Here is a 71648-nt window from a genome sequence, read left to right on the forward strand (position 1 = left end):
ATACGTGTCTGAAGACATGGTGTGAAGCACAGTATGTGTGCTATCCTTTTAGAGCTGAAAGCCCTATAATGTTTGGGTCCAGACTATTTGTATGACCTTATCTCTTTCTATAAGCCAGTGTGTGCTTTAAGATCTGCAGGGGAGGCTCTTCTTGCAGTCCCACCACCTTCACAGCCATGTTTGGTGAGGACTCAGAAGACAGGGCCTTCTCTGTGGTTGCCCCCAGGCTCTGCAACTCCCTTCCATGGGAGGTCTGGTCTTTCTGCTGGAAGCTGAAGACATTTTTATTTAGGCAGACTTTCTGAATTTAGTGTGTGTGATGTGGTGTGTTCTATTTTTACATTTTAAAAATATTTTAGTGAAACTATGCTTTAAATATATTTAAATATTTTAACTGTTTTAATCATGTTTTAATAGTATTGATATTTTATTCTTTATTAAACTTTTGTAATCAATGTTTTAGCTTGTTGCATTTTAAATATATATATATATATATATATATATATATATATATATAAAAATAATATAGTAAGGTGCCTTGAATCTCAATTCTGCGGAAAAGCAGCATGATAGATAGATAGATAGATAGATAGATAGATAGATAGATAGATAGGCAGAATGCTATTAAAAAAATACCTTCCCCAATATTTCTTTCCAGAGTGAAAGAGATCCTTTCTGAGGACTCAGAAGCAGCAGAAAACTCTGGGCAGCAGAGAGCACAGGATGGCAAAAGGCACTCTTGGAAAAGTGGGGATCATGAGGGCTTGGATATGGTGCTTCCATGGCACAAAGGCAGGGCTCAGGAGGGGATTAATGAGCATCAGCTTGGAGGAGCGCAGGTGACCATGAAGTGCCCTAGATCCTTGTGCTTACCGTTTAACCTTTAGAAGCCAGGGCATCTAATTGGTCACAAGAGCATTTCTTTTGTGTTCAAATATTACAGGGGTTAGCAGTGTGTTTAGGACATTTAGAAGGACATTTTGATGCCTCTTGGCTTGGCTTCATTTTGTCTGCTCCTTGTGTTCCTATAAAAAGCTGAGTGCTGTTTTCTTTAATTAGTCTTAGTTCAGAAGCACCAATTTTGCAAAACAAATCATCACCTGGCAAGTATTTTGCACTCCAAACCAAGATACTTGCATCCCATGGTTGGTTCCATGCCATTACAACCGAAACTCCAATGCCAAGAGGAGTGGAGGAGAGATTACTCCAGCAATACTGTCTGTTTTTGTCTTCCACTTCTCTGGTGTTATGCTGCAAGATGGCTGACTGAAGCCTGGCTGTTTTTCATGCTCTTCAAAGAGGGCTTGGAGTAATTTTCTTAATGCTTTCCAAATTAAGAGCAGGGTTCCCCTTTCTGTGTCAGGTCTGTTTGTCTCTTGGCTGTCTTTCATCTTGTCCATTTCCTCATTCCTGATAGGAACCTGTGGGGATGTTTTTTGTAGTGACACCTGCTTCTGAAACACTGTGTTGAGGAATACACCATCATCTTAGGGGGATTTTGCACCATGAATCCAGAGACATTTCCCACACAGCAACCTCCTCTGCCCCCATGAACAGGCCATATGCTCAATGACAAGAGACCCACATGGGCAAGCCATGCAAGCGGAGGAGATGCCATTCATGTCCCAAGGAAGAAGCCCTGCTGAGGGCTTCCGTCTCCCCTCATAAGGTAGCCAGCTCTGCCATGCAAGAACTCAAAGTATCCCCGACAGATGGCCATTCAGCCTCTGCTTAAAGACCTCCAAAGAACTCTAATACAAAGGACACCTGATCTGGGACTCACAGGTGCCCCCATCCAGTTTGGACCTTCTAGAGACTTCGTGTTGCCCCCCCCCCCCAGGCCTGCCCATCATGGCTGGCCGTCCAGGGGGGTGATGTCTTGATGGTATTTCTTAGAGATGTCATCAATGCATCCCTTAGGGAAGGTTGTGTTCCAAATTGCTTAAAGGAGGTGGTTCTTAGACCGCTCCTGAAAAAACCTTCCCATGGGCTGGATGAGGAAAAACAAACTCAAGCTGAATCAGACAAAACAGAGGTACTTACAGTAGGGGCCCCCAAACCAGGTATTGGGTTGCAACCTCCAGTTCTGGATGGGGTCACGGTCTCCACAAAGAACTGTGTTCGCAGTTTGGGGGTGCTCCTAGATCTGTTGCTTCACATGATGAACCATGAATGTGACGATCAGGAGCATCTGTTATCAGCTCCGGTTGATACACCAGCTGCACCCTTTCCTGGAAGTAAAGGACCTGGAAACTGTAGAACATGCACTGGTAACTTCATGACTCGATTTCTGTAATGTGCTCTATGTGGGGCTACCCTTGTGCCTAGTCTGGAAACTTCAGTGAGTGCAAAATATGACGGCCAGGCTGGTCGCTAGAAAAACTAGGAGTGACCGAATAACACCTGTCCTAAAATCTCTTCACTGGCTGCCTATTAGTTTCCGGGCACAGTACAAGGTGTTGGTTATAACCATTAAAGCCCTACGTGGCTTGGGTCCAACCTATTTGACGGATCGCCTGCTCTCATATAAACCGCCCCGCACCCTCAGGTCCTCTGGGAGGAATCTATTACAGCCTTTTAAAACCAGACTAACTGCTACCTCCCAGAGGGCCTTCTCTGCAATTGCTCCCAGGCTATGGAACGGCCTTCCGGACGAGATCCGTCAAATTACCAGGTTAGACAGCTTTAAAAAAGCTGTCAAGATGGATCTCTTCCGGCAGGCCTTTCCTGAATAAAAGTGTCCGGCCACAGAATGATCACCCCTCACATCATGTATTAGCCCACCACTCTGTCCTTGTTATATTTTTATTGTGTTGTTAACAGATATTGTAATCTCCAATTTTAATTGTATCATATTTAATCCTTTTTTTTGGGAGGAGGAATTTGAGACATAATATTGAATGTAGATATTTTAATGTGTTGTGAGCCGCTTTGATTGTCTCAACGCAGAAAAGCAGGATAAAAATAAAAGTTTTATTTATTATTAAGATTTATGAATGGTTTGGAATGAGATGGAATTCATCTCACAAGCAGAAAGATGGCATTAAAAACCAGTTCTTCCTGGGACAATTTCTCCTCCCTGCATCTAGCCACTTGGCTTTGCTTTGTGGGTTGTGTCATTCTTACCTCTGCGTCACAGGGATGCCATGGAGTCTCCCATAAGATGGACACATCTTTGTGTGGGGATAACACAAATTCCACAAATTGATGGATTATGTTGCAGAGTTGGCAGTTCAGAAACAGGGTTAATGAACAAAAACACCATAGGGCCTATTAGAGGAACAGCCAAGATGCATCAAGTACCCAAACATGGGTCAAACCCTTATATTATTGGAACATGAAAGGAATTATTTTGGACCAAGTTATGCTGATGTCAGGTGGCTTCATAGTTACACAGAAGACAGCAGAAGTCTTTAACAATTTGTGATGACCTGTATCTCACTAAATTAGTGCCAACACCCACCTGAGTCCTGTCTTCAAGCCTGAAAAGGAATTGTATAAAAGCTCCAGCAAATCTGACTTTTCCCACAGCACCTTCAGCCTTCCTTTTCCTTGCACTGCTCAGGGTCTTCAGCTGGGGGTAAGTCATTCTGAATTCCTTGAAATTTCTATTTATTACCTTTATTAGAATAGTGTTGTGTTACTAAAATGTTGGGAGGACACCCACCACCAATATATTTAAGGGGGATTTGGTACTTAGGTCAAATGGGATCTGTAACATGGCCAGGGTAACAGCAGCCTGAGGGTCTGCCCAATTATATATCATGTCCAAGATCACATAGAACTACAGAGGCAGGGTTCAAATAAGAATTATAGTTTATTAAGGGAAATAAAGCAACACATATACAACACAAGAGCTAACAGAATCAAATATGGGAGGGTGAATAGATGTGAGTCTTTGCTAAGGATAATACTTGCCTGATGTAGATCTTGAGTCCAATGCACCCGGGGGGGGGGGGGGGGGACCAGAACAGAGAAGGCTCCGTAGTCAGATGGAATGGGAGTTAGCCCGCATATTGAAGGGCTTAGTTTAGTAAACCGACAAACGCCTTCCTACTACTAGACTGAGACCGGTGAATGGCTGGTCTGCTACCTGTATATATACCCTAAAAATAGCTTGTGGGCAGAAACCAGAAATAGATTGGATGAAATCGCTTTTAGGTGGTTTCCCAGGACAGGAAAGAAAGGTTTGAAACTGGATTGAATCCAATGGGTAATTGGTGCAAATAACCTCATACAAAAGGGATTAATCCTCTGGCTCTCCATCCCTTTGTCTGTTACCCATGCTGCCTCATATAAATTTTGGTATAAATGATAACCCTTAATGACCCCTAGATGAACTCTAATAGCCTGTCCACCATTGCCAGCAAGGCACACCCCTGAGGGGCACCCACATTATCATATCTAGAGAGTCGCATAAGAGGATTATCATAGGACCAGGAAGAGCAAATGTTTGCCTTGCCTGAGGCTCTTGCCCCCTCCCAGAGCCTGTTGTCCGAGCAGCTTGAGACCACTAAGACAATCAGACAGGGACATCCAGGTGAAAAGAAAGTAATTAAACACCTTTGTTCTCACCATCAAGCACCTTTGTCAGAAGCAAGATTTTGCCTATAAATACTCCCAGATTTGCTTGTTCACTGGGCCAGTCTGGATTTCAGGGGGAAGCTATGTCCCTTTGAATCCTGACTCCTGGCCAGTCATTCCATGGCTGAGCCTCATGCCATCCTCATCATATTCCATTTGGATTCCTGGAGGGAGTCTACATTCTGGTATGTATCACCCCATTGATGCCTAAAATCCTATTCCATGCTAACTCCTGCTTTTCCTGAGCCTTGAGTGCATGTGTGTGTGTATGTGCAGCAAATGTGTTTCCCCTATTTCAATAAATTAGACATCTAGTTATTAAAGTCTGTCTCAGATCTATTTATTGGAATCCCCTGGTCTACTCCGTATACATATCGGGAGATGATTCTGCAAGGGCTGTCGTAGTAGGCCCTCCTCTTGCAATATTTGAGCTAATAACAATAATAATAAAATTCCCCTAAACAGACCCTTGGCTACATGTCAGGCTATGTGCTTCTAGTCCTATACTTTAGCCATAATCCCTTCACCCTCTCCAGACCAAATAGGATATGCTGGAAACTTCCAATGATTTCATCAAGGTGGGTGCCTTCCTCTCCCTGCTAGCTCCGTACGGGGCTTGACAGATGGCCCCTAACCACACCAACTTTATTAATTTGATATCAAATAAGGAGGGGTGAACAGGGCTTACAGTTGTCCCACCCCACGTCACACAATCTCAGGGCAGTGAATAAAATCAATGCCATTTGTTTTAAACAATACAAAACAGTAATAATATAAGCAAGAGCCAGCATGGTGCAGTACTTTGAGCATTGGACTATGACTCAGGGTTCGAATCCTGGATCGGTTATGTATTCTCACTGGGTGACCTTGAGCAAGTCACACTCTCTCATCCTCCGAGGGTGCCAATGGCAGACCTAATCGGAAGAAACATGCCAACAAAACCCCATGATAGGTTCCTTGGGCTCATCATAAGTTGTTAACAACTTGAGAGTACATGGCAGCAAACAGCAATAATGTAAACAGACTAAAACCAGGTGAAAACAAGGCAATTATAAGCAGTTAAAACAGTTGAGTACCGTTTAAAAGCAGAAAGCATATGAAGGGTTTATGTGCATGGCAGAATGGGGTTGGACTGGATGGCCCTTGTAGTAGCTTCCAACTCTATTATTCTGTCATTCTAGAAAATTAAGGAGGCCCCACAGGATAAGTAAGCATGGGAAGTGTGAAGGCATGCCTGGAGTTCAGTAAAATAAGTAATTTCTGTACCCTTCACTTGCCGACTACCAATGTTAAACTGTCAGACTGATCACAGGAACAACCGTGTCCATGTAACACCAATACTAAAATAACTCCACTGGCTGCCAATTAGTTCCCGGGCACATTAAAAAGGTATTGATTGTCACCTTTATAGCCCTACATGGCTTGGGCCCAACTTAGTTAAGGGACTGCCTGCTTCCATATAATCCATCCCGTACACTCAGGTCCTCTGGGATAAATTTATTACAGCCCTTGAAAACCAGACTTACGGCGACCTTCCAGAGGACATTTTCTGCAACTGCTCCTAAGTTATGGAATGGCCTGCCAGATGAGATCCGTCAAATCACTAATTTAGTGATTAAGAAAGCTGTTAAGACGGATCTCCAAAAGAAGCTGCAGAAAGCTGGCAAACAGCCCCCCTTGCCACCATGGCAGCACTTTTTGGCACTCCTTTTAGTTTGCGGCATCTAAACACTGCACCAAAGGAGTGCCGTAACACTGCCTGCTGTGCGATCAGGTGGGCGGCGTGGCACTGACATCGCAGTGGCATGTGGCATGCGCTCCTCACACCCGCACTTCAGCCTGAAGCTGGCATTTCTAGCCGGTCTAGTGTTGACCAGGGCTCACAAGAAAGGCCATGTGCCTTAGTAACCTGGTAGAATTGTGGACACCTAAGAAGAACTCTTGCACTGAGGCTCAATCCAGGCAAGACAGTGGTGCTGTGGATCAGAGGGAGATTGTGAAAAGAGATAGAATCATAGAACCCTAGAGTTGGAAGAGATCCCAAGGGCCATCCAGTCCAACCCCTGCCATGCAGGAACTCTCAATCAAAGCATTCCCGACAGATGTCCATCCATCCAGTCTCTGTTTAAAGACCTCCAAAGAAGGAGACTCCACCGCACTCTGAGGGAACGTTTGAACAGCTCTTAATGTCAGGAGGTTCTTCCTAATGTTGAGCAATTTCTTTTCCCGTAGTTTGCATCCATTCAAAACCTAAGGGTTTTATCTGCTTTACTTTACTTTACCTGCCCCTGAATGACAGCCAAGGAGAGGGATTTTTTTACTTAGCCAGTGTTGACCTAGGAAGGGAAGGATGGGATGGGTATGTGGTCTTCATACCCTTCCACTAGGGAGACCAGTTGACTCCATTGGGGAGGCCAGAAAAAACTTTTGGGGTGGAGGGAAGGGGGATAGGAATTATCATAAGCATCAGAAGTGCTGCTTTTAAGCACTGAGGCATCCACCTTCCCTTCTTCCCTCCCAAGACCCCCCCCCCCCCCCCCCGCTTAAAGGTATGATGTTTCACAGCTTTTCTGGCCCTGCTACAATCCAACAACCTGGCTGGGGCTAGGGATGTGACAATGGCTGTTATCACACAACGGAAATTGGAAGTATAATCCAGTGTCATCCCAAACACAATCATGCGTATTCACATTATTGCACGAAAGGTTATGAGACGCATTTACTGGCATTCTGAACGCACTCTGAAGGCAATTCACACGGTGAACTAGGGCATTCACAAATCCTATTCCCAGGTTACTTTGCATTCAATGCAATGTCGTTTGGTGTGATATGCACGTCTGCTGTGGCCCTGGTATTCCCCCAACATCAATTCCCAGGATCCTCCATTTTGTTTTGGCTTCTGGGGCTCCTAGGACTTCCCCGGCAGCCAGGAGGAAAAGCAACTGTTTTTGCCAGGAAAGAGTGGTTCTCCATGAGGTGCCCTGCAACAAGCTCTCTCTTGGCCCAAAATGGTGGGCTTGGGGCTTGCCCTGCTCCTGGTCCCTTGTGCCCCTCAGGGACCTTTTTGCCTCCCTCCCTGCCTTCCTCCAGGGCCAGGGGGCTTCAAAAATAGAGGAAAATTCCCCCCCCCCTTTTTTTTTATTAGCCCGAAAGAGTTCTTCTTCCCTCATTCCTCCTCCCTTGGGGGAGGATGGAATGGGGCAGCCTAGGGAATGGGGGTTTGTTTTCCTCCCCTCAGGGGCATCACTCTGGGCTCACAACAAACTCCAACTCCCAGAATTCCATAGCCTTGAGCCACAAAGAGTTAAAGCAGTGCCACATTGGGTTATTTCTCCAGTGTGGATGTAGCCTTAGTCGCCAGCTCTGGTTCCTGCACAGCTTCCCTTCCCCTTTCCCCCTCCTCCTCCCACTTATGGTGGGAAAGCCATTGCCTTCAATGGGACTCCCAATGGGCCAGGTTAGAACCAGAGAGGACCCAGGCCCTCCACAACCTCACTGCAGCAAAGCTCTCCCAAATGGGAGGGACTGTCTCCTCCCATTCCCCCCATAGCTGGAGACTTAAAGGCACAGACACAGTCTCACACAAACACACACACAACCATCTGGAGACCTGCACCCCGCTTTTTGGATTTTCTTGGCAGGTTTATTCAGATGGTGTTTGCTATTGCCATTTTCTGAGGAGGATGAGAGAGTGTGACTTGCACCAGGTCACCCAGTGGGATTCCATCCCTGCCTTCTAGAGTCATAGTCCAATGTTCAAACCAAGCATAAGGTTGCTTTGGACTGATTTTGAATTGGTGAATTGCCTAAATAACATGAAATGAGGGGTAATGAATGCACAAATAAAGTGCATTGCCTAAATAACATGAAATAAAGGGTAATAAATGACTAAATAACATGAATTGCCTAAATAACGTGAAATAAGGGGTAATGAATAAACAAATAATGTGAATTGCATAATAATGTGAAATAAAGGGTAATGAATGAACAAATAATGTGAAACAAGGCAAAACCATGGGAAGCGGAGGCAAGCACCGCTGGAAGTGTAAAAAGGTCACGATCTGATTCTGCCCTCACTGCACTTGCATAGGGGTGCTAATTCGAATTCTAGACTAGGAAGGGTACGTACTCATATGATAACTTCTTTTGCATTTGCATTACTTTGGCTTTGGGATGGGCGCTATGTTCTTCTGTGTGTTTGACAACCATTTGTGTAATAGCATCCATTTTCAAATTGGCTCTACTTTCTTTCTTTCTTTCTTTCTTTCTTTCTTTTTTTGAAATGGGGAAACATTCCTCCCATGTGATAACTTCCAGTCTCTTCAGTGTTCATTCAATATATGGGATTTTGGTTTGTTGATGCTTGAATAAAGGCTTTTATGAGCTGTGAAACCTGGCGCCTTCTTGATCAAGGTGTGAGAATGTTAATTTTACATCTTTTGCAGATGAAGTGATGGGCCAGGAACTTTAAAGGAAAATTCATCATGCTGGGTTACAGACTTTACATAAACAACCATTCAGACAAGGTCTTAAAACCAGCGCTAGAGCCTTGCAATTTGTTTGAGCATTCAGGATACAGAATTATTATAAGCCTGATCTATCCTACTTACATAAACTGGATGATTCTTTGGCGACAGGATAATTGTTTTGCAGCTACTCCAACTTTTCTTGACCACTGAGGAAGAATTTTGTCGAATCACGTTTGGATGTTTTGATACTTTTTACTTTTGATGCATTTTGGAAGTTTGGATACCTCTTATCTTTAATGCATTTTTGTACAGTGTATGGCACGGTTTGTACACTGCTTATTTTGATTTAAGGGATTCTTTGTCATTGCATCATCAGAATATTTTAGACATTAAAAGTTTACCTTCTTTTATACTGTATCCCTTTTTATCAGTGCTGGATGTGAATCCTTTAACTCCAAATCTGTACAAAATGTTTGACAAAGGTTTCTGTACAGTGGCGGGGAAGTGGTTTTTCTCCCCGGCTGGATGCAAGAGGATACTGAAAGTCCACTTTAAAATTCCTTCAGCCACAGGACTCATCTTTGGTCCTTAATGACGCCTTTAATTGTCTCACATCGAGATGAATATTTTTCTTCCAAACTGAGGACAGGAGAAAATTAAATGGAAGAAAATAGAGATGAAAGACTAGGGTTGGTGCCACCCAGTGCTGTCATTCATGGTGTCACCCCACCCCCCCCACCCCCGCTACCATTGAGCTCTTCTCATTTCACATGCTACAGAATCCTTAGTAATGTTTTGGGGTTTTTTGCACTAATATTATTCCTAAATTGCAATCCCCCTATATAATTGAATGTATTGGTAATAGTTGTGACATAATCAACTAGCAAAGTTAAAATTATACCTTCAAATTACAGTATCATACACACAACCTCAATGTATTTGCAGATACATAGTGAAGATTTGGCAAAATGTGATGTTTTTAAATAAAAAATTAAAAGAATTAAAAAAATAAAAAATATTATTTTATTTTTTAAAATAATTTTTAAATATTAACATTTAGAAATTAGAAATTTTAATTTTAAAAAATGCTGGGGCCTCTCCTTTGTCCTCCCACTGATCTTAGTCCCATGCCCACCATCTCTTAAAGCATTTTGAAAGGAAGCAGGCAAATGCCACAGGCCATTTCTACCAAAACACAGATGTCTGAGGAGCAGTAGTGTCACCTTCCCTTAAGGTGCCACTTGGTGTGGTCCACACCCCCCCCCCCCCCCGCATCCCACTAGATCTGATCAAAGACATCCTGAGGACCAAAAGGCCTCCAGAGACACTCCCTATTTCTTTCTCTCTGGTCTTCTAGCCTTCCAGTCCAGTTTTCTAAACTTATTCCTGCTACAATTTTGTCTAATCATAGAAACAGAGTTGGCAGGGACCTCTTGGGCCATTTTGTCCAACCCCCTACTCCAGGGGTTGGCAACCTCTGGCCTGCAGGCCGGATCCGGCCTGCGGGAGCCTTTCCGCCGGCCCCCGGTCCCTCCTGCCGCCAAAATCGCCGCCGATTTCAGCCGCTTCCGCCACCATTTTGTCCTTCAAAATGGCGGCGCCCATTAAGAGGCCCGCTGCGGCCTCCGGAGCCCTGGAATGGGGCTCCAGGGGCCGCACCAGGCCTCTGGGACGCCCGCTGCGGCCTCCGGGGCCCTGGAACAGGGCTCTAGGGGCCGCACCGGGCCTCTGGGATGCCCGCTGCGGCCTCCAGAGCCCTGGAATGGGGCTCCAGGGGCCGCACCGGGCCTCTGGGAGGCCCGTTGCCATCGCTGGGGCCCTCCAGGAGGGCTCCGACGGCAGCAGCGGGCCCCTGGGAGGCCAGTTGCCGTCGCTGGGATCCTCCAGGAGGGCTCCGGCAGCGGCAGCGGGCCCCTGGGAGGCCAGTTGCCGTCGCTGGGATCCTCCAGGAGGGCTCCGACGGTGGCAGCGGGCCCCTGGGAGGCCAGTTGCCGTCGCTGGGGCCCTCCAGGAGGGCTCCGACGGTGGCAGCGGGCCCCTGGGAGGCCAGTTGCTGTCGCTGGGGTCCTCCAGGAGGGCTCCGGCGGCGGCGGGAGCGGGCCCCTGGGAGGCCCGTTGCCTTCGCTGGGGTCCTCCAGGAGGGCTCCGGCGGCGGCAGCGGGCCCCTGGGAGGCCCGTTGCCTTCGCTGGGGTCCTCCAGGAGGGCTCCGGCGGCGGCAGCGGGCCCCTGGGAGGCCCGTTGCCTTCGCTGGGGTCCTCCAGGAGGGCTCCGGCAGCGGCAGCGGGCCCCTGGGAGGCCAGTTGCCTTCGCTGGGGTCCTCCAGGAGGGCTCCGGCGGTGGCAGCGGGCCCCTGGGAGGCCCGTTGCCTTCGCTGGGGTCCTTCAGGAGGGCTCCGGCGGTGGCAGTGGGCCCCTGGGAGGCCCGTTGCCTTCGCTGGGGTCCTCCAGGAGGGTTCTGATGGCGGCAGTGGGCCCCTGGGAGGCCAGTTGCTGTCCCTTGGGCCCTCCAGGAGGGCTCCTGTGACGGCAGCGGGCCTCCCAGAGGCCCGTTGCCTTCACTGGGGTCCTCCAGGAGGGTTCCGGCGGCAGCAGTGGGCCTCTGGGAGGCCCATTGCCTTCACTGGGGCCCTCCAGGAGGGCTCTGGCAGCGGCAGCGGGCCCCTGGGAGGCCAGTTGCCGTCGCAGGAGCCCTCCAGGAGGGCTCTGACAGTGGCAGCGGGCCCCTGGTGTCAGGAGCCAGCAAAGACGGGGAGACCTCCAGCGCTGGCGGTCCCCGCCGGCTCTTTCCTGGCCTCTGACAGGGCCTGGGGCCCCGTCAGGGGCCGGCAAAGAGGAGGTGGCCTGGCCCCTGGGGGTGGAAGCCCTGCCCTCTGGGGGTGGAAGCTCCGCTCCCTGGGGGTGGAGGCTCCACCCCCGGCATGCGGCCCCGCCCCCGGGGGTGGAAGCTCCACTCCCCGGCTTCGGCCCCCCAGTTGTCTGAGGGACAGCAACCCGGCCCCCGGCTCAAAAAGGTTGCCTACCCCTGCCCTACTCAGTGCAGGATCTCCAGTTAAAGCATCCGCAGCAGGTAGTTGTCCATCCTCCACATTTGGAGTCTACTTCAGGCATGCGGGATCATGGGCTGCTCACACTCTGACCCAGATCCCTTGGGACCTTCTCCTAACTGACCCCTCCCTTTAGGGACTCTCCAGTCTACTTGATTCTTAACCTACACTCTTTTGGTTTAGCAGTTCCCCTGAGGATTATGGGATGAAGTTGGGGCCAGTGATAAGATGGTATTTAGGATGGTAAATTCTTTCTGGGGTGAGAGAAAGCCATCATTTTAACAGGAAAGTTGTAAAATGACTAATCTCTGTGCAAATCTCATTTCAGATTCCGCGTCCTGTTTTTGAAATGTCTGGCAGAGAAGGTGTAATTGTTTCAGTTTCTGGTAACCGAGTCAAAATTACTATCTGTACCATACCTTTTCTTTTGAGCTATGAGAGGATCCAGGAGAGCCTTTTGCAGCCTGGCCAGTCACTAGGAATGGAAGCACCACTGATGCTGATGATGCCAAGCAAGATGTCCATAGACAACAACTTAGTTACTTTCTGATGTGAGAGTGAAGCATAACTGAAGCCAGAAAGGGATAACCATGGGAATGGAAGAAGAAAATGTGCCTGAAGAGAAGTCCATGGTCCAGAGGAACAGCTGTGGTTCTCCTGGGCTGGGACAGTCCTTGGTTACCCCCCTCTGTCCTTCATGCTTAACACTCCCCACTCCATCCTCTTCCTATGAGTTATTCTACCACTTTTCTTTACTGTAATCCTTCTTCCATCACTTCTGCTCAAGACCTCAAAAGAAACTGTGATGTCCATTCGCCTTCCCATGATGGACTTAGAAGGTTCCAAAAGACATGGAGGCCTTCCATTTTGAAAGACTTCACCTGGAGAACCTCTGCCTGTCTTCTCCTCTCACAATTTCCCTTAGGCCTTTTCCTTCACCTTTGTTTCCAGGTGAAAAACCTTTCTTTTCTCTGTATACAATGGAAACTGTTTCGTGAGCTCTTCTTTCCTATTAAACTTTCTCTGTCAGCATCACTAGAAGTGTTTTCCTGTTTGTGGGATTGTATTTCCTGATGTGTGGTAATTGGGAGACATGTGGAGAGAAATATATTTGTTGAGGCTCAGGGGCTGTGCAGACTGCCTCTGAAGGAGCAGCCTGCAGTCGCCTCTGTCTTCATCAGATCAGGGCCGCAGTCTGGCCTTTCTGCCGCTCTTTTTTGCACCCTGGAAAGGGTGCAGTAATTGCTAGCACCACAGTTTTATGCCACTCTTTTGGCACTGTGTCATCTAGAGGATCACTATGATGGCACATGCCATGTGGTGTGGCACTGGCATCATGCCAGTCTGGGGGCAGAGCCAGGGCATGCATCATATCGACACCATGCCTCAACTCCAGGCTGGCCTTTCCCACTGGTCTGCACAGCCCCTAAGTTTTCATTTAGATTTATCCTATGCACAGTTTCAAAATCAGAATTTTTCATTGATGGTGTTGCTGTCACTCTGGCGATGGTCACATCCAAAGCAATGGTACTGTAGCCAAGGGTCCGTTTAGGGGAATTTTATTATTATTGTTATTAGTCCAAATATTGCAAGAGGGGGCTGGCTACGAGAGCCCACCGAAATCGCCCTCCCGATATGTATATGGAGTAGACCAGGGGATCCCAATAAATAAAGCTGAGACGGATATTAATAACTAGATGTCTAATTTATTAAAATAGGGGAAAAACACATGCGTCGCGCATACACTCACACACACACTCAGGACTCAGGAAAATTAGGGTTGGAAAATGGGAACAGATTTCAGGCGTTACTAATGGAGATGCTTACCAGAATGTAGATTCCCTCCGGGGAGCGAATGGGGTGCTGGACAGTGAGACAAGTCTGCTCCGCAACCTGGGAGTGAGCAGAAATGCCGGCTACCAGAACAGAGGTCTGACTGACGTGGAGCAAGTAGACCTTGAAAATGGGGCGCTGAGCAGCCAAAGTGGGGACTTTTTATAGGCCAAATCTGGCCTGAGGCAAAGAGGCTGGCTTGGCCGAAACAAAGGTGTTCTAAAGATTTTCTTTTCACCTGGATGTCTGCTTTAGATAGTATAAAGGGCTTATGCCTCTCGGACAATAGGTTCGAGGAGGAGGTTGATAGCTTCAGGGAAGGCAATCCTTTCACTCTTCCCAGCCTTGAGATAATCCCTTCATGCGACTTCCCTGGACCCTCTGAGATGTTAATATGGGAACTCCCTTAGGGGAGGTGTACATGTCCTCTCACTTTGCCAGTAATGGCGGACAGGCTTGGAGTCTGGCCAGGGGTCATCCAAGGGTTATCATTGATTCCAAAATTTATATTGCAGCATGGGTAACAGTACCTGAGAGTAACTCCAAAGAGTATGAAGGGATTTAAGTGTCAGCTAACACGCATAACATTGTTCAGCAAAAGAGTAACTTTTCCAGGCTCCCAAAGACATAAACACACAACCTTGAGTTCCACAGATATGTTCTCTCTCACACAGAGAGACACAGTCTTTTGGGGTAAATCTTTAGGATTCTCTCTCCCTCCTTCCTTCTTCCCCTTCTTCCCCGTGTTTTGGAATTATTTCTCTGCCAGGTAGACTCAGTCACATTAAATTTCTGGCCACCATTGTGTCTGAACAATGGGCTTTTCGACATGGGGACCTATGTGCTTCCATCCCAAAAATTGTGCCATCCCAGGAAAGCAAGCCCATTTGCGAATGATTATCACACAGAGAACACAACAAGGGGTTAAAGGCACATTACCCAGGGTCAGATTTGAATTTGGGTATCAAAGGAGACAGTGGCGTTTATCACATGGGTTTTTAGCAGCTCAGATCTGGGGTGACTGTGGGTCCAATGATGCAAATTGACATAACATGAGTGTTTTATCACACCCAGTTGCCCTTCTTTTGCCCTTCCGAATCGAGGGGGAATTGAATCCAAGGCAAGTCACGTGATGCAGATTCAGACAAAAAGGAGTGAGTGCAAATTGTATTACCACACCAGTGCATACCATGCAGATTCAATTATTCGAATTGGGACCCTTGCACATACTCAGTGGATGCATCCTGAACCTTTGCACCGGGGTGAAGAAAGGAGCCTGGTTCCACTTTCACGGGAATGCTAGCCTCAAGCAAATGACAGCTGCATCTTTCTTCCTCCCTTCTATTTTCCCATCCCTGGCAGCCAAATTCAAAGGGGTCCTCCGTGTCAGAGCCCCCATCCAGTTCATCCACATCCACATCTATCCTCCTGTCATTCTCCTCATCTATTTCAGCCACATCCACATCTATCCTCCTGTCATTCTCCTCATCTATTTCAGCCACATCCACATCTATCCTCCTATCATTCTCCTCATCTATTTCAGCCACATCCACATCCTTGGGGATGGGTCACCACCGGAAATAGTTTCTGCGGCGCCCCAAAAACCTGGTCCCTGGGAGCGGTCCCAATTAGCCGGCAAATATCCAAAGCTAACTGGTGCTGCTCCACTCCCAAGGATGCAATCCAGGGCTGGGGGAAAACGCCCCCCCGGCGCACCTTTTTAAGTGAAAAACAGAAACGAATCTTAAAAATGCCATTGCAGCGCTCGCAGCTCTGCTAGCTGTTTGCAGAATAAAGGATGGGTCCAGGGCACCTAAGGTTGTGGCAGTCTAGGCTACAGTTGGTGGGTGTGAGGGTGAAATCTTTGCATGTGAAGAGTCTGCTCTTCCACGTCCATGTAGGATGGCAGGGGGAGTCGATGGTTAGAGCCGTGTGGAATGAAGTGGGTGTACTGCTGTACAGCTGGTCAAAACAATGCCTGTTCCAGAAGCCTGCAGTGAGGGGAGGGCTGCCTGCTTCTGCCTCTACCGATACATGTCCATGGGGTCCAAACATGATTACCTTGGAGACAACTGAGTTATGCTGCGTTGTATAAATGTGGGTCTTTAATCTGATGAGGAAACCTTTGTTGAACCAGTCCAGGGTGTCGCCCATGGCTCTTAGCACGTCTAACATTTCGGGGTAAGGGGTGGCCCAGTGGCAATGGGCTTCTACATTAAATTGCCAGCTGGTGGCGAACTGTGCTGTGTATACATCTGTATTGCTCCGACAAGCCATCCATATCACTATCCAAAGGGTCCAAATGCCCTGTGCCATCTCTCGTCCCTGTAGGGAAACAGAGAGGCAAACTCACTGGGGTGGCCTTCAGCCTGGCTCTGGGTAGAGACTCACGAAAGTCTCAGACAGGTTTACAAGGGGCAAGAGCGGGGGCTCTGGCTGAACTGTCTTCACAGGGAGGGGTCCTCCTTTCCATTCCTTAAGCTGGGAGGAGTGAAAATATTTTAACCGGGTGCCCTGGCGGCTTGGGATGCGGACCTGATACACTGCTGGGGAAACTCTCGGTGATCTCTACTGGCCCTAACCATGTTGCAGCCAAATTGTGCTTGTGCCTAAAGAAATTTCTGTACATGACTAGCTATAAATAAATAAATAAATAAATAAATAAATAAATAAATTTATTTCTATCCCGCTTTTTGCCAAGCAATCAAAGCGGCGTACAGCAAGTTAAAATACAACTATATATACAAAGTAACCCCCCCCCCCCTTAAAACAAGATTAAACAGTATAAGATTAAAAACCAACTAATCCAAACAGGACCACGGGTTCCAAATCGGAGGGGAGGGTGGTGTTGAGCCAAAATGCTTCGGGCATGATCATTTTTCATTCAGTCATGACTTGGTGCAGCGTGAAGCCATGGGAAGCTGTAGTTCTTCTAAGGGCCATTAGGATGATGGGGAGTTTCGCATCCCAGTCCTTTCCGGAGGCCTTAACTACTTTTCTCATTGCCTCTTTCAAGGTCTGGTTGGATCTCTCAATGAAGCCTGAACTAGCAGGGTGGAAGGGGACATGGAACTGCTGCCTGATGCCTAGAGCCTTGCAGAGAGTCTGCATGACTTCTCCAGTGAAGTGGCTGCCAGAATCGTTGTCTATGGTGAATGATTTGGGCATGCCCCAACAGTTAAACACATGGTCAAACAACACCTTTGCAGTGGTGGTGACAGTGTTATCATGGGTGGGGAAAGCTTCTATCCACTTGCTGAAGGGGTCGATTATGGTCAGACAATATTTGTTGTGGCATGGGGTGACTGGTAGGGGTCCTATGGAATCTATCTGTAGCTTGGACCATGGCCCGTCTATGCGCTGGTGGTGGATGGGGGCTTTAGGGCCACTGGGGTCTGCGTTGACCATGGCACAGGAGAGACAGTTGTCTACCCATTGGTCTACGTCTTCTTTCATGCAGGGCCACCATCCTGTCTCTTTCACCCTCTCTAAGGTCGCTGACTTGCCTCTGTGTCCTATATTGTGCACGAACTGAATTAGGTCTCCGCAGACCTCTAAAGGAACAATCCAGTGATGGGCTCCTTCTGTGTCTATGACCCACCAGGTTCCTTCTTTCTGCACTACCGTATATGCTTTTATCTCACTGTCTACCTTCAGGAGCAGGGCTAGGTCTAGGGTGTCTGGCAATGTGGGTTCCTTGGGTTTCACATTAAAAATGGGGGCCATGGGGATTTGGGCTGCTTCCTTCGCTAGGGTGTCTGCTCTATTGTTCCATTGGGCTTCCTTCCCGGTGCCTTTCTGATGGCCTTTTACATAGGTCACCCAGGTGGGGGCTGTCCGTTTCTGGATTAGGAGGGCTGCCTCCTGCCATTTGTCTGCATGGATGACTGGTTTGTTATCATTGGTGGTCCAGGCTAAGGGGGAATCTGGGTTTTCAAATTCTAGGACAGTGGGGAGGGTTTCTACCTCAGCTGCCTTACTGGAGTGGGGTCTGATGGGGCCTTGAAGGACATGTGGGTCATTGACGCAGATCACTCCATACCCGGTTAGGCGGGTCCCTTCAGGGCAGGAGGAAGAGCTGTTGCAGAACCAACAGTTGAAGCCTTCTCTCAATGCTTCCTCTAGGGGTCTGCCAGCTTTGACGGGCCAATTGCTTTGGGAGGGCAGAGGAAGAGGGCACTCATGACTGGCACCGGTGACTACCAGTCCGTAGGAGACACTAGGTTCGCTAGCTAGGTGGAGGTACTCGGTACCACGTTTCAACAATTCTATGGTCCATTTGGCTATCCTCGCACTGTGTACCTGTCCGTCCTGAACTTTCCCTGACAGAATGAACTTGAGTGGGGTGTGTGGGGTCTGCACAATGACGCGGGCTCCTACTATGATGAATTCCCATCGGGTCAATGCCCATACTAAGCCCAAACAGTTTTTCTCGCACGGACTGAACTTTACTTCCGTGGGGGAGAGGTTTCGGGATGCATATGCGACTACTCTGTGTACATTGTTCCTTAGCTGTGTGAGGACTGCTCCTACATGACTGTCTGCAATGCCTAGTTGTATGTAAAAGGGTTGAGTTACATCTGGGTGAACTAAGGCTGGGGCTTTGGATAAATCTATCTTCAGAGTGGCAAATGCTTGCTGTTGTTCTGGTCCCCAATTCCAAATTGCTCCTTTCTTGAGCAGGGAGTATAGAGGTTTCGCCTTTACTGCAAAGTCCTCTATAAATTCCCAGGAGAAGTTCAGGGTGCCTAGGAGGGCTCGGAGGGAAGCTACATCGGTGGGAGCGGAGATCTTGCCTATGGTCTCTACTCTCTGTAAGTCTGGGGTAATATCCCAACGGTGCCTCTATCCTTTCTCCTTTACTCCCGAACTCACTCCTCCCTTGCTTTAGCATTGAATGTGTGTGTGCATGTGTGATCCCCTCTGTTGTGTGGCTTTAATAAATGTTTCATACTTTTATTGCAACTCATTGGCATTTTGAGTCTCTTTCTCTCTGGGGGTGGACTAGATGACCTCTGGTATACACATAGGGACACAACCCCGCTGTGTGCTGCTGAAAGGTTTAAATCTACCTTTCTTCCTGTGACCATGCAAGGATGTTATGGTGGGAGTCTACTACAGACCCCCAAGTCAGACAGAGGAATTGGATGATGCCTTTCTAGAACAGATGACCACACACTCAGAAAGGAGAGATGTAGTAGTGATGGGTGACTTCAACTACCCTGATATTTGTTGGAAGTCAAACTCAGCCAGTTCCTCAAGGTCTAGTAAATTCCTCACTTGCCTTGGAGACAATTTCATGGTCCAAAAGGTGGAAGAGGCAACAAGGGGATCAGCTATTTTAGATCTGATCCTAACCAACAAGGATGACTTGGTTAATGGGGTGCAAGTAGTGGGATCCTTAGGTGGAAGTGACCATGTTCTCCTGGAGTTTGTTATACAATGGAAAGGAGAAGCCAGGCATAGTCAGACACGCAGTCTAGACTTTAGGAAAGTGGATTTCAGTAAACTTGGAGAAATACTGGGAGTGATCCCATGTTCAGGAATACTAAAAGAGAAGGGAGTTCAAGATGGATGGGAGTTTCTCAAAAGGGAGATACTGAAGGCACAAACTAAAACAGTTCCAGTGAGAAAGAAAAATGGGAGGTGACACAAGAACCCAGGATGGATGACCAAGGAACTTTCGGTTCAGCTAAATTTTAAAAGGAACATGTATAAGAAATGGAAAAATGGGGCAATCACCAAAGAGGAATTCAAACAAATAGCTAGCATGTGTAGAGATAAGGTCAGAAAAGCTAAAGCACAGAATGAACTCAGGCTTGCTAGAGAGGTTAAGAACAACAAAAAGGGCTTTTATGGATATGTCCGCAGCAAAAGGAAGAAGAAGGAAACGGTAGGGCCACTGCATGGAGAAGATGGCAAAATGCTAACAGAAGACAGAGAAAAGGCAGAATTACTCAACACCTTCTTTGCCTCAGTCTTCTCAGAAAAGGCAAAGGGTGCTCAACCTGAGGATAATGGAGCAGAGGACAGAATAGGGGAATTTCAGCACAAAATAAGTAAAGAGATAGTACAGGAATACCTGTTTAACCTAAATGAATTTAAGTCTCCAGGACCAGATGAGCTACATCCAAGGGTATTAAAAGAACTGGCAAATGTAATATTGGAGCCATTGGCAATAATCTTTGAGAGCTCCTGGAGAACAGGAGAAGTCCCAGCAGACTGGAGGAGAACAAACATTGTCCTCATCTTCAAAAAGGGGAAGAAAGAGGATCCCAACAATTATCGTCCAGTTAGTCTGACATCAGTTCTAGGAAAGATTCTGGAGCAGATAATTAAACAGAGAGTCTGTGAACATCTAGAAGGCAATGCCATAATCACAAAAAATCAACATGGGTTTCAGAGAAACATGTCATGCCAGACAAATCTAATTTCTTTCTTTGATAAAATTACCAGCTTGGTAGATGAAGGGAATGCTGTGGATATAGTATATCTTGATTTCAGTAAGGCCTTTGACAAAGTTCCCCATGACATTCTTGCAAACAAGCTTGTAAAATGTGGGCTAGACAAGGTAACTGTTACATGGATTTGTAACTGGTTGACCGGCCGAACCCAAAGGGTGCTCAACAATGGCACCTTTTCATCCTGGAGAGAAGTGACCAGTGGGGTCCCACAGGGCTCTGTCCTTGGCCCAGTACTGTTCAACATCTTTATCAATGACTTGGAGGAAAAAATTGGGGGAATACTTATCAAATTTGCAGATGACACCAAATTAGGAGGAATAGCTAATAGCTAATACTCCAGAAGACAGGATCAAAATTCAAAATGACCTGAATAGACTAGAAAGCTGGGCCACAGCTAACAAAATGAACTTCAACAGGGAGAAATGTAAGGTACTGCACTTAGGGCGAAAAAATGAAATGCACAGATATAGGATGGGGGACACCTGGCTTAAGGAGACAACATGTGAAAGGGATCTGGGAGCCCAAGTAGACCACAAGTTGAACATGAGTCAACAGTGCGATGCGGCAGCTAACAAGGCCAATGCGATTTTAGGCTGCATCAATAGAAGTATAGTGTCTAGATCAAGGGAAGTAATAGTGCCACTATATTCTGCTCTGGTCAGGCCCCACCTGGAATATTGTGTCCAGTTCTGGGCACAACAGTTCAAAAAGGACTTTGAGAAACTGGAACATGTCTAAAGGAGGGCAACTAAAATGGTAAAGGGTCTGGAAACTAAGCCCTATGAGGAACGCCTTAGGGAGCTGGGTATGTTTAGCCTGGAGAAAAGAAGGTTAAGAGGTGATATGATAGCCCTGTTTAAATATTTGAAGGGATGTCATATTGAGGAGGGAGCAAGCTTGTTTTCTGCTGCTCCAGAGACTAGGACCCGGAGCAATGGATGCAAGCTGCAGGAAAAGAGATTCCACCTCAAGATTAGGAGGAATTTCCTGACAGTAAGGGCTGTTCGACAGTGGAACAAACTCCCTCGGAGTGTAGTGGAGTCTCCCTCCTTGGAGGTCTTCAAACGGAGGCTGGATGGCCATCTGTTGGGGATGCTTTGATCTGGATTTCCTGCATGGCAGGGGGTTGGACTGGATGGCCCTTGCGGTCTCTTCCAACTCTATGATTCTATGATTCTATGATTCATGCCTAGCAAGGCGGCTGGCTACGTGGTCTGCTCGCTTTTGGGATAATGGCAGCTAGCGATGGGGTCAGTCAGGGGTCATGGCTTCAGACCGCATGGCTCCCAAAATTTATATAAAACCATACTTGATAACATTGGGCATTAAAAAACCCACTGGGCTAGTCACACTCTCTTAGCCTCTAGGGAAGGTGAAGGAAAACCCCCTCTGAACAAATCTTCCAAAAAGACCCACTGTGCTAGTCACACACTCTTAGCTTCAAGGGAAGGTAAGGCAAACTCTCTCTGAACAAAACCCTTGAGCAAGTCACACTCTCTCAGCCTCAGAGGAAGGCAAAGGGATTCTATGATTCTATGACCTCTGAACAAACCTTCCAAGAAAAACCTTGGACATGTCACACCCTAGGATGCCCACCACTGAGTCAAAAGTGTGGCAAATGGTGGCGACAGCCCCATCCTCCCCCCTTCCTACCAACCCCCCCAGGCAAAGAGAGGCATAGAAGGCCTAGGCCACCCTCCGCTGCACTGAAACCTCATCCCTCTGTGGGGGTTGGTGGGGGAGGGATAGGGCCGCCACCACCATTCAGCGAAGTTTTGGGGTGACAGCAGCCTCAGTCTTCCACAAACACGGCCCAGGGACGAAAAGACACTGAGCTGAGGCAAGAAATGGGAGTCTGGGACAGCTGTCTAAAATGGGATGGGACATTTCCAAGGCTAAAAAACCAGGAATGGCCATTGCTTCCAAAGGTAAGACAATAACTTTGGCTTCACAACTAATGGGCCGGTGATCAGTTTAACAACCCAGCCATTGATCTGTTTGCCCACCCAATTATGTCCAGACCTAGTCGCATTGTTGCAACTTCTCCTCTCCTCAGCTTCACAATAGCCCAGGTAAACAAGCCTTTGTCTTGCGCTTTATTTTTCATCAGTACAGGCTAGATTCAGCCTATAAAAACCTAGGGTTTAGGACCCTCAGTGTGCTATTACCAGATTACAGAGTGATCCATGCCAGTCTGAACTCTGATCTTAGCTCCCTTGGCCATCTTTCCCCACCTTCTGGTGGCTACGAATCTCCATTCATCCAAACCTGCATCGGACTTCCCGGAGAAGACTTCTATGGTAACGTATCTCCCGTAGTGGTGCCTCTCTCTCAACCTATCTCCTGAATTCACCCCTTTGCTTTCTGCTAGTATTGAATGTCTGTGTGACCCCTTGCTGTATGTGTGTTTCTACTTTAATAAACTTTAGACATTTAATTGGACATAGTTGGTATCTGTGTCATCTCTCGAGGGATTCCCTGGTGACCTTTCGTATACACCGCAGGACACTGTCTTGGTGAAGGGTGTTGTTAGGGTCCCCTCTCAGAAATTTGAGCTAATTAAAATTCCCCTAATTGAGAGTCTTCCTAACACTGGTCCTGCTTCTCTTTAACTATTGTAGCTCTTTTAACCATTTTAGAACCAAGCCAGGAAATCTCTTTCACAGGAGGAAGCTCAAAGTGTCATATTCTCCTCCAGATGGTCTTGTCCCAGGACACACTTACGGGAAGAAGAAAGAAAAATGGCAAACACGTGAAGGAACCACACAGGGATGATCCTCCATTCCTTCTGCATGGACCAGAGAGCTCAGCTGCCCCCTCTGTGCCATCTTCAAAAGCTCTCCAAAGCCCCTATCACTGCGACATCTCAGGTTCACAACTTGGTTGTGCTCCTGGACTTGGATCTGAGCCTGGAGCACCAAGTTTTTGCTGTGGTCAGGAGTGCATTTGCACAGTTACAACTAGTACATCAGCTGTACCCATTCCTTTGAAAGAAAAAGAAAGAGCCCTCCCTCCATGGCAACTGCCACCGTCCAGCCTGGAGGGAGTGAGGGGGCAAGAATGGGCTGATTTTGAATTTTTATTTTATTTTGTATGTATTTTTATTGCTGTAACCCGCCCAGATTCCTTGTAATTGGGCGGGCTATAAATAAATAATTTATTTTTTTTATTATTATTTGAGAAGTCAGATCTGACTCAGGTGACCCATGTCTTGATTATATTCTGTTTGGACTACTGTAATGCACTCTGTGTGGGGCTGCTTTGGTTCAGAAACTTCATCAGATTCTAAATGATGTGGCCAAGCTGTTCACTGGGGCTGGGTACAGGGTTCATGCAGGGATGTAGCCAAGGGGGGGGGGGTTCGGGGGTCTGGACCCCCCCCCTTCAACTCTGGGGACGTTCAAGCTCCTTCCTTCACCCTCTCCTCCCCTCCATCAAAAGCATGGAGGGCTCAGATAGAGAGGGAAAACAAAAGAGGAAAGACAATTTAAGTTGTGGGCTCAGAGAGAGAGAGGGAGGGAGGGAGGGAGGGAGGGGGAGTGGGCCGGGGTCTCTCCCTGTGCTTTCTTTCCCTTTCGTTTCCTTTCCATCCCAGTCCTTCCACTCCTCCTCCTCCTCCCCCCCCTGTGCTTTTGCCAGAATAAAAGTCTCTCTTCCTGGGGAAGAAAGGAAGGAAGAGAGGAAGGAAGGAAAAAAAGGAAGGAAGAGGAAGGGGAGAAAGGAAGAAAGAAAAAGGAAGGAAGGAAGCTTCTTAAAGGAAATATTAAAGAAAGAAAAGGTGACTTCTAACTTTCCTTTCAGCAGTTATATCCGTATACAATATAGTAAAATAATAATAATAATAATAATAATAATAATATCCCTTACCCAAAATGCTGATGACTAGATGTATTTTGGATTTTGGAGTTTTTCAGAGTTTGGTATATTTATATATGTCTAATGGGATATAATGGGAGATGGGATCCATGTATGTTTCATATGCATCTCATAGACATAGACTGAAGGTAATTTAATACACAATATTTTTAAAATAATGTTGTGCTTCTGTACACTGAGCAGTCAGCAAAACCCTGAGACCACTATTCCTTGTATAATTCAATAATTCAGTAATTTCTCTAAACCTTCAGGATGCCCAGGTTTCCTTGAGTTGGGGTCAGACCAGATGCTCTCATGGTCAGTTTTGGGTTTTGGAATAATTCAGGTTTCAGAAGTCCAGAGAAAGGTGACTGGGTCTCTGCTCTGGACATTTCTTCTGATAATGAACTCAGGTTTTCAAAAACAGTCATTTCTGGATTTTTGCAACAACAAAAAAGAGGAGGGTCTGTGATGCAAAAAGCAAGAAGCTTCCTTCCAGCCTTGTTTTTTTTCTCTTTTTTAAAAGACAAAGAGAATAAAATACAGTTAGCTGGCCCCTTTTTAGCATGTCAATGGGGATTCTTTGATGGAGAGTTCCTGCATGGCAGAATGGGGTTGGACTGGATGGCCCTTCTTGGGGTCTCTTCCAACTCTATGATTTTATGATTAATTAATTAATATATGGAATCAATCTAAGATGATGAATCAGGGCTGTTGAGTCCTATGGCCCTGCTCCAGGCAATGCTAGACTGCAGGCCCCATCATCCAGCAGCACAACAGACTGCTGGGAACTGCAGTCTAATAAGGCTGCACACTGCAGAAATAATCCAGTTCAACACCACTTTAATGCTATGGAAAATCCTGGGATTTGTAGTATGTTGTGGCACCAGAGCTCTCTGACAAAGAAGGCTCAATGTCTCACAAAACTACAATACCCAGATATTGTTGTTATTATTATTATTATTATTTTCTTATATCCCGCCTTCCTCCCAATATATGGACTCAAGGTGGTGATTTTCCATAGCATTAATGTATAGTATGTCTTTCTACAATGTAGATGGACACCCCCATTACATAATTTGTTGGGGATGCTTTGACTGGGAGTTCCTGCATGGCAGAATGGGGTTGGACTGAATGGCCATTCTTGGGGTCTCTTCCAACTCTATGATTCCATGATTCTATAGCACTCTGAGCCTACTGTGATTTTAATTGTTTTTAAAATTATACAGTTTTAACGTTATAAAGTCTTATAGTGCAAACCATGCACTGATGGACTATTGCACTATAATTTTTATTGATTGATTTTATATCCTGCCTTTCTCCCAAAATAGGATTCTCTTAAAGGGGTTTGTTTTTTTAAAAAAGAAAGGAAGGTACAATGTCTTGGAATTTAAAATTATGATAGATAGATAGATAGATAGATAGATAGATAGATAGATGAGTCTTGGAATTAAAAATCGTGTGTGTGTGTGTGTGTGTCTTGGAATTAAAAATCCCTCTTGGAAGTGGGAATGAAATGTTGTGTGGATGCAGCCTGGGTTCTTAGCTCAGCTCAGAAGTTGGAAGGCAGTGTCTCAAAGCATGAACAGAGTGTCTCAGAGAATGAACAGAGTGTCTCTGAGCATGAACAGAGTGGCTGCCGCTCATTGCTTGAGAAGCTGCACTTTGCTTTATCCACCTGAATTTATCTGATGTAAACACCTTCAGAGGAAGGACTCAGTTTGCATCTGCATTGAAAAAATAATCCAGTTTGATGGCACTTTAGCTGCCCTTGGCTCCATATTGTGGAATGCTGGGATTTGTAGTTTGTTGTGACACCTGACAGAGATGGCCAAACAGCTCCTCAAAACTACAAATCCCAAGATTCCATAGCAGCATGGAGCCATAACGGAAATTCAAGTGGTGCCATTCTAATGTAAACGCTCGACCCCCTTTTCGTGTCTTGGGGGGGCTCTTAGCCTCTCAAAATGGTGGCACTTAGTCTGGACCCCCCCCTTCCCAAAATCCTGGCTACGTCCCTGGTTCATGCGACCCCCCTCCGCATTTAAACAGCTGCATTGGCTACCAATCTGTTTCTAGGCAGGGTTCAAAGTGCTGGTTTTGAACTTTAAAGTCCCACACAGCTTAGGTCAAGACTATTCAAAAGACTTTATCTCCTTCTATATTTATTTATTTATGGTGGGTAAGCTAATTTACATTCTGGCCTATGTACAATGTTGGTATGAATCAGTCCTAATGGCTCTCAGAGCGGCTTACAATTATTATTTTTAATAAGACAGTTCCCTGCCCTCAGGCTTACAATCTAAAAGACACGACACAAAAGGAGAAGGGAATGGTGGTGGGTAAGGGGATGAATATAATCTAATGTGTTCTTTAAGTTCTGCAGGAGAGGGCTTTTTTGCAGTCCCAGCCAGAAGGACTCAGGAGACAGGGCCTGCTCTGTGGCTGCTCCCAGACAATGGAGCTCCTTTCCACAAGAGATCTGGTGGCCCCTCTCCCTCCTCTCTTTCCGCTGGCAGACAGAGACATTTTAATTTAGGTAAATCTTTGGAATTTTAGTGGGTGTGGAATGTAATGTGCTCTATATTTTAATTTGTAAAATCTTTTCGTGAAATTATTTTTTCAATATTTCTAAGTGTTTTAAACTGTTGTAATCATGTTTCATTGATACTGGTATTTAAGGTTTTTTTAAAAAACTTTGGTAATAAAGGTTCTGGCTCATTTTTGTTTGTTTTTTAAATTATTATAAGATGTCTTAAATTCCATTTTGGGATAAATGCAGAATACCAAATAATTTGCAAACTAACTAAAAACTAAACTAAAATATACAAAATAACTTCTCCCTGTATCTCCTTTGCAGAGTGAAAGCGGTCCTTCCTTCCTTGATCCCATTTGAGATGCACTTCAAGCAGACTCAGCAGAAGGCTCTGAGCAGCAGAAGCCATAGGAAGGCAGAAAGCACTCCTGGAAAAATGGGGATCCTAAGAGATTTGATATGGGTCCTAAGGGCACGAAGGAAGTTCTCAAGTGGGAGTTGATGAGCATTAACTTGGAGCAGTGCAGGTGACCATGAAATGTGCTAGATCCCTGTGCATAACCACATAACCCCCCAAAAGCCAAGGCACCTAATACTCAACAGCATAGCTTTTGTGTTCAAATATTGCAGAGGTAGGGAAGATGTTTAGGATATTTTGATGCCTCTTGGCTTGGCTTGGCTTCATTTTGTCTGCTCTTTGTGTTCCTATGAAATGCTCAGGGCTGTTTTCTTTAATTAGTCTTAGTTCAGAAGCACCAACTTTGCAAAACAAATCATCATCTGGCAAAGATTTTGCTCTCCAAGACAAGATAGTCTCACTCATCTTTCTGTTGTGCTTTTTATCTACACCTTCTAACTTAAGGGTAATTTGTTTCAAAAGGATGGCTTCCAAGTGAAGAGCAAGGCTCCCTGCCTATGTTGGGTCTGTTTCTCAGATGTATTTTATCTTGACTGATTCCCTGCTGCTGCCTTCCGAGTTCTGCGTGGCCATTGCCACATGGGACCCAGAAAGCAGCCATTCATCCCTGCCTTCGTAGTCCCACATGGCCATTGCCATGTGGGACTCAGAAGGTGGCAGCAGCCACACAATCCCTCTGGTAGTACAACCCCACCAGGCAACACCACAACTCCCCTCCTCCAAGTGATGACACTGTAGTAAATACATCCCATTGCACAGATGCTGTATAGCAAGGATTCCCAAACTTTTTGACTTGTGGACTCCTTTGAAGAATCAGTTTATAGGGTGGAGCCCTTAAGAGGCCTACCCTACATCTTACAAGTTTATGGTGTTTAGGAGTAGTGTTACTTTTTTGTTTCTTATTCTTTAATGTCATTCAATTTTTATTTCTTTCATTTTCCTGGAGCGGCCGCAGTCGTGGAGCACCTGGAAAGTGCAGGCAGAGTCCTAAGGGCTCCTCGGAGCACAGGTTGGGAACCACTGCTGTAGAGCCTTCTAGAGGAGGGGTGCATTTTGTTTGGTAGTGCAAAATAAACACAGGGTGATGACTTCTGTAGCTAAGCTGGCTCTTCCAAATGAAAATGCCCAAGGCCTCTGAGTGGAGATGAAGAACAGACATAGTAAAATGCAGTGAAGATGCATCACAATGTTCCACACATCAATAAAACCTGTGGCCAGCCTTAATACAGTCATCTTGGGACCAGTTGCACAGGTTGGTATGTGGCAAACAGGATGCCCGAAACCTAAAACCACATGTTCTGTGTTGTATTGGAGCCCTTCTTCATCTGTCTTTCCACATGGAAGTCCTTTATTTTTTCTGTTCACAGTGGAAACTGTTTCCTGTGTTGCTCTTTCATGTTAAAACTTATTTTTCAGCATCAGTAGAAGTGTTCTCATGTTAATGAGATTAAATTTCTTATCTTTTAAATTGGGGCATTGGGGAAAGATCTGAGTGGTGAATTAACTCAGATTTAGCTCACCACACTTTCCAAACCCAAAATGATTTTATCTCCCACAAGTCAATGGACCTTATCACACATGGGGGGGGGGGGGTTGCAGCTCAGATCCACAGTCACTCCTGTTCTAGCAATGCAAAGGGTGATTTTTCCACACCAGATGCAGAGTCACTCCTCTCTAGCAATGCGGATTGAGGTTAAAACGTGATGTTTTACCACACCTAGTTGCCTTGCTGTTGAACTTCCGAAGTGAGGGGGAAGAGAAGTCAGTTCAATTCCAAGCCAGTCACGTGATGCGGATTCAAGCAAAGGGGAGTGAGTGCACATTGTATTAACACACCAGAACATACTTTGAGGGCTCAACGATTCGAATCAGCATCTTTGCACATGCTCAGTGGGGCTCTGGACGCTGTCCTCCTTCCCTGCCCCCTCCTTAGCTGTCATCCTTCTTCGGGGTCTAGGAGAAGGCAGGGGATGATGGGATAGCTCGCTGGGGGTCCCTGGGGCCAGGATTGGGATGCAGGAGCAGCAGGGATGATGGGTTAGGTGGCAGAGGGGGCGAGATGGGGATGCAGGAGCGGTGAGGGGATGATGTGTTAGGTGGAAAGGGGGTGAGATGGGGATGCAGGAGCAGTCAGAGGATGATGGGTTAGGTGGAGAGGGGGCGAGATGGGGATGCAGGAGCAGTCAGCGGACGATGGGTTAGGTGGAGAGCGGGCGAGATGGGGATGCAGGAGCAGTCAGGGGATGATGGGTTAGGTGGAGAGGGGGCGAGATGGGGATGCAGGAGCAGTCAGGGGATGATGGGTTAGGTGGAGAGGGGGCGAGATGGGGATGTAGGAGCAGTCAGGATGATGGGTTAGGTGGAGAGGGCGAGATGGGGATGCAGGAGCAGTAGGGATGATGGGTTAGGTGGAGAGGGGGCAAGATGGGGATGCAGGAGCAGTCAGAGGATGATGGGTTAGGTGGAGAGGGCAAGATGGGGATGCAGGAGCAGTCAGGGGACGATGGGTTAGGTGGAGAGGGGGCGAGATGGGGATGCGGGAGCAGTCAGGGGACGATGGGTTAGGTGGAAAGGGGGCGAGATGAGGATGCGGGAGCAGTAAGGGGATGATGGGTTAGGTGGAGAGGGGGCGAGATGGGGATGCGGGAGCAGTCAGGGGACGATGGGTTAGGTGGAGAGCGGGCGAGATGGGGATGCGGGAGCAGTCAGGGGACGATGGGTTAGGTGGAAAGGGGGCGAGATGATGCGGGAGCAGTCAGGGGTGATGGGTTAGGTGGAGAGGGGGCGAGATGGGGATGCAGGAGCAGTCAGGGGATGATGGGTTAGGTGGCAGAGGGGGCGAGATAGGGATGCAGGAGCAGTCAGGGGATGATGGGTTAGGTGGCAGAGGAGGCAAAATGAGGATGCAGGAGCAGTCAGGGGATGATGGGTTAGGTGCCAGGGTGAAGGAGTGGAGCAGATCGGGGTCTAGGAGGACGCAGGGGACCCAGGGGATGATGGGATCGGCTGGTTGGCAGAGAGGAGGAGATGGCATGAAGGAGGAGGAGGGGAATGACGGAGCAAGAAGCAGGGGCCAAGAGGGGTGGCATCGGAGTGCTTTTCCACACCAGATCGAATCGCAGTGCAATCAAAGGGAGCCTGGATGCGAATTCTCTGAAGTCACTTTTTTCCCGGTTTTACCAAAATGAGAGGTCAGTTCAGAAACACTGCTGAAGCACTTCACAAGCAGACCCCATAGAAATCAATGGCGTCTGATAACACAGTCCCTTTATGACGTGAAACCGCATCGTTGGAAGTGCACTTACTTCGGAAGTGAGCTGGAACTGAGCCACAAAACCACCAAAAAGCTCCGTGTGATATACTCCTAACTGTGGTTATGATTCTATCTACACTAATGATGTCTGGTGGAGTCTCCTTTGGAGGTCTTTAAGCAGAAGCTGGATAGCCATCTGTTGGGGATGCTTTGATTGAGATTTCCTGCATGGCAGAATGGGGTTGGACTAGATGGCCCTTGTGGACTATTCCAACTCTACGATTCTATGATTGTGAAGTGATTTAAGTGTGATCTAACATGTATGTGGTTGTTCAGGAGACAAAAGGATCTTTTCCAAGCCCTGATCTAAACACAAAGCAAGCAGCTGAGAGTTTGAGAGACAATATGATTGTTAGTGGACCAAAGAGCCTTTTCCAAGCTCTGATGTTCACACCCAGGCAGACACTGAGTCTCCACTGATTTTTCTCTCTTCCTTTTGCCCTTTTGATTCAATGCTCAGGATGCTTCCTCTCGTTCGTCCTGTCACCCCGTGGCTGTGAACCCCCAACCAGCAATGCAAACTGTGCCATTTAAAAAGCAAAACACGTACAACCCAAAATTGGCCTATAAAAGAGAGTATACCTGAGCATGAGCAGTGTTTCCTTACATCTTATCTGCAGACCTTTGACCTAGGAGTGTGAGGGACAGAGAAGTCTCAGGTGGCCTACACACACACACACACACACATATACACACACACACAACACCTCTGGGAGAGGCCATCCAGAGTTTTGGGGTTTGGTGCCATCAATATGCACTTAACTCTACTACAGTGCTCCCTTACCTTACGCTGGGATTCTGTTCTGGATCCCCCAGCGTAAGGCAAAAAGCATGTATGCTCGAGCATCATTCATTATAATGGAGCTCATGCCCATGGCATGGCAGAGCACATGCGCCATGGACACGTGCACCATTTATCCTTTTGTCATGCGGCTCCAGCGTAAGCTGAAACCCACATATAGTGGGCCTGCCTGTGACACGGGCGCACTGTACTCCTTCCCACCTCAATCCAAAGAGGCTGTCCTGGTCCTAAACCAGTGCCTGTCATCTGTAATGGACTGGATGAGGGCAAACAAGTTGAAGGTTAATCCAGACAAGACAGAGATGCTCCTGGTCAGTCAGAAGGCAGATTGGGGAATTGGGATCCAGCCTATGTTAGATGAGGTTTCACTTCCCCTGAAGATGCAGGTGCACAGTTTGGGGGAACCCCTGGACTCATCTCTGTACCTAGAGGCCCAGATCTCTACAGTGACCAGGAGTGCTTTTGCACATTTAAAGCTTGTGTGCCAACTGCGCCCATTCCTTGAGACATCAGATATGTCCACAGTGGTACATGCCTTGGTTACATCTTCTTTGGACTACTGTAATGCGCTCTACTTGGGGCTGCCTTTGAAGAGTGTTTAGAAGCTTCAGCTGACCCAAAGAGCTGCAGCCAGACTGTTAACAGGAGCAGGTTATAGAGATAGAATCATAGAGTTGGAAGAGACCACACAACACCCCTCTTGAAACAGCTCCACTGGCTATTTTAAACACCTTTATCTTTTAAACTATATTTTATTTTTATGCCATCTGTGTTAATATTATAATAATTTAATTCTGTTTTAATGTAAAAAAATTCTTTGTTTTTAATCTTGTAAACCACTCTGAGACCCAGTTTTGGGGGAAAGGCAGGATATAAATGTTTTGGGGAAAGGGCACGATGTAAATAATAATAATAATAATAATAATAATAATAATAATAATAATACACACAAGTTGTGGGGGGGGGGTAAATGTGCATGAAAATTGATTGCTCAGTCAGAGTATAGAATCAACTCTGCTTTTGAGCCACTGGCCCTCCATGGATCTGTGTCTCTCTGAGGTGCTGAACCTCCTGCTCTCTCACCTTCTGGTGAGGAATCTAGCACTCAATCTCAATTCCTTTGTGAGTGATGGAGGCAGAGAAGAGGGAGCTTGAAGGGCAGCAGAAGCCCCATCCTCCACTCCCTGGACAGAGACCCTCCAGAGGCAAGAGGGCCTCTGCTGCCCTTCAAGCTCCCTCTTCTCTCCTTCCATCACTCACAAAGGAATTGAGATGCAGTCCGTGGGCAGAAAGAATTAGCTAGGTCAGGAAAGGCATGGTCTTCTCAGGAGGGGTGTTCTCTGCCACTTCTGTCAGAGACTGGGAGGGAGAAAAGGAACGTGGCCTTTCACCTTGTACCCCATGATTAGGGTTGCCATATCCCACTTTTGGACGGGACAATCCTGACTTGGACGGTTCAAAAATGTCCCGTCCCAATTGGGCATTTTTGACCCTCCAGTCCCAGATTTCTCCCTTGCTCCAGGCCACATTTTGTAAGTCTCCAGTCTGCTGTAGAACAGGTGCCTGGAACAAGGCAGAAAGCCTCTGGCAGGCCCAGCTCCTCCCCCTCCAAGATGGTCCTCCCCACCCCAGGGCCGGAGGGGGTGGAGGCTGAGGCCCCGAGCACAGCACTGCCTCCTCCAGCTGTAACCTGTGCGGCCAGCTAGGCCTCTCCGGGACTGGAGGAGGCGGCACTCCGCTCAAGGCCTCAGCCTCCTCCAGCCGAGGAGGCTAGCTAGCTGCGCTGGATCTACTGGGGCCAGGGCCAAGGCACCACCTCCTCCAGCCCCAGCCAGCATGACCTGCTAGGCCTCCCTGGAGCTGGAGGAGGCCCCGAGTGCAGCAGGCCTGCATCCAGCCCTGAGGAGGTCTTGGAAACAGCGTCCTGCTCAGGGCCTTTGCAGAGACCCCAGAAGATAAGGCAGGGGGGCTTGGGGAGGGTGCTTAGGGTTGCCATACGTCAGGACCGCCAAACCGGGACAAATGTAGGACAACATTTTCAAATGTAGGACACTTTTTTAAAATGGAGGATTCCCCGTGCCCCTTCCCGGCCTCTAAGGAGACCGAGGCCTCCTTAGAGGCCAAGAAGGGGCGCAGGGCGTCCTCCATTTAATAAGAAAAAGTGTCCTACAAAAAAAAGTGTCCCTCCTTCCTGGCCTCTGAGGAGACCGAGGCCTCCTTAGAAGCCAGGAAGGAGAGCGGGGACCGGCTGGCCTCCTCCCTCTTCCCTGGCTTCTAAGGAGGCTTGAGCCTCCTTAAAGGCCAGGGAAGAGGGAGGAGGCCAGCCGGGCTTGAGCCTCCTTAAAGCCAGGAAGGAGAGTGCGATCCCGGCCGGCCTCCTCCCTCTTCCCTGGCCTTCCTGGCTTCTAAGGAGGCTTGAGCCTCCTTAAAGGCCAGGGAAGAGGGAGGAGACCAGCTGGGCTTGAGCCTCCTTAAAGCCAGGAAGGAGAGCAGGGGCCAGCCGCGATCGCCGCGATCCCAGCTGGCCTCCTCCCTCTTCCCTGGCCTTTAAGGAGGCTCAAGCCTCCTTAGAAGCCAGGAAGGAGAGCGGGGGCCGGCTGCAATCGCTGCGATCCCAGCCAGCCTCCTCCCTCTTACCTGGCCTTTAAGGAGTCCCATGCCTCCTTAAAGGCCAGGAAGGTGTGTGGGGGCCCGCCGTGATCACTGCCCCTGGCCCCTGCTGACGCCCAGGCGGCGCGCGCAGAGGAGCCCGTCCCCTTTGGCCAGCTGGCCAATGGCCGGCTGGCAACAAAGCAGGGGATGAGCTCCTGCTTCAGAGGCCTGCGCGTGCGGGAGGTGCGGTGGCGGCGGTGCTGCCACCGCCGAGGAGGAGGAAGGCAGAGCCAGAAGAGGAGGTGGGTTGGCGCTGCCCACCACTCCAGAAGAGGAGGAGGAGGTGGGTTGGCGCCGCGACCAGCCGTATTAGAGGCAGCGGCAATGGCCGCAGGAGCGGGCCCCAAACCAGGACCAATGCATGGCTGGGGGCCAAACCGGACCGTGATCGGGAGGGCCCCCCAAAAGCGTGATTTTCACGGCAGCCAACGGGATATGGCATCCCTAAGGGTGCTAGGCCTTCTGCTGCCACCTCCACCTCCATTGCTGCATTTTTGGGATGGCGGATGAGCAGCAGGGAGGCCTAGGGCTTGGGAGGGGGCTTAACGCTTTTTTTTAATTTATTGTGTCTGACTTTTAATTGGATGTGTCCTCCATTTTTTTGAATGTCCTACATTTTGCTGCACAATTTTCCGGTTTTGAGGTAGGGAATTATGGCAACCCTATCCATGAGGAAGAGTGATTCTGTAACCCCTTCAGCCCTTGGGAGACCTAAGCAAAGACCAAAGACATCCTATTCTGCTCTGCTGCTGCAGAACACCCTCAAAGGAAGGGCAAGGGGAAGGTGGGGGGGGTCTCTGTCTTCTCCCAAAAAGGACTGGATCATCAGGGAGAGAAGAGAAGCCACCCAGAGCCCAGGTGCTTGGACTATCTGTGTGTCCTCCTTTGCAATCACCCTCCTTCCCGCACAACCATAATAATAATAATAATAATAATAATAATAATAATAATATATTTATTTATTTATTTGTATCCCACCTCTCCCTTTTAATGATTGAGGTGGGTATCAGCAAAATCAAATACAATACAAACACAATAACAAAAACATTCCATTTTTCTCCTTTCCCCCCTACCCTCCCTCCTACAAATATGAAATTATAACAATAAAAACCATATAAATAAGAACATGATCAATTAAAACAGATTAATGCGCAAGAGGCAATACAGAGGGGGCCGATTAAGGAAGCAGATAATTCTATCCTGATCAGAGGTCAGTCTGGGAAGGCCCACCGGAAGAGGACCATTTTTGTCATCTTTTTGAAGGCATCAAGAGATGGCATCTGGTGGGTCTCCTCTGGCAAGTCATTCCAAATTTTTGGAGCAGCAGCTGAAAAGGTCCTCTGGCAAGTCGCCACCATTCTGGATTTTCTTGACTGTAGCAAGTTCTTCCCAGAGGACCTGAGTGTGCAGGAAGAATTATATGGGAGGAGGCGTTCCGTCAAGTAAGTTGGACCCAAGCCATGTAGCGCTTTATAGGTAATAACCAACACCTTGTACTGTGTCCAGAAGCTGATAGGCAGCCAATGCAAACATTTCAAAATAGGTGTAATATGGTTGAACCTAAATTTACCTGCTCCTATTGAGGTGGTGTGGGGCAGGGGGAGGTATGGCGGTAGGAAGGCGGACTTGCGTTACAGAGGAAGGCGAGATCGATGCTTAATATCTATCTCTCCTTCCGGTCCCCTTCCTAATCAAAGGGACCTGAGGGTCATTCCAACCGTGCCACAAACCCTGTCGCTGCTCCTGTGCAATGCCAGGTCGATCAACAAGTCCCACATCCTCCATGATCTATTGGAGGACAGTAATTGCGACCTGGCTTGCATTACTGAAACCTGGCTCGGGCCTGAGGGAGACGCTGTGTGGGCACAGGCCCTCCCTGCTGGGTTTTCGGTGAAGGACCAGCCCAGGTTAGGTGGGCGGGGGGGAGGGGTGTTGCCTTGGTTCACAAGAACACCTTGTCTCTCACCAGGAACCACATCCGACAAACTTCTTTTATCGAGTGTATTTACCTGACCCTAAAGGCTAGGGACAGTCTGGGGATTCTGTTGGTGTATCGGCCACCCCGTGCGCTAACGGACTCCCTTAACGAGCTGACACAGCTGGTTGCGGAGCTGATGTTGGAAACGCCCAGGCTGTTAGTCCTGGGCGACTTCAACATCCCCTTCGCGGCCAACTATATTCCATCCGGTGCGGCTCGGGAATTCATGGATACCATGGTGGCCATGGGCCTGTCCCAGCTGATTACGGGTCCAACGCATTTTGCGGGTAATACACTGGATTTGGTTTTTTGTACGGATGCGGAAAATCCGTGGGCGGAAATAACTAATATTTCCCCCCTGTCATGGACGGATCATTTCCTCGTGGAGGCGAAAATCAAGGCTTCTACCCAGATCCCCCCCGGGGGTGGTGGACCTATTAGGATGGTCCACCCTCGAAGGCTGATGGAACCCAAAAGGTTCCAAGAAGCCTTAGAGGGGAACATGGTTGGAAATGACGGCGACTCTGTTGATGCCCTGACTGGTATCTGGAATACCGGTCTCTCTAGGGCTATACACAGTATCGCTCCCAAGCGCCCTCTCAGACCTGCTTCCAAATGTAAGCCTTGGTACACGGAAGATCTCCGGGCGAGGAAGCGGGACCTGCGACGGCTAGAGCACCGCTGGCGGAAACACCTACGCTTAGCCGACAAGGCTCTCCTAGACCGCCTTTTGGAGGACTATGGAGAGGCGATACGAGCAGCTAAGAATTCGTTCTATGGTGCTCGTATCGCGTCCGCGGAGTCGCGTCCAGCAGAGTTGTTCAGGGTGGTCAGGGAGCTAACTCAGCTCCCTCCCGCCCCGAACCAGATCCTTGAACCTTCTAAGGCCTGCTGTGACCAATTTAACAACTTCTTCGCGGATAAAACCTCTCGGATAAGCGAAGGTCTTAACGCCGGCATTAGAGCAGAACCGAGGGTAGAGACATCCAGAGCCTCCGTGGACTCTATTAAACTGGATCAGTTTGAGTTGGTAAGTACCGATGATGTGGACAAGATTCTTGGAAGTGTTCGGAAGACAACCTGCTCTCTCGATCCCTGTCCCTCATGGCTAGCGGCTCAGGGGGGACCGGCTGTAACCTTGTTGTTACACCGGATTATAAATACATCACTGAGGGATGGGCAATTTCCAACCAGCTTGAAATTGGCCACCATAAAACCGCTGTTAAAAAAGCCCTCCCTCGACCCCCTGGTACATAATAATTATCGGCCAGTCTCGCTGCTGCCATTTCTGGGGAAGGTGATCGAGAAGGCGGTTGCAATCCAGCTTCGATCGATCTTGGATGAAACGGATTATCTGGACCCATTTCAAACTGGCTTTCGGGCGGGTTACGGGGTTGAGACGGCCATGGTCGCCTTGGTCGATGATCTCCGTCTGGGCATCGACAGGGGAAGCGTGTCCCTGTTGGTGCTCTTGGACATCTCAGCGGCTTTCGATACCATAGACCATGGTATCCTTCTGGAGCGCCTGGCAGAGGTAGGAATCGGGGGCACTGCGCTCCAGTGGTTCCGCTCCTACCTCTCTGGGAGGTTCCAGATGGTGCAGCTGGGAGACGTGTGCTCCGATAAGAGGGCCCTCACAACTGGGGTCCCTCAAGGAGCCATTCTGTCTCCCATGCTATTTAACATTTACATGAAACCGCTGGGAGAGATCATCCGGAGACATGGGGCGCGGGGTTATCAGTACGCTGATGACACCCAAATAGTCTTCTCTATGTCTCCGACTGATGCAGTGACCGAGGATGGCGTCTCTCCTCTCGTGGCCTGTCTGGAGTCAGTAATGGGCTGGATGAGGAAAAAACGACTCAAGCTGAATCCAGAGAAAACGGCGGTACTCGTGATAGGTTCCCCTGGTCCAGGAATGACGGTGGTTCCACCTGTCCTGAACGGGGTCACGCTCCCTGTGAAGGACTCCGTGCGCAGTCTGGGGGTGCTTCTTGACTCGTCGCTTCACCTTACATCTCAGGTGAATGCAACGGTCAAGAGCACCTGTTATCAGCTCCGGCTTATTCGCCAGCTGCGCCCATACCTGGCCCAGAGAGACCTTGAAACGGTGGTACACGCTCTGGTAACCTCTCGATTGGATTTCTGCAATGCGCTCTACATGGGGCAACCCTTGTACCACACCCGGAAGCTACAGATGGTACAGAATATGGCAGCCAGACTGGTCACTGGTACCTCCAGGGCCAGTCATATTACACCTGCACTTAAAGAGCTGCACTGGCTGCCCATTCGCTTCCGGGCACAATACAAGGTGTTGGTAATAACCTATAAAGCCCTACATGGCCTGGGCCCAGGATACCTGGAGAACCGCCTCTCTCCATACATTCCGCCCCGCACCCTCAGAACATCTGGGCAGCAACTACTGAGGGTTCCAGGGGCTAGACTAGCCTCCACAACGAGGAGGTCATATTCCATCGCCGCCCCGGCCCTCTGGAATACGCTGCCCATAGAGCTCCGCTCGGCCACCTCCCTGGCCCAGTTTAGGAGGGAGCTAAAAACCTTCCTATTCAAATTAGCATTCCCTGAATCAAGTTCCAGCTAGCCCTCCCCCCTCCGACAGCAAGGGTTGCTGGCTGATGGGGTTTAATACTGTTTTTAGTAGTGTTGTGTACTGTATTGTATTTTAATATGTATTGTATTATACTGTATTATTAACTTGTTGTTCACCGCCCTGATCATTGGAAGGGCGGTATACAAATAAATTTTTTATTATTTATTTATTATTTAACCTATCTGGCTGCCATATTTTGAATCAGTCGAAGCTTCCGAATGTGACACAAGGGTAACCCCATGTAGAGTGCCTTTATTCAACTGGCCTGTTTTCATTTTGTAATCTCTTCACCACAGTTGTGCTCCTACCCCATTTTTCCCCGTTTTACTTATTTGCCCCTTCTGTTAACATTCCCTTTCTTGTTCATTGTTCCAAGACGATCCCTTTCATTGATTCATCTTTCTGCCATTTTTGTTGTTCTAGTTTATTTCACTTTCTGACTCCAGTGAAACTTTTTCCAAAAGCATTTTTTTTTTTACATTGCGAGCATTGCTCACCCCTGGGCTGCCTTTCATTTTGGCCCTTTCCTCTCTTTCTGATAAAGATCTGTGGTGTTGTTTTAAGAGAGTTGGAAGAGATCCCAAGTGCCATCCAGTCCAATCCTCTTCTGCCATGCAGGAACTCTCACACTTTCCTCACCTTTTCTTTTCCAACACCTGTGGTTCCCAGACCAGGAGCAAGCAGAGAAAGGAGTGGGGAGCCTTCAGCAGGGCTTCTTCCTTGGGGCCTGAATGGCATCCCCTCCATCCAGATGAGGGTCTCTTGCTCTTTGATATCCTGTTCAGGAGAACAGAAGAGATGGCTGTGTGCATTATAAGCAACTTGGTTTGGAGTGGGGTTAGAAGGGTGGATAGGATATTTTGATGCCTCTTGGATTGGCTTCATTTTGTCTGCTCTTCGTGTTCTTATAAAACGCTCGGGGCTGTTTTCCTTAATTAATTCAGAAGCACCAACTTTGCAAAACAAACCATCACCTGGCGGGGATTTTGCACCCCAAGCCAAGATGCCTACACTACACCCAATGGTTGGTTCCATGTTGCTCCCTTAATGGGGATGTCATCACAACCGAACCCCAATATGAAGCCAAGTGGGATGAAAAAGAGGTTACTCAGGAATACTGACTGTTTATCAGTTTCTCTGGTGTCATATTGCAAAATAGCTGACTGAGCCTTGATGTTTCAGCCTTGGCTCCCTCTGTGGCTGGAGATTGCCCTACACAGTTGATACTCCAGTGCCCTCCTCCCTCCAGCAGGAATACATAGAGTTCTAGAGATGGAAGGGAACCCCAAGTGCCACCCAGTCCAGCCCCTTCGTCTACCATGCAGGAATACATAGGATCCTAGAGATGGAAGGGAACCCCAAGGGCCATCCTGTCCAGCCCCTTCTTCTGCCATGCAGGAATACATAGGATCCTAGAGATGGAAGGGAACCCCAAGGGCCATCCAGTCCAGCCCCTTCTTCTGCCCTGCCGGAATACATAGGGTTCTAGAAATTGAAGAGAACCGCAAGGGCCATCCAGTCCAGCCCCTTCTTCTTTCATGCCGGAATACATAGGATCCTAGAGATGGAAGGGATCCCCAAGGGCCATCCAGACCAGCCCCTTCTTCTTCCGTGTAGGAATACATAGGGCCCTAGAGATAGAAGGGAACCCCAAGGGCCATCCAGTCCAGCCCCTTCTTCTACCCTAAAGGAATACATACGGTCTTAGAGATGGAAGGGAACCCCAAGGGCCATCCAGTCTAGCCCCTTCTTCTTCCATGCAGGAATATATAGCATCCTAGAGATGGAAGGGATCCCCAAGGGCCATCCAGACCAGCCCTTTGTTACCCATGCTGGTCGATATAAATTTTGGAATCCATGATAACCCTTAATGACCCCTGGATGAACTCTAGCAGCCTGTCCTCCATTACTGGCAAAGCGAGAGGACATGTACACCTCCCCTAAGGGAGCACCCATATTGACATCTCAGAGGGTCCGGGGAAGTCGCATGGATTATCTCAAGGCTGGGAAGAGTGAAAGGATTGCCTTCCCTGAAGCTATCAACCTCCTCCTCGAACCTATTGTCCGAGAGGCATAAGCCCTTTATACTATCTAAAGCAGACATCCAGATGAAAAGAAAATCTTTAGAACACCTTTGTTTCAGCCAAGCCGGCCTCTTTGCCTCAGGCCAGATTTGGCCTATAAAAAGTCCCCACTTTGGCTGCTCAGCGCGCCATTTTCAAGGTCTACTCACTCCACGTCAGTCAGACCTCTGTTCTGGTAGCCGGCATTTCTGCTCACTCCCAGGTTGCGGAGCAGACTTGTCTCACTGTCCAGCACCCCATTCGCTCCCCGGAGGGAATCTACATTCTGGTAAGCATCTTCATTAGTAACGTCTGAAATCTGTTCCCATTTTCCAACCCTAATTTTCCTGAGTCCTGAGTGTGTGTGTGAGTGTATGCGCGACGCATGTGTTTTTCCCCTATTTCAATAAATTAGACATCTAGTTATTAATATCCGTCTCACCTTTATTTATTGGGATCCCCTGGTCTACTCCGTATACATATCGGGAGGGCGATTTCAGTGGGCTCACGTAGCCAGCCCCTCTTGCAATATTTGAGCTAATAACAATAATAAAATTCCCCTACAGACCCTTGGCTACAAATTGGTGGAGAAAGCTTGGGCATAGAACTCTCCCCCGAAATCTGGACTTTCCAAACTGATCACTTGGGCTGTCTAGATCTCGGAACGTAGAGAGAACAGGGATTCCAACGAAACTGCTGCAGACAGGAATAAATAGGGAGGTGTGTGTATGTGTTCTTGTGCGCTTGGCCATAAGGGCAAAGGGCTATCTTGGGTTGGCTGATCCCATTTCTGGCTTTGGCTGGATGTTCTGCTCATTGGCTCTGGTACGCCATCCAGTGGTGGACTCCAGTCACCCCTGGGCGTGATTGTCGGAGTAGGTTCCCAACGCCCTATTTTTGTTTTCTCTATCCGTGGGTTGGGAAAAAGTTATTAGGAACACCCTGGCCAGGCATCCTGAAAACCTTCCCACTCCAGAACCTAAGCTTACAGTTAAAAGTTAGTGCAAGGAACCACTACAGCCAAATCCAGGCATTTGGGCTGCAGTGCAAAAAGGAGTCCCAAGGCAAACTTCCAGTTTGAGGCATCCCTCACATGGAAGAGCCTGTTTTAAAATGGTGAGCCAAGGAACCTTTAAGGTCTTGGCATGTTTGTTTTGAAGCCAGTGGGTCTTAACTCCTAGCTTCCCCCAGGTGTGTACCTCTTAAAGGTCACAGTCCACCTAGCCAAGTGGTTTTAAAACCCAGAGCTTTCTTTTTGGTGTGCCTTTTAATGGACACCCCATCTGGCTGCATTGGTTTTAACCTCAGCCTGTCACCACTAAAGCAGCTAGAGAATTGTGGATTGGGAACAGACAGATCCCTTTCCATTGTGTTATCCCAAAACAAAGCCAGAGAATAAAGGTCCCATAAAACATAACCCAAAAAAATCACAGTCACAAATCCCCCTTGAACGGGCAAGGTAGGCAAAGGAGGGAGACGTCCTGGTCCTGAGGCCGAAAACCCGGGGTCAAGGGAGGGAAAGGCAGCTCCAAGGAGTGCCATTTGTGGGAGCCTCAGGGAGGTCCCAGGGAAGGAAAACTCAGGCAGGAGTCTAGCTGGGGGCCAAAGTTTGAGTTGTTAGCCGGGCCACGCCGAGTGGAGCTACAGCATCCGAACTCCCCAGTGAAAGTGAGGCAGGGCTGAACTGACTTCTGACCGGGTCTAAACGGAGGACTACCCTTAGGTCACTCGCTGCAGCAGCGCCGGGCCCTCGCGTGAATTGGGCGGCGTCCCTGACCCAGAGTTTCATTTTAACGGTTCTGTGGGGGCCTCAGGGAGGATCGCAGAACAGCAGCTCTCTGTAGGATAGAAGGTTGTATCTGGACCAGTTAGGAGTGAGGATTCCCTGGAAGCCTTGCGCAGAGGTTCCAAAATCCCTCCTAGCACAGGATTCGACGTGGAAGGAATAAGGGTTGCTGGAAGCCTCTCGGTGAGGTTCCAGAAACAGTAGTAGCAAGCAGGGAGAGTAGCCAGCCTCCCTCCAGGGAGGTTTCCCCTGGAAATTTGGCTCTGCTCTCCAAGAGTGTGAATTTTGGAGTGTAGTATAGAAGAAGGACCCCAAAAGTCAGAACCCTAGAGGTTGCCTGGCTTTGAACTTCTCCCTTAGCAAAAAGGGGAGGAAAATACCAAGAAGCCCCTTAAGGGTCTTGGTCATTTCAGTTTTGAGCAAGTGGTTTTAACCCAAGCTCTGCTGTGGAGAAGCCTTTTAAGATCTCCACCAATTCAGGCTACAGTTGGGTCAAAACCCTTAGCCCACCACACAGAGGAGACTTTGCAATTTTGCAACAGCCTTGGAGGACAATCCTCCAGAGAAAAGAAAAGGCAGGTCCCAGTTCCCAGCTCATTGTCCCCCTCACTGGAGGTCAAGGCACAGAGATACCTAAGATCCCAAGGACCCCACCACTAAAATGGAGAAGAAAATTAGAGAATTGGTAGCCCAAGTCAACTTCCTCAGAGAGGAAAATTCCACTCTGGCAGCTAGGATCCAGAAATTGGAAATAGCCTCTAAGCAAGAGCCAGCCCTTTTCCCTATCACAGAAGCTTGTGTGATGGCAGAATTGTTGGGCCCCCTGAATCAAGAGACCAGTCTCACATGGATGCTTCGGGCAGCAAACAGCCTCCCATCTGCCACAGGCTTCCATTTAACACAGATAGCCAGATTATGCATGTCTCCTGCACACAGAGATATGCTAGAATCAGCAGTAGTAATGTTTAGGGACCTTTTGTCCAGAGATATGTACTCTTGCATGGGAGAAATCTTGAGCCTATTGTGGCCAAGAGAAGGTGTCAGGTATCTGTACCATAGTCTAAAGCAAAAAACAAATGAGGATCCAGAGGCATACATTGCCAAAAAGATTTTGCTGGCAAAGGTAACTCTTTCCTCCGAGGAGATGGAGACAGAGTTTGTCAGTCATTTACTGGAGGGATTCCATCCCATGAGCAAAGTGGCTTTGGACATTCTAACCGAAGGGCAATATGGGGGAGTGAATGCCCTTCACCCGAAGTTGGGGATGCTTTCCCTAATGTTCCGTTTTCAGGTAAGGCAAAGGCAAGAGAAGGCCCTAGCTCAAAAAAGGGAGAACAAAAAGAAAAGTAGGATGAGTACCCCAAGAGAATGCTTCTCTGGTCCACCTAGAAGCCCCATTCAGCCTGCACCCACTCCCCAAAGGGAGATGGCAACATCAGATGGTGCAAATCTTCCCAGCATACAGCCCCCAGAAACGCCCAAAAGACCTCATTCCCAAGGGACAGACACCAGCAGTTGTCCTGCAAACCTCAGACAGACAACCCCTCATTGCCCACATAAAAAGGAAAACGTCCCTCTTCCTTCTAGAAACACTTCTGCTGCAGTTTGGACTACAGTCCACAAGCAGAAAGGTCACAACCAGGCCCCACATGGGCACCCAGGGGCCAGAAGAGTCAAAACCCCAGAAAGTAGGACATGGACTCCCTCCCAAAATCCCAAGACTTGGAAACCTTTCCAGACAGGCCTGCCAGAGAAAGGGAACCCCAGAGGTCATTCATCCCATCTCCGCGGTCCATATTGGAATGGCACTGGGAGATGTGTTCCCCCAAAGAGACACAAGCCCAGTTCCTTGGAAGAAACAGCAGGAATGGGTGACACTGTCTCAGCCTCAGTTCCCCCATCCCCCACCACATGGCAAGGAAGAAAGGCCCCAGAAAATAGCTTTCGAAAAGGTATTTTAGAGACTGCCCTTTGAGAAGCATAGCACTCTGCAGGCCCTCCAGGTATGTGCAGAGAACTTTTGTAAAGGTTGAGATTTTAGAAAACAGGGAGTTTTCTTTTTCTCTGCTATAAAGTCTAGTTTGCCTAATGCCACAGCCTCATGGAAAATTTGGCTGCGAGTAGGGTTGCCATAAGTGAGGACCTCCAAACCAGGACAAATGTAGGACAAATGTAGGGCAACATTTTCAAATGTAGGACACATTTTATAACAAGGGAGGACGCACAAAAAATTGAGGTTTTTTTAAAAAAATGTTAATATAAATGCATGTTTTTAGGCATGATCAAAATGGAGGACATTTAGGCATTATTCTTAGACAGATGGCAGAAATGGACTTGCCCTCGGGTTCAACTGTACATCTCAGAAGTGTGTACTTGGGCAAGGGACTGTGGTTTTTCCTCAGGGCGCATGAGTTTGTAAAACTCACAGCAAGTTACATTGGCTGTGCCTCAGAGGCTTGTTGATATCATCATCATCATCATCATCATCATCATCACCACTATAATTGGCCAAGAAAGGCAGACTTGTTAGCATTCAAAGCACCATAAATACACAAAAAATGCACTTGCATATATTTAATAATAAAAAATAATGAAAAAATAAATAAAAAACAAGGCAGGGGTGTATATATTTGATAATAAAAATTAATGTAATAAAATAAAACAAGCAATAATAAAAATTAATGTAATAAAATAAAACAAGCAATAATAAAAATTAATAAAATAAAATAAAAACAAGCAATAATAAAAATTAATAAAATAAAATAAAACAAGCAATAATAAAAATTAATAAAATAAAATAAAACAAGCAATAATAAAAATTAATAAAATAAAATAAAACAAGCAATAATAAAAATTAATAAAATAAAATAAAACAAGCAATAATAAAAATTAATAAAATAAAATAAAAACAAGCAATAATAAAAATTAATAAAATAAAATAAAACAAGCAATAATAAAAATTAATAAAATAAAAAATAAAAAGCAATAATAAAATTAATAAAATTAAATAAAAACAAGCAATAATAAAAATTAATAAAATTAAATAAAAACAAGCAATAATAAAAATTAATATAATAAAAAATAAAAACAAGCAATAATAAAAATTAATATAATAAAAATTAAAAAGCAATAATAAAAATTAATAAAATTAAATAAAAACAAGCAATAATAAAAATTAATAAAATTAAATAAAATAAGTATTTTATATTTTAAAAAATAATTTAAAACCCCCAAAATACCAAGGCAGACCTAATGGCCACTGACTCAGCTTTCCTCTTCTTCCTCCTCCTCCTTCTGTGGCCCAATTCTGCCCTGGCCTTCAGGCACCCTTCCTCCAGCTCCTTCCTCCTCCTCCTCCTCCTCCTCCTCCTCCTCTCCCCCCTCCTCCTCCTTAGGATGCCTGGCGCGGGAGGAAGGGAGGTGGGGCAAGCGCGCGCGCGGAGGGAATGGGGAAGGCGCGCGCGCGGAGGGAATGGGGAAGGCGCGCGCGCTGCCACTGGCCCCTACTGAGGCCTGGGCAGCGCGCAAGCCCTCCCAGTGGGGGCGCGGTGGCAGCGGCGCTTCTGCCGCCAGCCCGCCGAGGAAGAGGAGGAAGGCGGAGCCGGAGGAGGAGGTGGGTCGGCGCCGCAGCAGCCGCATTAGCGGCAGCGGCAATGGCCGGAGCGGACCCCCCAAACCGGGAACAAGGCACGGGTGGGGGCCCAAACCGGACCGTGACCGGGAGGGGCCCCCCGAAACCGTGAATGTCACAGGGGCCGCCGGGTTATGGCAACCCTAGCTGCGAGGAGCCAAGAAAATTGAATCATGGGCAAAGGAAGTTGCAAAGCCCATCATCCTGGTTGGCTTAGAACTCAGATTCAGTTGGTGGCAAATTACCTTTGTTTCCCCTTTTGTGATTTACACCACTCTGGTGTGAGTGGAGGGTTTGTCAACAAGGGAAAGATGGCTTATCTCTATAAAGTTTGCAACACCATGTTTGAGAAGGCTTGGAGGGAAAAGATTCCCCCCCTCCTCTTTTCCTGCTTCGTAAATTAGAAATTGAGAAATGTTTCATTGTTTTCTGTTTGTTTACACTCTGCATGTGCTCAGATGCAATGCAGAACAAAAAGGTCAGAGCTGCAGGCTCAGGTTGTTTACAACGACCCCCTGTTCCATGGAACTAGTTTGGATTTTTTAAAAAAATTCATTGCGGGTATGGTTTCAAGCCCATTCCCCGGTGTGTTTGTCCTTTAGAGATCTCTTTTTGAGCTTCTTGGCATAGTTTGGTATAGTTAGGATTGTCATTCTGTGTATTTTAAGGTTTTTAGATAGTGCTGGGTTTGTAGCACTTCTATATTCTTGTTGTGTTGGTGTTCTGACTCTACTTTTGGCAAGAGCCCACCATCTGTCTTTTCTTTAGTGTAGGTTTATGCTGTTAGGATTTTGTCTTTTGGATAAAGACATGTAGTCTATCATATTGTGCCCCTCCAGTTTTTAGGAACACATGGTTGGAACCAGAGTGGGTCCCTGCTGCCATGTGCTCAGGGCTGCATAAGTTTTAAGCTGTAGTTTCCTGTTTCAGTTTTTTCTGCTCTCCTCACATGCTCAGAGGCCTCCTGCCGCCCAACACCTCCATCTTCTCTTTTGTTATTCTTGCATTGTTCGATCTACTCCTTTGTCTTGTCTTCAGTAATCAGTACTGTGTGTCAAGTTTTTTTGTAGACCTTCTGCTTAGACAAAAGTTTTCTTTTGCTCTTATAAGTCTGATCTGGTCATCTTCCATGAGTCTTGTCCTACATCCTCATTCCCGAGAGTAAGACTCAACAGAGTTACACTGTCTCAGCCCCAAACCAAAGTTTTGGTCTTTTCCTCAGGTGTTTTTAGCTGATTTTGTGTGCCTTTCTTCAGCTCCCTCCCTCTTCTACAACCGGCTCTCAGACTCTAATTTGGATGTTACTTGGTTAGACTATAGATCTCTTATGTAATTATGGAGAATGTAAAGGGACAGGACTTTCTAGTTTTTATCTCTTGACCCAAATTTGGGCTACTTTTGTTGTTTTGGTTGTGTTAAGAGGACATAGCATTTTGTGAAATAAATCTGGTACTTAGGTATTTGAAAAACTAGACTTTCCATAATCAGGCTGCTCGATCAGGAAAAGGGAGCCCCATTTGTCTCCCTTGCCTTAATTTACATAGATTTGGCTGGCCCAGCAGGGTCAGGCATTGTAAAGTTGTTCTTGACTGCCTGGGATCCAGGAGTCTGAAGGCAACTTCCTCTTTGTCTAAAGTCTGTAGGCATTAATTCATGATCCCAAGAGTCTTTGTTTTTCTGTTAAGTAGTTATAAAGAGCCTCAGGTCAGCATAGTCTATCTGGGAAAAATGTCTTAGCTGCTGACTCTCAACCAAGGTATTTCCATACATGAATTGCTATTTGTGTTTGTTTAATTGTTTGAGATTTGGGAGTGTGAAGGAACTCCCTCCACTGTCTATTTTCAGAGCCTTGGAATTTATAGATGAGCTTCACTGGCAGAGCAGTCTACCTTTTTGTCCTCCACTATTTATGTAGGACAGTGCATCCACTGTTTAATTTCTCTTCCCTCTTCTCTTAGCAATTTGAGGTGTGTTCATACCACCTTGCCACACAAGCGCCCCCTGTTAGTCACAAGCTGTTGCTTCTGCTTTTCTCGTTACATGCTCAGAGACTATGCACTCTAAGCATGCTCAGGAATCCTCTTCTTTTCTCCTAGGAATTGGGAAGGATAGATTTCTCATAGGTGCTCTGTTCTTTGCTGTGAGTGTTGCCAATGATGCCACACAGCGCCTCCTAAAGGTTTTACTTTGCTCTCTGCACATGATCAGAGGCTAGGATCATGCTGCAAATATACCCAGTGTTGTTCTGCCTATGCTCGGAGAACTGAGTGATTTCTTCCACAAGGCGGTGACTTATTTGTATGTGTGTCGTTTTATGTCCATTTTGTTCTGCGACTTTGAGACTGAGTGAAAGTCACACTCTCTCAGCCCAAAAATTAGCTGTGCCTTCTCATTTTTGTTATTGTTTTGTTCTATTTTTGCTGTTAGCCCTATGCATTTACTGCAACACCTTTGTTTTGGATTCCACACCCTTTTGACTATCAGAATTTTGGTCTTTTGATTGGTCTTTTAAGGCTGCTTCCCATACATTATTTTGGTAACAGCAGGCCTAGTGGTCAAATCGCCTGAATGTGTGACTTTGTTTTCATTTTGAGTTATTTTCCAGTCAAAGTACTTTCCAATGATACAGTTGTTGTTGTTTTTGCTTTTCTTTTGCCTTTTTCATTTTTGCTGGTCAGCAAGCCCAATGGTTAGATTTTTGCCAAAGTTAAAACTTCCTCCAGGGCTGCTCCAGCTTATTTTCACTGTTTTAAAAGAAATGTTTCTAAAATACACCCATGGCTGGACTACTCTGTTTAAATGGTGCAAGTATACCCAGGCACTGGGATCCAGAAATAAATGATTTGACTATTTTGAATGTAGTGTTGCTAAAAGTTAATTTACACACCCTCACAGCAGCCTTGGTCAAGCCTGGAAATTGACCACAACCAAACAGTACAGTGCCCTCAGTGCATTGCCTCACAAACGCCTTGATTTTCTGTTATTAATGTTGTGTGTTTCTATACTCTGCATGTGTATGCCAGTCCTATCCCTGGCGTCTATGTACTATCTATCTGCCTATTTAAGTGCCGGACAATGGCCTCACTGAACTTCTCTGCCACTGCTTTAAATGTTGACCTCTCCCGCATTCTTCACCTAGCAGATTGGCTCCAGCGGGGAGCCAGGGAAAAATTCCTATCTTTTTCAGTAATTCCCATGGCACATAGATATAATTTGGAGGCCCTATCCTTTTCTTACAAGACTCTTATAGCAAAGCCAGCCTGATCTCTGCGGGAGGCCGGGGGGGGGGGGGGGGGAGAAGAGACTGTCCTCTTCATCCTCCAAGGCAAGTAAAAACCATATCTCTTTTCCACTCCTATTTTGATGCTGACCCACTCTGTCGGGAGCAAGGGGGGGAGGAGTCTGTCTTCCTTCACCCCCACTGCATGTAAAATTCTATCCTGTCCTTGTTCTGTTCTTCTATATCCTCATGGGGAAGGCAAGCCTCCTACATTCATTCCCAAAAGCCGGACCAGACCCCACACATGTCATCCCATCGATGCCATAATACAGGACTCTCCAAGCTGTTTCCCAGTCTTCCTAATGTTCCCCGCTCCAAGGTTGAGACTCTTTTGCCTGCATCCTTCCTGTCGTGCCCTCCATCCCCTGCTGCCATGGACATCCTCCAAAGGCTCATTCAAGACACAACCGATGTCCTCACACCTCTGCTCCTGTTCCAGATGGTCCTCCATGGCCCTACCTACATCCAGATGCCTTTCTTATTGCTGTCTGTCCAGATGACAAGCTCCACAGACCTATCGCTGTTAGCTTTCATCACTGTTTTCCACAAGCTCATTGCCTGCATTCAAGTGTTCCACATGTGGACCTACTCGCCACTGGACTTAAACTGCCATCTCATGGACATTAGCCCACTTCACTATGACAAATGCCCGCATACAAGAACTATGGCTCATCCTCTCGCCATATGGGCATTGGCTGCAAAGAAACTGTTTTTTACAGGACAGCTATACCTTATGCCCGCATACTCATACCCGTACTGAGCCATCTGGCTCCTGCTGGACAAAACCTAACATGGACTCTGTCTTTCTATATACAGTGGTACCCCGGGATACGAAAGCACCGCCTTACGAAATTTCCGGGTTACGAAAAAAATCAATAGGAAAAAACTGTTCCGGGTTACGAAGGTTATTTCAGGTTACGAAAAAATTTTTGGTGCTTTTCGGCACTATTTCACACGAAATCGCGGCTTTTCCCCATTAGCGCCTATGGCTTTTTCGGCTTGCGAAAGCTTTCGGGTTACGAACGCGGCGGCGGAACGAATTATTTTCGTAACCCGGGGTACAAACCACCAACCATAGAGACTTATGTCACACTCACAGCTTTGTGACTACAGATTTTTTATGTGCATATTGATTGCTTATTGCTTTGCTTTCTGCCTATTGAGGGCTTTCTCCTGTTGATTATGCTTCCCCCATTTGTTAATGCTTATTGATGTGTGTGTGTGAGCCCCGAATAGTCCCTATCCCTTCAGACAGGCCTTACAACCAAGGTGCTTCCCCTAATAGGACGCCCTCCCCAACATTCACACCCCAAAATTTCTATGGCAAAGAGTAATTCGGAAAATACCCATCCACTCGCCTGAGAGTCTGTGTAATTTCTGAGGGTGGGGAGAATGTTACCCATGCTGCTCGATATAAATTTTGGAATCCATGATAACCCTTAATGACCCCTGGATGAACTCTAGCAGCCTGTCCGCCATTACTGGCAAAGCGAGAGGACATGTACACCTCCCCTAAGGGAGCACCCATATTAACATCTCAGAGGGTCCAGGGAAGTCGCATGAAGGGATTATCTCAAGGCTGGGAAGAGTGAAAGGATTGCCTTCCCTGAAGCTATCAACCTCCTCCTCGAACCTATTGTCCGAGAGGCATAAGCCCTTTATACTATCTAAAGCAGACATCCAGGTGAAAAGAAAATCTTTAGAACACCTTTGTTTCGGCCAAGCCAGCCTCTTTGCCTCAGGCCAGATTTGGCCTATAAAAAGTCCCCACTTTGGCTGCTCAGCGCGCCATTTTCAAGGTCTACTTGCTCCACGTCAGTCAGACCTCTGTTCTGGTAGCCGGCATTTCTGCTCACTCCCAGGTTGCGGAGCAGACTTGTCTCACTGTCCAGCACCCCATTCGCTCCCCGGAGGGAATCTACATTCTGGTAAGCATCTCCATTAGTAACGCCTGAAATCTGTTCCCATTTTCCAACCCTAATTTTCCTGAGTCCTGAGTGTGTGTGTGAGTGTATGCGCGACGCATGTGTTTTTCCCCTATTTCAATAAATTAGACATCTAGTTATTAATATCCGTCTCAGCTTTAATAATTGGGATCCCCTGGTCTACTCCGTTTTCATATCGGGAGGGCAATTTCGGTGGGCTCATGTAGCCAGCCCCTCTTGCAATATTTGAGGTAATAACAATAATAAAATTCCCCTACGGACCCTTGGCTACACCTTCGTCTGCCCTGCAGGAATACACAGGGTTCTAGAGATGGAAAGGAACTCCAAGGGCTATCCAATCCAGCCCTTTTTTCTGCCATGCACGAATACATACTGTCTTAGAGATGGAAGGGAAACCCAAGGGCAATCCAGTCCAGCCCCTTCTTCTGCCATGCAGGAATATATAGAGTTTTAGAGGTGGAAGGGACCCCCAAAGGCCATCCAGTCCAGCTCCTTCGTCTGCTCTGCAGGAATACATAGGGTTCTAGAGATGGAAGCGAACTCCAAGTGCCATCCAGTCCAGCCCCTTTTTCTGCCATGCAGGAATACATACGGTCTTAGAGAAGGAAGGGTCCCCCAAGGGCCATCCAGTGCAGCCCCTTCTTCTGCCCTGCAGGAATACATAGGATCCTAGAGGTGGATGGGAAGCCCAAGGGCTATCCAGTCCAGCCCCTTCTTCTGCCCTGCAGGAATACATACGGTCTTAGAGATGGAAGGGAACCCCAAGGGCCATCCAGCCCATCCCCTTCTTCTTCCATGCAGGTATACATAGATCCTAGAGATGGAAGGGAACCCCAAGGACCATCCGTTTTCTACGTAGGTAGAAAAACTGAAATGCATAGATATAAAATGGTGGACATCTGGCTTAATAAGAGCTATATGTGTGAAAGGGATCTAGGAGTCCCAACAGTCCAACATTCATTACATCATTGCATCTTCGAATGACCATATCACAATATCTTTTTTCATTTCATTTCATTTTATTTATTTAAATATCATTTACATAGTATAATTTGTATATGCAAACGTCTGTATGTGCACATTTGTATGTGTGCATATCCATATCACTGTATATCTGCAACTAATTTTATTTAAAAATAATAATAATATGAAAATATAAAAGAAAAAAAGAAAAGAAAAATATAAAAGAAAAATGATTTAAAATAAAAAGTAAATTAATTTAAAAATAAAATAAAAATATGAAAAATATAGTGAAATAAATAATTTAAAATAATATACAAATTGATTTAAATAAAAAATAAAATGAATAAAAAATAAAAAATAAAAATGAAATAAAATGAAGTAAAATAGGATACACAATAAAAATAAAATTAAAAACAAAATTAAATATAAAATAAAATATAAACTAAAGCATAAAATGAAATTTGAAATATAAAAATAAAATAAAACTATAATAAAAATAAAATTAAAATAAAAGGAAGTAATATAAAATAGCCAATAAAAATAAAATGAAATGAAATAAAGTAAAATAAACTGAAAATTAAAATTAAATTAGATATAAAATATAAAATAAAATAAACTATGAAATGAAAATTGAAATATAAAAATGAAATAAAACTATAATAGAAATTAAAATTAAATAAAATTGAAATATAAAGTAAAAATAAAAATATTAATATTAAAACATAGATTTATTATTATTATTATTATTATTATTATTCCTTATTTATAAAGTAAATAATAAAATACACATTGAAATATTACACCAACCACTAAATAAAAGAAGGAATGTAAAATAAACAAAAAAATCAGAAGGGGCAAAGGCTGATAGGAAAAGAAATTAAAAACAGAATGAATAATAATAATAATAATAAATTTTATTTTTACCCCGCCTTTCCAAAATATGATCAAGGCGGCTTACAAAATTTAAAACATTACAGTACAGGATAAAAATTCAATATAAAAGTTAAAACATTACTACAAAGAAAAGGAACAGGAAATCAATAAAATACACATGTCAAGGGCAAAGAGAAGGAGAAATTAATTTACATCAGTCCGGGGTCGAAAGGGAAAAAAGAGGGCAGGAAAATAAACAGACAATCTAACTAAGGTGGGAAGGCCAACCGAAATAGATACGTTTTCAAGTTTTTCTTGAAAACAACTAGTGAGGCGGCGGAGCGAAGCTCTACAGTGAGCTTGTTCCAAAGCAAAGGGGCAGCAATAGCAAAAGCCCTCTGTGAGGTCCGTACAAAGTTAGACCTAGGAACCTCCAACAATTTAGTCCCGGAAGTTCTGAGTGTGCGGGGCGGATTATATGGGGAGAGGCGGTCCTCCAAGTACCCTGGGCCCAAGCCATTTAGGGCTTTATAGGTCAAAACCAACACCTTGTATTGAGCTCGGAAGCGAATAGGCAGCCAGTGAAGGTCTTTTAAAATAGGTGTTATATGGTCCGACCTGGAACTACCAGTGACCAGTCTAGCTGCCATGTTCTGCACCAATTGCAGCTTCCGAGTTTGGTACAAGGGTTGCCCCATGTAGAGCGCATTGCAGAAATCCAGTCGAGAGGTTACCAAAGCATGTACAACAGATTCAAGGTCCTTTCGGTCCAGGTAGGGACGCAGCTGGCGTATCAGCCGAAGCTGATAACAAGCACTCCTGACCGTCGCACCCACCTGAGAAGTCAGCTGGAGCGACGAATCAAGGAGCACTCCCAAGCTCCCCACCGAGTCCTTCAGGGGGAGCGTGACCCCATTCAGGACCGGGTGACAGATCTCACCACCTGAAACCGGGGAACCTATCACCAGTACTTCCGTTTTCCCTGGATTCACACTGAGTTTGTTCTCCCTCATCCAGCCCATTACCGACGCCAAGCAGGCGTCTAGAGGAGAGATGCCATCCTTAGTTACTGCATCAGTCGGAGACATAGAGAAAATTATCTGGGTGTCATCAGCGTACTGATAACACCACGCCCCATGTCTCCGGATGATCTCTCCCAGCGACTTCATGTAAATGTTAAATAGCATAGGGGACAAAATCGCTCCCTGAGGGACACCAGATGTCAGGGCCCTGCTATCGGAGCGACAGTCCCCCAGCTCCACCATCTGGGATCTGCCTGAGAGGTAGGAACGGAACCACTGTAAAGCAGTGCCCCCGATTCCCAACTCCCTCAGGCGTCCCAGAAGGATACCATGGTCGATGGTATCGAAGGCCGCTGAGATGTCCAAGAGCACTAACAGGGACACGCTCCCCCTGTCCATGCCCAGACGGAGATCATCAACTAAGGCGACCATGGCAGTCTCAACTCCATAGCCCGCCCGGAAGCCGGTTTGAAATGGGTCCAGAAAATCAGTGTCGTCCAAGATCAACTGAAGCTGGAAGGCGACTGCTCTCTCGATCACCTTCCCCAAAAAAGGTAGCAGCGAGATGGGTCTATAGTTATTATGAAGCAGGGAGTCTAAGGAGGGCTTCTTTAGCAGGGGTTTAACCACTGCTAATTTTAATTTAGATGGAAACTGACCCTCACTTAGAGATGTATTGATTATGTGATGTAACATTAGTCGCACCACATCTCCCCCCTGAGCTGTCAACCATGAGGGACAGGGATCAAGAGAGCAAGTCGTCCTCCTAACACTTCGGAGGATCTTGTCCACTTCATCGGTACTAACAAACTCAAAGTGATCCAGTATAACAGGGACCACGGACGCTTCGGACACCTCTTCTGTAGGATCTGCACAAAGACTGGCGTCGAGATCAGCCCTTACCCGAGAGATTTTATCCGCAAAGAAGTTGTTAAAATTGTCGCAGCAGGCTTTAGATGGCTCCAAAATAGGGCTCAGTGTGGGAGGGAGCCGAGTTAGCTCCCTCACAACCCTGAACAGCTCTGCCGGACGCGACTCTGCGGACGCAATACGTGCAGCATAGAAAGAATTCTTTGCTGCACGTATTGCCACTCCATAAGCTCTCAAATGAGAGTGAAGGAGTGTCCTGTCAGACAAGCGCTGATGTCTTCGCCATTTATGCTCTAGTCGTTGCGCGACCCGCTTCCTTGCCCTGAGATCTTCCGTATACCAGGGTTGTTTATTGGAAGCAGGCCGGAAAGGACGCTTGGGAGCGATACTGTGTATAGCCCTAGAGAGATTAGTATCCCAGATGTCGGTTAGGGCATCAACAGAGTCGCCGTCAGAGCCAGTCGTATACCCCTCTAGGGCTTCTTGGAACCTTATGGGTTCCATCAGCCTTCGAGGGTGGACCATCCTAATAGGTCCGCCACCCCCGGGAGGGTTAATGGTAGAAGCCTTGATTCTAGCCTCAACCAGGAAATGATCCGTCCATGACAAGGGAGAGACATTAGAGATCTCTACCCACGGAGCCTCCATGTCCGTACTGAAGATCACATCAAGAGTATTACCAGCACAATGTGTTGGCCCTGAGACTAATTGAGACAGGCCCATGGCTGTCATGGTAGTCATGAACTCCGGAGCTGCACCTGTTGGAATATCACTGGCCTTGAAAGGGATGTTGAGGTCCCCCAGGACAAGAAGCCTAGGGGACTCCAACACCAGCTCCGAGACCAGCTATGTCAGCTCGGCCAGGGAGTCTGTTAGGGCACGGGGTGGAGAAATGAAGGAGAAAAAAGAAAGAAAAGGTGGATAAGAAGGAAGAATTAAATAAAAGAGAAGCGCAGATAAAACAAACAGATGAAAATAGGAAAATAAATGAGGGAGGGAGGAAGTAAGAAAAATAGAATGAAATAGGTAAAGTGGGAATATAAAAGGACAGACATAAAGAAAAAAGAAGGTATAAACCAACAAAGCAGAGAAAAAGGAGGCATGAAGGTAAAAGCAAAAGAAATAAAGATGGAGGAAATGAATTAAAATAGAAGAGGATAGTATGAAACACGAGGAAATAAGGATAAAGAAACACATTTTTTTAATGTTTAATTTTTGGTCTATTTGATTTTTTATTTTTAAATTTATTTCTTAATTTATTTTTATTATATTTTTATTTTTAATTTTATTTTTAATTTTTTTTAATTTTTTTAATTTGTTTTCTTTTATTTTCTTCTTTATTTTATTTTTTATTTTTATTTTTAATTTTAATTTGTTTTTTATTTTATTTCATTTATTTTGTATTTTATTTTCTATTTTCTTCCTCGGGAGGCTGTAGAACTCAAACGTAGCCACAGGAGGGCACCCGAGAGCAAGAAATGAAGCGCTGTTTTCCAGTGACGTCACAAACGACAGAAAGGATAAGATTACCAGGATGAATTCTCTCGGTGGCTAGTGGTAGCGAAGAGGGTTGACAGAGAAGAAAGCGAGCGGTCCTGGATTGTATATAATTGCATCTTAAAATAAATAGATTTATTGTTTTAATTTTCCCCCCACAAAGTGTGGAAAAAGTAATTATTAAATTATTATTTTAATTATTTTTATTTTCTATTTTCTGTCCCAGAGGCTGTCATGTGCAAATGGAGCCACAGGAGGGCGCCATACAGCGCTTGCTTTCCTTGGAGATTGTGGAGGGGAGTCCCCTTCCTTGCAGGTCCTTAAGCAGAGTCTGGATGGCCAACTGTCTGTTATGCTTGGATTGAGAGTTCCTGCGTGGCAGAATGGGGTTGGATTGGATCAGGGCCCTTCTTGGGGTCTCTCCAAACTTTAGGATTCTATGATAAGAAAGCCCAGGAGGACATACTGCTTTCTATAGGCTTGCAATGCTGGTTAATGGTGGTTTAGTCTACAGAAGTCAAGCTGTTGACTTTCTTTTCATTTCTGAATATCCAGTCCAGCCCCTTCTTCTGCCATGCAGGAATACATAGGATCCTAGAGATGGAAGGGAACCCCAAGGGCCATCCAGTCCAGCCCTTCTTCTTCCATGCAGGAATAATAGGATCCTAGAGATGGAAGGGAACCCCAAGTGCCATCCAGTCCAGCCCCTTCTTCTGCCCTGCAGGAATGATAGGATCCTAGAGATGGAAGGGAACCCCAAGGGCCATCCAGTCCAAACCCTTCTTCAATTATATAATGGGGATTCATGTGCAGCTATGCGCAACCATGTCATTGATGCACAATATAATGTGTAATTGTGTTGATTGTTAATGCTCAACCATTAAAATTAAAGCACAACAATGATAGATAGATAGATAGATAGATAGATAGATAGATAGATGGCCACAAGATTCCTCCAGACAGGGCTGTTTGTTCCTTCGGCCAACCAGCGACCAGGGAGACATTTCTGCTGGTTCCAGAACAGGTGAGTGGTCAGAGGGCCAGCAGGTGCAGCATCCATCTCTTCCAAGTGGCCTGGCCATGGTGCTGGAGCTCTACCTTGGCCTCCTCTCCCAGCCCTGCAGGGCAGTCTTCATCTTCACCAAGAAGAACAACATCCCTTTCATCATGAAGAGCATGGAGATGCTCAAAGGTCTCATTGGGTTCCTCCATTAGGTTCCTTCATTGGGTTCCTCCGTTGGGTTCCTCTACTGGGTTCCTCTGTTGGGTTCATCCACAGGGTTGCTCCATTGGATTCCCCCACTGGGTTCTTCCACTGGGTTCCTCCGTTGGGTTCCTCATCCTCCCAGGGGCCAAGATCTGGTCCTACAGGGGCCATGTTTTGTTCCTGATGCATTGGAAATTGAAGGGGAAAGAAACTAAAGGAGAGCGGCAAAGGGCTCTGCAAGGTGGCCTTTCACTCCGATTAGCACAGTTTATTCATTTTTAATTATTTGCTTTAATCAATGTTTTCCAGGCCAGCTGTTCAGTAAGGAGTTCAACCAGGTGAACATCCTGAGGAAAGTCCCAGTTTTGAAAGATGAAGACTTTGTTTTGAAAGAGAGGTGAGATGATATTATTATAATTATTAATATTATTATTCAGACTTTCCCTATTCAAGTAAAGTGCAGATAAAAAACAAAGTTTGATTACAAGGTTTATGAATGTCCCCGTCACTATGTAATCCTCCTCCTCATTTTCTCGATCCTCAATGTTTTGCTCAAGGAGTTTCCCCAAAATTATGACATGATATTATTGTTGTTGTTATTATTATTATTGCTCAATCAGACTTTTCCCACTCAAGTAACTGCAGATAGAAACACAGTATGATTACGAGGCTTATGTAATCCACCTCTTCATTTTCACGAGCCTCAGTGTTTTGTTCAAGGAATTCCCCCTCTCTTGTCCAAAACTGCAGCACGGCCATCGTCCTCTACTTGACCCGCAAGTACAACACACCCAGCCATTGGTACCCGCCGGACATGAAGAAACGGGCGTGAGTGGACGCATTCCAGAGAGGTGGGCCAGAAGGATATCATGGTATTGAAAGCTACTGTGAGGTCCAGCAGAAACAACAGGTTGCTATGCTGGGCATATGACCAAAGCTGTCTTATAACCCACACATGAAACCAGATTGAAATGGATTTAGATAATTTGTTTCATCCAGGATCCCATGGAGTTTGAAAACCATAACACACCCTACAGACTTGCCAAAATAACCAAGATATATAAATACATGGGCATACATTCAGCCCTCTGTATCCATGGAATCTTTGTCCATGAAGTCAAGCATTCATGGCTTGAAAAATATGTTTTTAAAAAAGTATAAATTCCAAATAAGCCTTGAATTTGCCATTTTATATCAGGGCCGTTGTGTTTAATGAGACTTGAGCATCCATGGCTTTTGGTATCCAGAACAAGTCCTGGAACCAAACCCCAGCAGATAGCAAGCGCCCACTGTATTGATTTCTAAAGCACACTACGACGCATTTTTTAAAAAACAGGTATATCAGTAACAAGTAAAAATACATGTAAGGTCCTGTTTCTAGCAATGAGAGGCAGAAGGGGTTGCACATTTCTGCCCTTCTCGTTCAAACCATAAAAACTTTCCAAGGGGTCATTCCCACTTGCAGTTTAACCCAATTTCCAATTCAGTTTGTTAATCGATTTCAAAAGGTCCCTCATTCCCACTATAAAGCAGATCTTTTCCATTATGCCAGTGGGATCACTTTTTGGGGCACGACTGTCATTCCCATTAGTTTGCGCCTCTTCAAAATAACTGTCAATCATCATGGCAGCCCAGGCTCTAGGTTGGGAGGAATGCAGGGACCCAGTAGAAGGAGGAAGAGAGATTGGAGACCCAAGGGAAAGAACAGGGAGACTGGGGACCCTGGGGAAAGAGAGCTTGGGGACTCAGGGGGAAAAAGTGGGAGACTGGGGACCCAGGGAAAGGGCAGGAAAACTTGGTACACATCATGTTTTTTAAATTGAATTAATTGATAGAATGGCTTAGCAACCACTTGCCTTTGCAAGTGGTTGCTTGACCAATCTATTGATTTTTCAATTATTTTTATTTATTTATTTTAAAAAGCACTCAAAATAAAAAGGCAGCACTGGAGGGGTGTGTGTGACATCTCTGGGGAGGAATGCTAAACACTCTGCCATTTGTCCCTCCCATCAGAATAAATGGATTCTGAGCTGTCATTCTCACTTATTCAACTCGCTTCAGAATCGATTCTTCAGAAAAGAACAACTTTGAAACTACTCTCTGGAAAACCCAGGGGTTTTCTGCATTTACTCCGCTTTATCACCAATGAAATCAATCGAATAAGGATCAGAATCGTATCTTGATATTTGCTGGAAGTCACACTCAGTCAAATCCTCAAGGTCTAGTAAATTCCTCACTTGCCTTGGAGACAATTTCATTGTCCAAAAGGTGGAAGAGGCAACAAGGGGGTCAGTTATTTTAGATCTGATCCTAACCAACAAGGATGACTTGGTTAATGAATGAATCTGAATGAATGAATCTTTATTTATATACCGCTATTCCCATGATCACAGCGGTTTACAATCAGTTAAAATACAAAAACAGCAAAATCCAATAAAAAGAAAAACCCTGCGTTAACAATAAAATACAAGCGATAAAATATCCATCATTCAATCACCTTTTAAAACAATTAAAACCAATAACACCAAGGACATCCATTACACTACAACAGCATAAAAGGAGAAGAGTGGAACTAAGGAACATGGGGGAAAGCAAGACGGAAAAAGTGAGTCTTTAGGTTTTTCCTGAAAGACTCCAGGGAGGGGGCTGAACGGAGCTCGTCAGGGAGAGAGTTCCAAGCCTGCGGGGCTGAAGCAGAAAAAGCCCTATGTGCAGACATCACATATCTCGTGTCAGGGACTCTCAAAAGCTGTTTCCCACCCGACCGGAGAGTGCGGGGCGGATTGTATGGGGAGAGGCGGTCCTCCAAGTACCCTGGGCCCAAGCCATTTAGGGCTTTATAGGTTATAACCAATGAAGTGCAAGTGGTGGGATCCTTAGGTGGAAGTAACCATGTTCTCCTGGAGTTTGTTATACAATGGAAAGGAGAAGCCAGGCATAGTCAAACACGCATCCTAGACTTTAGGAGAGCGGATTTCAGTAAACAGAGAAATACTGGGGGTGATCCCATAGTCAGGAATACCAAAAGAGAAGAGAGTTCAAGACGGATGGGAGTTTCTCAAAAGAGAGATACTGAAGGCATAATCTCAAACAGTTCCAGTGAAGAAGAAAAATGGGAGATGTCGCAAGAACCCAGGATGGATGACTAAGGAACTTTCAACTGTGCTAAGTTTTAAACGAAACATGTACAAGAAATGGAAAAAGGGGGAAATCACGAAAAAGGAATTCAAAGCAATAGCAGGCATGTGTAGGGGTAACGTCAGAAAAGCTAAAGCACAGAATGAACTCAGGCTTGCTAGAGAGGTTAAGAACAATAAAAAGGGCTTTTTTGGATATGTCCGCAGCAAAAGGAAGAAGAAGGAAACGGTAGGGCCACTGCATGGAGAAGATGGCAAAATGCTAACAGAAGACAGAGAAAAGGCAGAATTACTCAACACCTTCTTTGCTTCAGTCATCTCAGAAAAGGAAAAGGGGAGGATAATGTTCCTGAGGATAATGGAACAGAGGCCAGAATAGAGGAATATTCTGTCCTCTGCTCCATTATCCTCAGGTTGAGCACCCTTTTCCTTTTCTGAGAAGACTGAGGCAAAGAAGGTGTTGAGTAATTCTGCCTTTTCTCTGTCTTCTGTTAGCATTTTGCCATCTTCTCCACGCAGTGGCCCTACCGTTTCCTTCTTCTTCCTTTTGCTGCGGACATATCCAAAAAAAACCTTTTTGTTGTTCTTAACCTCTCTAGCAAGCCTGAGTTCATTCTGCGCTTTAGCTTTTCTGACTTTACCCCTAAACATGCCTGCTATTGCTTTGAATTCCTTTTTTGTGATTTCCCCCTTTTTCCATTTCTTGTACATGTTCCGTTTCAAACTTAGCTCGGTTGAAAGTTATGTTATAAGCAGTAATAAGATATTTAATAAAGAAAAAATTGAAAAGAATAAAATAAAAAAGAAAGATAAAAATAATATATGAAAAGATTCAAGAAATAGAAAAGAAAAGATTAAAAGAATTCAACAATAAGAAATTAGAAAAAGAACTGAATTTTTTAAAAAAGAAATTAGAGGAAAAAATGGCAGACGAAATTTACAAAACAAAGATATTTTGAAAATGGAAATAAAGCTGGGAAGTTCTTAGCATATAAAGTCAAAAAAATGAAACAAAACAGACAAATTTTAGAAATGAAAGATAATCAAATAGTAACAACAGATCAAGCTAAAATTAGAGAAATAATTCTTAGTTATTATAAGAAACTTTATGAAGAAGAAAATAAAAATATTGGGAAAAAGAGAAATTAAAAGATTATATAGAAGGAATAGAGAAAATAGAAATAGATAAGGAAATTAAGGAAAAGATAAACCAAAGAATAACAAAGAAAGAAATAAGTGATGCAATAAGAAAAGGAAAGAAAGGGAAGGCTCCAGGCCCGGATGGATATACCTTATCATACTACAAAATTTATGAGGAAGAATTAATAGAACCACTAGAAAAAGTATTTAACAATATTTTGACAGAAGGAATCCCAGACAAATGGACAGAGGCAAATATAACATTAATTCCTAAAGACAGAAAAGATCCAAATTACCCACAAAATTATAGACCAATATCACTTCTGAATACAGATTATAAAATTTTCACATCTATTATGGCGGAAAGGCTCAAAACAATTCTTCAAAATTGGATTTAAAAAGATCAATGTGGATTTTTACCAGACAAGCGAAACAAAATATAAGGTTAATAATAGATCTGATTGAATATTATGATAAGAACCCAGGCATTGAAGTAGCAATGTTGTTTCTAGACGCAGAAAAAGCGTTTGACAGCCTAAATTGGAGTTTTATGTTAAAATTAATAGGTAAAGTAGACCTAGGAGATAATATTCAAAAATGGATTGAGGAGACATACAAAAAACAAACTGCTAGAATAATTGTGAATGATATAAGAACCAAAGAATGTGTAATAAAAAGAGGTACAAGACAAGGTTGCCCATTATCCCCCCTATTATTTATAATGAGTTTGGAAATATTATGTAATAAAATAAGGGAAGAAAAATCAATACAAGGAGCCAAAATTAAAGGTAGGGAAATAAAAATTAGAGCATATGCAGATAATGTAATGTTAGTCGTGGAGAAACCTATAGAAAACATACCCAGAATATTCAAAATAATTCAAGAATTTGGAGTATATGCAGGATTTAAGATAAATAAAGAAAAGTCTGCTATGATAACTTGTAATATAACAAAGGCAAAACAAGTAGCTCTACAAGAAAAAGTAGGAATTAAAATTCAAAAGAAAGTTAAGTATTTAGGAATATATATTACTAGAAAAAATAACGATTTATTTGATAATAACTACAAGGTGATATGGCCTGAATATATATATATATATATATATATATATATATATATATATATATAAAAATGGTCAAACCTACAATTATCACTATTAGGGAAAATAGCGGTTGTCAAAATGAGTATCTTACCAAAAATTTTATACTTATTCCAAAATCTACCAATAATACACAATAATAAGATATTTACTACATGGGAAAAAGATTTAAGAAGATTCATATGGGCGAAAAGGAAGGCAAGGATAAAATGGGAAACACTGACTGACGATAAAGAAAGAGGAGGATCAGGACTGCCAAATTTTAAATTATATTTTTATGCATGCGGCTTTGAATGGATAACTAACTGGATAGAGCTAAAAGATGATCAATTGTTAAATTAGGAAGGATTTAATCTTAGATACGGCTGGCATGCACATATGGGGTTAGATAAAGTAGATTTAAATAAAGAATTTAAAGATCATATTGTAAGGAAGGCATTATATAAAATTTGGATGATATATAAAAATAAGGTATATAGAGCCTTACCAGAGTGGACTTCTCCACAGGAAGTCCTTTTTAGGATGGGTAGAACAGAAGGTAAGAATTGGTTAAGATATAAAGATATTTTAAAAATGGAAAATGGAAAATTAAAGATGAAAACGATGGAAGAATTAAACCGGGAAGGATATAAGATTAATTGGTTCCTACACTATCAACTATCAGAAAGATATAAAATAGATGAAAAACAATTTGGAGTTACATTTTAAAAACAGGGTTAGATTTGGTAATTTTAGATAGAAAAGGGAAAAAAATCTCGAGATTCTACAAATTATTACTAAAATTGGAATTAGAACAAGAACAAATAAAACATAGTATGGTCCTATGGCTGCAAAATATTGGAAAGAGTATAAAATTAGAAGCTTGGGAAAGGATGTGGTGAAAAGACCTAAAATTTACTTTCTGCTCAGATATAAGGGGAAATTTACATAAAATGTTATACAGATGGTATTTAACCCCTAACAGACTGGCAAAAATTTACAAAAATAATAAAGGGTTGTGCTGGAAGTGCGAAAAAAGTGTAGGCAGTTTCTATCACAAGTGGTGGACATGTCCTCAAATTAATAAATTCTGGATAGAAGTTCACAAAAAGATAAAGAAAATAATTGGTATAGAATTTCCGTTATTACCAGAGATGTGTTTACTAAATATTGTTGAAGATAAAGAATTAAGACAAAAATTGAAGCCTCTATTATATATGTTAACAGATGCAAGAATAACGATAGCAAGATATTGGAGAAGTAAAGAAACACCGAAGATAGAAACATGGTTAGAGAAGTTTTTAGACGTGATAGAAATGGATACAATAACTATAATGTTGAAAGAGGAAGAAATAGGAAACGGAAATCAAACATGGAATAATTTAAGAGAAATATATAATAGTGTCAAAACAAAGTAGTGTCTTGGATATAGATAGGAGGAGGAAGCCGAAACTTTTGTAACATAGGGAAAAAGAGAAAATGTAGGTACATTCTTAGTATTTAAACTAAAGATGTGGTGGTTATATGAGATAAAGGAAATAAGATACCGGATGTTTTGAGGAATGGATAGGATTTAGCTGAAAACGAAAGCAACAATAATAGAATAAGGAGGGGAGGGGAGGGGGAGTCAGGGTTAAGAGAAAATAAAATGGAGTGTATATGTGTAATTATCTGATGTACCCTTTTTGATTTGTAAAATTTAAATAAAGATTATTATTTTAAAACTTAGCTCGGTTGAAAATTCCTTGGTCATCCATCCTGGTTTCTTGAGACACCTCCCATTTTTCTTTCTCACAGGAACTGTTTGAGATTGTACCTTCAGTATCTCTCTTTTGAGAAACTCCCATCCGTCCTGAACTCCCTTCCCTTTTAGTATTTCTGACCATGGGATCACCCTCAATACTTCTCATCCTGGAGAGAAGTGACCAGTGGGGTCCCACAGGGCTCTGTCCTGGGCCCAGTGTTATTCAACATCTTTATCAATGACCTGGATGACAGAATTGGGAGCATTCTTATCAAATTTGCAGATGACACCAAATTAGGAGGAATAGCTAATACCCCAGAGGACAGGATCAAGATTCAAAATGACCTGAATAGACTAGAAAGCTGGGCCAAAGCTAACAAAATGAAATTCAACAGGGAGAAATGTAAGGTATTGCACTTAGTGCGGAAAAATAAAATGCACAGATATAGGATGGGAGACACGTGGCTGAATGAAACTACATGTGAAAGGGATCTAGGAGTCCAAGTAGACCACAAGTTGAACATGAGTCAACAGTGTGATGCGGCAGCTAAAAAGGCCAATGCAATTTTAGGCTGCATCAATAAAAGTATAGTGTCTAGATCAAGAGAAGTAATAGTGCCACTGTATTCTGCTTTGGTCAGGCCCCACATAGAATATTGTGTCCAGTTCTGGGCGCCACAATTCAGAAAGGACATTGAGAAACTGGAGCGTGTCCAAAGGAGGGCAACTAAAATGGTGAAGGGTCTGGAAACCATGTCCTATGAGGAACGACTTAGGGAGCTGGGGATGTTTAGCCTGGAGAAAAGAAGGTTAAGAGGTGATATGGTAGCCCTGTTTAAATATTTGAAGGGGTGTCATATTGAGGAGGAAACAAGCTTGTTTTCTTCTGCTCCAGAGAACAGAACCCGGAACAATGGATGCAAGCTACAGGAAAAGAGATACCACCTCAACATTAGGAAGAGCTTTCTGACAGTAAGGGCTGTTCGACAGTGGAATGCACTCCCTCGGAGGGTGATAGAGTCTCCTTCCTTGGAGGTCTTTAAGCAGAGGCTGGATGGCCATCTGTCAGGGATGCTTTGATTTGGATTTCCTGCATGGCAGGGGGTTGGACTGGATGGCCTAGTGGTCTCTTCCAATCTACGATTCTATGATTCTCTAAGTTTACTGAAATCAGCTTTCCTAAAGTCTAGAATGCGTGTCTGACTCTGCCTGGCTTCTCCTTTCCATTGTATAACAAACTCCAGGAGAACATGGTCACTTCCACCTAAGGATCCCACCACTTGCACCCCATTAACCAAGTCATCCTGGTTGGTTAGGATCAGATCCAAAATAGCTGTTGCCTCTTCCAGCTTTTGGACCATGAAATAGTCTTCCAGGCAAGTGAGGAATTTGGTAGACCTTGAGGATTTTGCTGAGTTTGACTTCCAGCAAATATCAGGATAGTTGAAGTCGCTCATCACTACTACATCTCTCTTTTCTGAGTGTGTGGTCATCTGTTCTAGAAAGACATCATCCAATTCCTCAGTCTGACTTGGGGGTCTGAGGTAGACTCCTACCATAACATCCTTGTTGTTTCCCTCTCCTTTAATTTATATCCAGATGTTCTCCCCCTGGCTTCCAGGATTGATGTCCTGGATCTCTTCACTGCTGTAAATGTTCCTGACATATAAGGCTATTCCTCCTCCTTTCCTGTTTGGCTTGTTTCTCTTAAAAAGGTTATACCCCTCTACTTTTACGTTTACCTTACACTAGGACCTTTGTGCTTCAAATTAGATAATGCACCTTTCTCAATTTTTTTCTCTATAGTCTAAGATTACTTTAACTCATAATCAAAATTCTATTTTTTTCTATATTCTTATTTCATATTGTTATACTAATTTAACCCTTCCTTGCTTTGCTACTGCCATCCATCCTTTTTTGCAAATTTCTAATATGGGAAACCATTCCTCTTGTACTGTTTCTGTGTTCTTGTGATTTAATCAAGAGGTTAATGTATCCGTCTCTTGCACGTCAAAAAGTTTCATTAACCAGTCATTTATCATTGGGAGATCTTTTCTTTTCCATACTTGCACTATCATTAATATTGTGGCTGGAATCATGTACAAGATTCTCCCTCATTTCTTTTCTAAGTGTGGGGTAATAGGTTCAGCATAGTTAATGAATAAATTTTATTTTAGTTCAAATCTAATTCCCAAAATATCTTGAATTGTAGTATGAATTTTCTTCCAAAATGCTTTCAATGTTGGGCATCTCCACCATGTGTGATACTAAGATCCGAGGCTCTGTTTGCACTTCCAACATTTGTTTGATTTTGTATTATAAATTTTAGCCATTTTTAATGGGTTTTGGTACCATATTTGCTCCATTTTCCTAAAAATTCTTTCAAATCTTGTGATTTGGTAAAATTTTTCTGTCTTCTCTTCTTGCATACTTCCAGCTGTCCAAATTTATTACTGCTCCTATAGTTGTAGCCCACTTTCTCATTGTCTCGGAAATTGGGTAACATTCTTGTTCCTTTCTCAATAATCTTGCTGGCTTTTCCCACTTTAATAAAATGTTGTCATATTCATTTGAGTCTTCTTCAAATTCCCCCAGTTTAGTATCCATTTTATATCTTTTTTCAGTGTAGTATAGAAAAAACAGAGTATATTTGGATCTAGATATTCAAGTTCATCTGTATTTTTCAACTCTAATTTGTCGTAATCTTTTTTTAAAAAAGATAGCACTGATCTAATGTTCTTTGACCCTTGCTTGCACTTTATTGATTATGTTAATTTCTCCCCAAGCTATTAATTTCCACAGAAAGGATTTGAAATATAATTTGGAAAGAACATGCAAGGAGGTTTTAGGACTATAGCCCTTGGGATCTCTACTGTTGTCTTTTTAACAGAAGGATAACTGTGTGTGTGTCTGTGGGTGTAAGTGTGTGCGTGTGCGTGTGTGTAAAGAATGAGTCCCTCCGACAAAGGGAGACAGTTTAACCCCAGTGGTCAAATCATCCATTTTATGGTTCTTTTTCTTTTCTGCTTCAACCTCCCAATAGTTGGGCTGGGACCTCCCTCTGACAGAATAGCAAAGCTGAAATCAGTCTGTTCAGTTGTTTCCTCAGGATCAGATGTAGAAACTGTGGCCCAGCCAGACATGAGTATAACTGCAGCCTGTGATTAATTTGATTTATTCTAACAAGTACAGTGGACCATTATTATCCGCTGGGGCTTGGTTCCAAGATCCCCTGTGTATAACAAAATCCGTGGATGCTCACGTCCCATTAAAAATAATGGCATAGCAAAATGGTGTCCCTTATAAAAAATGAAAAAAAATCAAGGTTTGATATTTGAAATTTATATGTTTTTTTCAAACTATGAATGCTTGAATCCGTGTATAAAAAATCTGTGTATAAGAAGGGCTGACTGTATGGTAAATTTTCATTACTGTTGTTAATAAATCACATAATTTTGAGAAGTATAATATAGTTTTTAAATGGATAGATAATTTTTATCGCTTGAATTTTTTTTTTTACATAAATGTAAGCATATGTTTTGGCTGAAACTCTTTCCAGACTCTATACATTCTGACTGAAACTGTTTGCCCATCTAAAGACCTCCAGAGAAGAAGAGTCCACCACCCTCTGAGGCAGTCTATACCATTAGTAAAGATCTCTCTTACAATAAAAATATTTGTCCTAATGTTTAGGTTGAACCTCTTTTCTTGTCAGTTGAACCCAGTGGCTATGTTTTTCTCCCTAGAGCAATATTAAAGAAGCTTGCTCCATCAATTCCTTGTGATAGTTAAAGACAGCCATTATGTTGCCTCTTGACCTTTTCTTCTCCAAGCTAAACATACCCAGCTCCCCAAGCAATTCCTCATAATGAATGATTTCCAGACATGCGTAAAAAAATCATTGACACAGCTGAGAAGATTTTAGAATGCAACCATTTCAAATGCTACTTTTTTATCAATTTCTTAGTGGTCATAAATCATCAGAACATAATAAAATGGCCCAGAACATCTGAATAGGCCAACCTTCCAAATACAGTCCACCAGTTAGGCGTTTCTAGATGAGAACAATACAAAAAGCCAAGAAAATTGGCATAGGGGAAATGACCAGACCAGCTTTTTTCTAACAAACCTAAACAAATTCATCAGTCATGCATGGTAAACGTGAGGAAACAATCCAAAAAGCCCTCAGAGAAATCACATTCCAAAACTAGTTCTAGGCAACAAAATTCTGGAAGACAATCCAGAGTGCAAACTATCCAGGTAGCAGCTCTAACCAAACTCTTTACCAGCATTTTGTGACATACAGAAATTTCTCCAGAGAAAGCAAACTTTGCTACTCATCACAAGGAAATCCCAGTATTCTTTGCAGGTGGAGAGAGAGAGGGGGGGGGGGGGGAGAGAGAGCAAGAGAGCAAGAGAGGGCAGGGGTTTGGCTCATTAAGGTAAGGGGCCCGGGGTCTTCATTGGGGTGTGGATGGGAGTGGAGGAGGAGGAGGCCACTACGCTTTTGGCGGGCAGCCTGGGATTCAGGATCCTCGTCTTTGCAAGGCTGCCCACCTGGCAAAACCCCCAGGCCACTCAAAGGCGAACGACTCAGCAGAGGAGGAGGAGGAGGACAAGGCAGTGCACGGGCATCCCTGTCTCTTTCCCCAGCCTCCTCCTCTAGAAAGACGGGAGGAAAGAAAGAATCAAGAAAGTGATGAAGTGAAGAAGGAAAGAAAGGAGGGAGGGTAGGAGGAAGAAAAGAAAAAAGAAAGGAGGGAGGGGTGGAGGGAAGAAGGAAGCAGGAAAAGGAAGAAAGGAGGAAAGAGAAGCAAGGAAATAAGGAAGGAAAAAAGGAAGGAGGGAGGGAGCAGGGAAAGGAAGAAGGGAGGATAGAAAGAAGCAGGAAAATAAAGAAGGAGGGAGGGAGGGATGGAGGGAGGGAAATAAAGAAAGACGCAAAGAAAGAAAGGAGGGAGGGAGGGGAGGGGATGCCTGCCCCTTAGTAGGGTGACCAGACTTTCCCTCCTTTTCCTGGACATGTCCCCCATCTCGGCCTTTCTGTCCAGGAGGAGGGATTCCACAATGTCCTCCATTTTGAGCATGGCTAAGAAGTATGGATTTATATTTATATGCTCCCAGCTTTTATTTGGTAATGTCCTCCATTTTGCGTGAATGTCCTACATTTCAACTAAATGTCCTACATTTCATTGTCCTAAACCTATTGGCGGCCCAAACAACCTAGCCGGCCTTAATTTCGTCCCCTACCGCCTTCCAAGTCGGGCACCTCTGCCTTAGTGTAACCATAAATCAGAAACAATGTCAAGGCACACAACATCAAACATGGAAAAGAGGCTAGAATGTCACAACTGGGTAGTTCAGTGACATTTGGAAATGCCTGGGGATTCCAGGCTGTTTTACACACTACAAATGCTTTGCCTGAAAAGGATAATAGAAAGTGATTCCTGTGGAATGTCTGAGGCTTGTTGTATTGCTAAGTTTGGATTTGTGGCAAGTGGGCTGTTTTGCAGGATGCAGGTGATGTGGCCAAAATGGCCAGCAGAAGGCTGGAAGGTTTGTGGCTTCCTCCATAGCTCTCATGCAGTCTTGTGTGAATGGTGGATTTGGTGGGCTTTCTTTAAAGCTGACATTCTGGGTCATTCTGGTTTGGGACCATTACAGGGTTAAAAATCAGAATAAGGTTTCAGTTCTAAAATATTTTTCTCAAATATGTTCTAGTGTTTTTGGCATCCACTTCATTAAAAAAATGGCTTGTGACAGACGACTGGCTTCTGTTTCAGCTTTTTCCTAGTCCTCCCCTCAGGCAGTTTTTGCACTTGCAAGTCAACAACGAGGGCACCTTCCCTCTCACCACATTCACTGAGGCATCCAAAAGAGACAAAAAAAGACATCAAGAAGAGGAGACAGGGATAAGGCAACCAGCCTTCTCCACAGCTGCTTCTGACTATCTTCAAGCCCATCCGCTACCTCTCTCCCCTTATTTGTCCTTCATGGGCCCCATGCCCCCCTCATCTCTTTGTACAAGACAGGCTATGCAATTTTGCAAATCCATACAGGTTCAACGGTGGAGCCAAAGACTATGTGGAAATATGTACTGGTGCTGGCTTCCAGTCTGGAAAGAAAAAAAGGCACTTCCTACAGGAAAACAAAACAAGAACACATGACCAGGTGAGCACCTGGGGACCCAACACACAGACATTCCCTGCTTGCCTGGCCCTTCAGGGTGGATTAAAGCCAAAGTTCAAGATACGTTAAAATTCTAAGCTGTGAAACAGAAATCACAGCAAATGAGACCACGATAGAGCTTTACAAAATTTCGACGAATGAGTTAATTCCCCAAAGAAAACATTTTCCACATTGCTGACATTTCTATGGTTTCTGTCGAATGTGATGTTTCTGATGCCTCAAAAGCTGTGAATTCTGGGGAAAATATTTCCCACAATTATGGCATCTAAATGGTTTTCTCCCCCTGTATGGACTCTCTGATGATAAACAAGGCCTGTCTTACTTGCAAAATCTTTCCCACACTCCTGGCATTTGTATGGTTTTTCTCTGTATGGATTCTCTGATGTTTGACAAGGTCAAACCTATGAGCATAACATTTTTCACACTGATGACATTTGAATGATTTCTCTACTGTGTGAACTCTCTGATGCTTTGAAAGGTCTGACCTGCCAGCAAAACATTTCCCACATCTTGAGCATTTGTACGGTCTCTCTCCTGTGTGGACTCTATAGTGTCCCTCAAGGTTGCACTTGTAAGCAAAACATTTTTCACATTGCTGGCATTTGAATGGTTTCTCTCCTGTGTGGATTCTCTGATGAGTCACAAGGGTATACTTGTCAGTAA

General features: G+C 45.2%; 2 protein-coding genes across 2 annotated transcripts; one reads left to right on the plus strand and one right to left on the minus strand.

Moving 5' to 3' along the window:
- Positions 1-16810: 16810 nt before the first annotated feature.
- Positions 16811-49167, minus strand: LOC149320353 (protein NYNRIN-like). Its single transcript, XM_089499539.1, has 2 exons — positions 49125-49167; positions 16811-18480 (listed from the first exon to the last, which is right to left on the minus strand). Exons 1-2 carry the CDS (start codon positions 49165-49167, stop codon positions 16811-16813), a joined length of 1713 nt encoding a protein of 570 aa, XP_089355665.1.
- An 8403-nt stretch (positions 49168-57570) lies between these two features.
- LOC149320354 (glutathione S-transferase theta-3-like) lies at positions 57571-58529 on the plus strand. The gene is made up of 3 exons (XM_089499550.1): positions 57571-57682; positions 58007-58094; positions 58448-58529. The coding sequence occupies exons 1-3, from the start codon at positions 57571-57573 to the stop codon at positions 58527-58529; spliced, it is 282 nt and encodes a 93-aa protein (XP_089355676.1).
- The last annotated feature ends 13119 nt before the right edge of the window (positions 58530-71648 follow it).

The sequence above is a fragment of the Sceloporus occidentalis genome, unplaced genomic scaffold, assembly GCF_023333645.1.
Source record: "Sceloporus occidentalis isolate IW3139 unplaced genomic scaffold, rSceOcc1.0.p SCAF_1, whole genome shotgun sequence".
Classification (NCBI taxonomy): domain Eukaryota; kingdom Metazoa; phylum Chordata; class Lepidosauria; order Squamata; family Phrynosomatidae; genus Sceloporus; species Sceloporus occidentalis.

What these genes read in the sequence shown, in the direction of transcription:
- LOC149320353 (XM_089499539.1), bottom strand. Translation starts at nt 49,167, where the DNA reads ATGCGGGAGAGGTCAACATTTAAAGCAGTGGCAGAGAAGTTCA. An exon ending in AGCAGTGGCAGAGAAGTTCA is followed by an intron (nt 18,481 to 49,124) that starts GTGAGGCCATTG and finishes ACATACAACTAG; the next exon opens with GCATTGCAGACAGTCATGTA.
- LOC149320354 (XM_089499550.1), top strand. Translation starts at nt 57,571, where the DNA reads ATGGTGCTGGAGCTCTACCTTGGCCTCCTCTCCCAGCCCTGCAGGGCA. An exon ending in GAGCATGGAGATGCTCAAAG is followed by an intron (nt 57,683 to 58,006) that starts GTCTCATTGGGT and finishes AATGTTTTCCAG; the next exon opens with GCCAGCTGTTCAGTAAGGAG. An exon ending in GACTTTGTTTTGAAAGAGAG is followed by an intron (nt 58,095 to 58,447) that starts GTGAGATGATAT and finishes CCAAAACTGCAG; the next exon opens with CACGGCCATCGTCCTCTACT.